Source organism: Vigna umbellata, chromosome 3 (assembly GCF_029865625.1).
Source record: "Vigna umbellata cultivar VRB3 chromosome 3, Vumbellata_1.0, whole genome shotgun sequence".
In the NCBI taxonomy this organism is placed as follows: Eukaryota; Viridiplantae; Streptophyta; class Magnoliopsida; order Fabales; family Fabaceae; genus Vigna; species Vigna umbellata.
In genome coordinates, this window is record NC_142167.1 from 47513411 (window position 1) to 47577835 (window position 64425).

At 30.6% G+C, this 64425-nt stretch overlaps 4 protein-coding genes and 3 pseudogenes across 5 annotated transcripts; 1 reads left to right on the forward strand and 6 right to left on the reverse strand.

Annotated features, from left to right (window-relative positions):
• Positions 1–1606: 1606 nt before the first annotated feature.
• On the reverse strand, positions 1607–4792 carry LOC148202766 (uncharacterized; annotated as a pseudogene).
• Positions 4793–11439: 6647 nt separating this feature from the next.
• LOC124842341 (alkane hydroxylase MAH1-like) lies at positions 11440–18031 on the reverse strand. The gene is made up of 2 exons (XM_088110488.1): positions 17836–18031; positions 11440–12911 (listed from the first exon to the last, which is right to left on the reverse strand). The coding sequence occupies exons 1-2, from the start codon at positions 18017–18019 to the stop codon at positions 11566–11568; spliced, it is 1530 nt and encodes a 509-aa protein (XP_087966614.1). The 5' UTR covers positions 18020–18031; the 3' UTR covers positions 11440–11565.
• A 4422-nt stretch (positions 18032–22453) lies between these two features.
• On the forward strand, positions 22454–24948 carry LOC148202767 (putative xyloglucan galactosyltransferase GT17). The gene is made up of 2 exons (XM_088110722.1): positions 22454–23203; positions 23316–24948. Exons 1-2 carry the CDS (start codon positions 22612–22614, stop codon positions 24128–24130), a joined length of 1407 nt encoding a protein of 468 aa, XP_087966848.1. The 5' UTR covers positions 22454–22611; the 3' UTR covers positions 24131–24948.
• Positions 24949–28897: 3949 nt separating this feature from the next.
• LOC148202768 (uncharacterized) lies at positions 28898–33565 on the reverse strand. The gene is made up of 6 exons (XM_088110721.1): positions 32666–33565; positions 31324–31379; positions 30993–31223; positions 29973–30261; positions 29404–29600; positions 28898–29321 (listed from the first exon to the last, which is right to left on the reverse strand). The coding sequence occupies exons 1-6, from the start codon at positions 33524–33526 to the stop codon at positions 29168–29170; spliced, it is 1788 nt and encodes a 595-aa protein (XP_087966847.1). The 5' UTR covers positions 33527–33565; the 3' UTR covers positions 28898–29167.
• A 7765-nt stretch (positions 33566–41330) lies between these two features.
• On the reverse strand, positions 41331–44188 carry LOC148202769 (BTB/POZ domain-containing protein At3g19850-like). The gene is made up of 3 exons (XM_088110747.1): positions 44094–44188; positions 42810–43967; positions 41331–41882 (listed from the first exon to the last, which is right to left on the reverse strand). Exons 1-3 carry the CDS (start codon positions 44154–44156, stop codon positions 41562–41564), a joined length of 1542 nt encoding a protein of 513 aa, XP_087966873.1. The 5' UTR covers positions 44157–44188; the 3' UTR covers positions 41331–41561.
• Positions 44189–44731: 543 nt separating this feature from the next.
• LOC148202770 (B3 domain-containing transcription factor VRN1-like) lies at positions 44732–48112 on the reverse strand (annotated as a pseudogene).
• Positions 48113–52856: 4744 nt separating this feature from the next.
• On the reverse strand, positions 52857–59984 carry LOC148202771 (histone-lysine N-methyltransferase family member SUVH9 pseudogene; annotated as a pseudogene). Its single transcript, XR_015785218.1, has 3 exons — positions 57511–59984; positions 55600–55696; positions 52857–53418 (listed from the first exon to the last, which is right to left on the reverse strand). The product of XR_015785218.1 is annotated as a histone-lysine N-methyltransferase family member SUVH9 pseudogene (transcript).
• Between the last annotated feature and the right edge of the window lie 4441 nt (positions 59985–64425).

Consider the following 64425-nt stretch of genomic DNA (forward strand, 5'->3'; position numbering starts at 1 on the left):
ATTTAATATGTCATAATTAGTTAAGAAAAGGTTAAATACTAGTCAACATGAAATATATAAAGAACAATAGTCAAATAAATACAAAATCAACATATTCATAGAAAACAAGTATAATAAGAACAAAACCTTTCCAAAACCACTTTTACAATCCTTTATTATGGTAGAACATGTTATCTAATATATGAGTCATAGTTGTAACTTCTAAATCAGTAGAAGAGTTTACATATCTAATATCCTATCAACATGCTAAAACGCTAACAAAATTTGTTTATTAATACTTAGACCTAAAGTTCATGAATTTGTACTTTTTTATTGCTTTTTCTTTTTGTGTATTGTGCATTTTATCTGTTTCTTAATTACATTAATTTTGATATTTAAAATATTTTAACTCTTTTAATATATTAAATAAGTGTATTTTGAAAGCATAATAAAAGAAAATATAAAAACTCACTAGAAAATATCTGGACTCAAAATTTATATAACATAATTAATTCATCCATCATATTGAATAGAGAGAGATACTATTACTGGTGAATTGTAATTTGTCTAGAGGCATCTTTTTGATATCATAAAGGACAAGTTTTATATTCTGTCTCTATTATCATAATTTATTGCTTCCATGGATTCAACCGGATTATGATAAAATAGAAAAATCGGATTAAAAAGAAATAAAATAAAAAGAAATCAATTGGCAATTAAGCATGCAAAGTAGGTAATTCAAATCAGACAAAGAATCTTGAGAAATAAAATCATATTGATTTAAAAAGAGAAACACAAAATTCTATTAATGCTCTTATCTGCATGCAAGCAATTAAAAGATCAAGATATAATGCATGAGTAAAATTATTCATTTAAACATCATATTAATTATTATTATTATTAGTCATTTCGTTCAATATATTATGAAAGGTTTTACATATTTTAATAAAGAATTATATGAGCATGGCGACAATTACTTCAATAACTTTCCAAGTACCTTGCATCTCTCTTGGCTTATTAATAGTACTCGTTAACTCTTTAAAATATATATATATATATATATATATATATATATATATATATATATATATATATATATATATATTAATTTCAACAATCATTTATAAATATATATATATATATATATATATATATATATATATATATATATATATTTATTTATAGATCCAAAATACAATAATTTCCTTTGCAAAGATACTCCCTAAAGAACTTAACAACAAAATAACAAATAGCATAATGAAAATAAAAATAATAGTAATATAGAATATGAGACCTCTATTTTAAACACACTTTTGAACTATTTTAAGATAGATTAGATGCATGTTTTTGGACATAAACATTAATCAGAGTATGAAAATTTTGGTTTTGATATTTTGTTTTTCAATCCGTATCCCAAAAAATTTCTCACCAACCTTTGTCTATTTCTAAATACAATTGTATTCCTATGGTCTTGTATATTCTTCTCTCATAGCAAATCATTTTGCAACAATATTTGCCAAGTTGATTAGAAAACAACATTTTATCCAACCCAATGCAACTAAACATAATCTTGAAACAAAATTAGTACTATGGTCAAACAATAAAATAAAGGAATACTATATCACCAAATTGCAAATCCATAAATTCCTCATAAGAGTATTCAGTCACCAATAAAGTTAAAAGGTTAAAAAAACTTGGGTTTGTGAATGTTCTTGTTAAGCTAACATAGCATGTTTGTGAAAATCAATAGGCTTCTGCCACAACAAATATAAAGCAGCCACTAAAAAATCTGGAGATTACATTTTTGTATTTGTGATTCTCCTCAGTTAGACTTGGCCACAGAGATCTCCTGAGAAAAAAAGGACAAGACACCAACCAATTAGGGCAAAAACTAAGGAATCTTTTAATTTTCTTTAATGAAACAATATTCGAAAAGTATTTTCAGACCATAACAAGCCTTCATATTCAATTGAAAAGCATAGACAAAAGGAAAAAAAATGAAGCCCTCCAAGTAAGTTATGCAAATTATAAAAGAGTTAGGTGAAGTTTATGAAATTGTATGATAAAAAGGAACAACCAAAACTAATTCAAATAATTTTTGAAAGCTAAAAATGAAAGTTTTTGTTGTTGTTCATTTTGATTTATTTTTCTTATGAACTGCTTACAACATTATATAAGCTATTCCATGTTCCTAAACATCATTTTTACTTTGAATAATATACTTTGACACACAATAATTTTATATTTATTTAACATTATCTTTACTTATTTTATTTTTTTTTGAAAAATTACAAAAATTCACTCAAATGTAATCATATCATTACTATTTTAATTTAGCTCAACCAAACAACATAAACTTTTTTTTTTCACTTCCTACATATGTAAACCATCTAACATATACGAAAATGTTTAAATGCCCTATATTCATTTAAATCGCTGTACTAGCTAAATTCCACATACCCCAGAGAAAAATATCCAAAAAAAAAAATGGAAAACAATGGCAGACATCTCTAGTGCAAGTCACAGTGGTATGAAAACGCTATGGTGGATAATCAGTTGTTTTTATATTACCTTTAACTAAGAGATGGAAGAAACACCCTTATGAGTTGATTCTTTGTAACCTTCTTTCTGCAGGTAGGGCATTTACCCTGTGCAGCTATTGCAGTGTTAATGCAACACCTACAAAAGATATGACCACACCTCGTAGACATCGGTTCTTCAAATGCAGACATACATATTGGACAGTCAAGTGCAGGCGGCTTCTTAGGAGGTTCAGGTGTTTTCCTTTCATTTTCTTCCTAGGGAAAAAAAAAATCAATAAATTAATGAGTGGTCCGATATCTAATCATAGATATGCTGATGTCACGTTAAAAAATAGATTTTAAGTCTAATACAACTCCATAAAATCAGTTTGTAAAATAAAGTTTATATCTAATTATATACTATAAATTGATTTTATTTCTAGTCGACGCTATCAATACTAAAGTAAGTGAGGCCACGCAGAAATCTTAAGCTGCAGTTTGGCTTGGAAGATTTCATTACCGTAGAACTGCTACCAGTTTCCACAGTTCTATAGACTTTTCCGTCAATTACTATCTCTTTTGGCAATTCTCCAGTCTCATCATCTGCAATGATCATGAATGATAGATCTTAAACCACCCAGTTATACCAAGAATATATATGAAATAAACAGCTTCAGTAGACAAGTCGTATACAAATACCTTATATACCACAAAAATAATGTGCAAACTCTACACAAACATTCTTGGTTTCCACATTCTAAAGTTGGATTTACTGTTATGAATGATATATATAAATATCTATATCAATATATATCATAAATCTAAGGGCATGGATTGATTCATTTATATATATGTGCTGATGAATATCTATTATTTTCCTCATTTGCTGATCCTCCGGTAGTTTGCATTTCATCAATCATAATGTTATTCATTAGAGATAAAACCTTCTCATCGACAATGGAACAGATAGAAACAGTTTTCTTCTTTCAAAGACACAAATTGCTCACAAAAATGAACAAACATAGTGAAGGAAAATAGGGTGTAAGGCAAAGGATAGTAGACAAGCAAAATTTGTGAAGGTCATGTAAGGAAATGGAACTCATTCCAACCCATCAAACTACCCTCATTCAAGTAAACAATTCAAAATTAAAATTTATTTCAGAAAAGAAAAATTCATCACCACAATGTCTTTCTTTCAATTGTAGAAAACTAATTATAAATTTGAAATTGACAGTGTGACCATGCCAATTAAATTAAGGATCATCACTTCTTCATGAGGAAAAATAGAAACCAAACCATTCAATCTCATGAAAATACCAATACCCATACAGAATCACAGAAAAAAATAAAAATTTTGCTCATTAATACAACACAGTGATGACCAAATAACAGTACCCATATCATGTCAGATTTGGAACAAGGTCACATGAAAAAACATTAAAAAAAACACTGATATACACTGTTGTTTTTAGTGGGCAAAAGGAAATAATTTATTAAAAGTTAAAAGATCTATATATCAAACACACAATCTATATACACAGCTATATGTTATTAGGTTTAATAAATACATTATAGTCATAATCTGTAAGTGTGAAATCTTATCAATATACCAACACATCCAATCAGAATAAAAAAAAACACCACCAACTAAGACAAAATGATGATATATAACACAAGAAAAATTTAGAAAAGAAATCCCAAAATGATTTCATCACTGTGAAAAATATTAATAAAGAGTTACCTATATCATAAATGCTCCTCCTCTTCATCCTTTCTTCTGATTGCTCCGAGTCTGAGACAACAAAAATCACAACAAAACTCAGAACCATACACAGAAAATTAGTGTTTCCTAGCAAAACTGAACAAAATCGAAACAAACATCTTAGTTCTCTGTCATCAACAGGAACCGATCTTTCTCTTTTTCGGAGAAAACTAAACTTAATTTAGTTAATATGAGTGAACTTCAAACCTGAGCAAATGAAGTTGGTGACAGTTCAACCACGTCGTCATCATCTGCATCGTTCTGATCTGGATCAACATCGATTTGGACAGTGTTATCCTCTAATGGTGGCACCAGGTTCAGGTCCAGCTGCAACATCTTTCTCTGACGACTTCCCCTCAAAGATCGTGAACTCATCTTCACAGTCTGGTAAAGTTCAACAAGGTGAGCAAGAAAACAGAGAGAGAGAGAGAGACCCAATTCAGAAGAACAACTAGAAAAGATGGTAAAGGAAATGCACGTGCATGGTGAGAAGCACAGAAAAGAGATAGAAGAAAAATGAAGTGCAGAGATATAGAGAGAGATATAAAGAGAGGGAAAGAGTGTGAGAAATGGTGTCAAGTGACGAGAAATGGTGTCACGTGAGGATGGATGGTGTCATGTGAGAAATGGTGGCACGCTTTTCCACACGTGTGACTATCACTGGACCACACACTCCTTTCGAATTTTCATTTCGTCAACTGATACAATGTAACTCTCTTCTCATCAAACAAGTGACAGAATGCAAACTTTGTTTTTTTCCTCAAATTGTTGGTTATTTTTATTTTATATATATTAAACATTTATGGTGCGTTAATACATTTCATATTTTAAATGTTATTTATTACATTTTATATTTTACAACTTTTATAACATTTTTTGCAATATAATTTATTATTATTATTCAAAATTTATTATTATTATATTATTATTATTAATATAATAATAATTATTATTATTATAATTATTATTATTATGTTTTGTTTAAATAGCATTGTTGTATTATAATTGTTTCATTTATTTTTTCTCTTTCTACGAGAACGCACTTCGAACATGCCTTAAGTTTCCTTATGTTTCCTTGATATATATTGAAAATTTCATTGATAAAAGAATTTAATATTTAATGATTTAAACTAAAGTTAAGAATGGAGAAGATATTTATTGAAAATAGATTTTAATAGTAAAAGTAAAAATATTAATAATTGAAAAACATAACTTAACTTTTAATCTTTAATTAATTTAAAATAATTCATTTAATACATTAAGTCATTTTCAATTGCTGATAAAAAAAAATCTTCAATTAAATACTCTTCCTTTTATCTTTAGACAGTATCACATCTTCTGTAAAAAAAAAATCAAAGTAATGAGTATATATATTTTATTTTAAAATTTTACTAAATCATCTAATTTAGAGTAAAAAAATTATTTAAAATTTGTAAAAATAAATTAGGCCATTTGATTTTATTTTTTCTAATGAGCAGAATATATTTAATTTTCTTTTATGATATATTAAAACAGTCATTAAGTCAGATAAATAATAATGTAATTTAGAATACAAATTTAAACTAAAATGTACTACAGTGAACAAATTAGAATATTAATTTTTTTTCTTAATTAAATCAATACATTAAGTTATATTTTTCTATATTAAAATTAATTATTATTCAGTTCTTAGAATCTAGATAAATAATGTAATTTGGAATAAAAAAATATTAACAAAAACACGTAACAAAAGAAATAAATTAGACAATTTAATTCATTTTACAATTGAATTAATATATTAATTCTACTTTCCTTTACATAAAAACAGTCCATATTCATGTTTTTAGTTCAACTAAAGAATATAATCAGAAGTAAAAGTATTAATTAAATTGTATACAAAAATAAACATATTAGGAAATTTAAATTCATTTAAATTAATATATTAAACTCTCTTTTTCTATACATTAAAAATAATTGTTATTTTATCTTAGAATTAAACTAAATAATGTAATTTTTAAATAAAATTTATGGAAATAAATAAAAGTATCAAACTTAATTAGGTTTCCTAATTAAATTAATATATTTTAAGTTCTATTTAATCTATATAATAGGCATAAACCTTAACTGTTGTTAGAAAACAACAAAAAGGATGTAATTTAAAATAAGGAAAACTTTTTTTAACTAATGTATAGAACATTAAAAGGCAACGAATTAAACAAGTTAATTTATTTTTTAATTAATTTAATATATTTCATTATCTTTATTTTTTTCCTATTATAACATTTTTAAAATTCTGACTCATTATTTTGGATATTTTAATTTAGTCTCAATTTTTTAAAAGATTATCTAAAATAATTTTTTTCATCAAATTCTTAGTGTCATTACAATAATATTTGATATTATTGCTATTTATTTAATATGTTAAACTAATTTGAGAGTGTTCAAAATAATAGAAAAAAATAATACTCAAATAATAATGTAACTAGAACCAATTTCATTATAAAGATAAGATTTATGTGAACTAATACACTCTAATTTCATTATATATGTTTATTTGATGTGACATACGCAACACACTTTTTGACATTGATGATTGAATATTTTAAACATAAAATCAAAGAAGTGGATATATCCAATAAACGAGTAAGATATACTCTAATTGCTTTTTATATAATCTTAAAAAAAATAATTTAATTCTAACTCAGTATTATAAAATTAACTTATTAAAATAAAATTTATATTTATATATCTTTGATTATTAAAAATTGACCTTGTCCTTATAATTCAACTTTTATATATGGACATATAAGAATAACTTATGGTGAAATTGGAAATGGACATAAAAGAATAATTTAGTGGTGAAATTGGAAATAAAATTGTGAGTTTAACTTTTTCCTCTAAAAAAAATAAAACTTCTACATGTTATTTGGAGTACAAGAATATTTTATAAGAATGTATATAACTTTGTAAATCTATCAAATAAGGAATTTAATTAATTTTTCGAAATAGGTTAGTATATTAAAATCTATGTATGTAAACACTACATACATTAATTCCTTATTCATTTCTCATTAATCTAATTAAATGATGTACTTTTCAATAAAAACAAATATTCGATCCATGTATAGAACTTTATAAATTTATTAGGAAATTAATTCTTTGTTAATTAAATTCTATTTATCCATACAATATTCAAAGTCCTTATTGAACTCAGAATTCAACTAAATCATGAAGTAATGTTGAATAAAAATATTTTTTACTAAAGTGTATAGAATTTTTGTCAATTAATTACATTTTTTTATCAACTTAATGTATTAAATCTCTTTAATGTATACATTAAAATATCCAGTTCTTAGAGTTTAAATATATCATGTACTCTTTAATTATACAATATTATTAACTAAAATGTATAGAACTTTATAAATTTATAAATCTGGTATTTATTTCATTTTTAAAATTAATTAATATATTTAATGTAATTTTGAATAAAGTAATAAAACTTTATTAAAGAAAAATATTAATATATATGTTTAAATAATTTATAATTCTATTTGATACTACATTGCTGGCTGGGTGAAGGATATTTAAAACAGTTAATGCCCATGTAGAGAACATCAAACATTTGGTGTTGGTGGTGCTGGTGTTTATAAGAGAAAAATGGCATGTCTACATATGGACAAATTTTGTATAATCTAATCAAAAATTCATTAATCATCTCAACAATTTTAATGGAAATTAGGTTTTTCTTTATTTAGTTCTATTTATGCAGTTGCAAAGAGGTATAAATACATGCATATGTTAAAATAAAGGGTTAAGAATATTTTTCATTTATGAATTATGGAAGAAAATTGTATTTCGTTCTTAACCAATGTATATTCTAATCTAGTCTTATATATCTATTTACATCATCAAAGAGGTATGTAAAGAGATTTGTACTTCAGGAAGTACTTTAATTTGTTATTTGTCAACTAACACTACAAGAAAACCTAATATTATCGGTAGGTAAATTTCATAGATAACGTTCTAACTTCGTTGGTATTTCACATTTTTTAATGTATTATCGACTACTAAGATCCATCGTTAATGTCTTTGTCAAAAACAATTATTGATGGATTATGGTCATCGATAATTACCAATGAATACAAGAAAACCTAATATTATCGGTAGGTAAATTTCATAGATAACGTTCTAACTTCGTCGGTATTTCACATTTTTTAATGGATTATTGACTACTAAGATCCATCGTTAATGTCTTTGTCAAAAACAATTATTGATGGATTATGGTCATCGATAATTACCAATGAATGAATCTGTGTGTAATTATCAACATATTATATTATCGACAGCCATTATTCGATGATGATATAAAACTTTCGTTGAGTATAAAGATTTTTACGTAAGTTGTTAAACGCTCGACCTTGTGATTAGTTTTGAATGATAAATTTTTTTCGAGTGCTATTCAGAATATTCGCTGCAGTTTGATGAAACTTCCTCTTTAAAGAATAGTCATTTAGTTTAGGAAGCTCTTATATTTAAAATAAAAATGCAACTGCAGGTTTTTATACGAGAAGTGTCGAAAGAGAATAAAACAATAATGCACAAATATTTTTATATTGGTTCACTTTAATTGAGCTACGTCGAGTCTCCTCTAATCTTAGAGAGTTTCACTATAATCTTCAACAAGATTACAACTGAGTATTTTCACTACTTATGGTATCTCTAGGCAATCCTGGTATCCCCTGATACAATGCCTAGTTAAGTTTCACCCACTCTTAGTTGTGCAATATTCTTTACCACTCCAAGTACCCTTAGTTAGCGAATAACTCTTGTTACCCTAGACTAGTTGAGTTTCACCCACTACCAGTTTCCACTAGACAATCCTGGTATCCCCCAATACGCTGCCTAGTAATCCTTAACTCTCCTGAGTTATACATCAAGTGTTTGAATTCTCTTCAAAATTTGTAATCAATCTGATTGCTTACAAATCGTTAGACGATTACTCTCACAAAAAGGATAGATATTCAGTAGAATATTGTCTATTGACTCGTTAAGTGTTTCTGTCTACTTACAAATAGTAATCTGATATTATAATGAAGTTTCAGAGTGTTTCTCGACTTTTTCTTTTTCTCTTCTTCCTAGATATTCTCTTTTGATCTTGAGCTCTTTTATGCTTTTTTTTTTCTCGACGATATTAATATTCTCTTTTTAAGTTATTCTCTTTATTCTTTCTTCAAATCTTCTTCTATTTAAATGTTTCTCAAAAGATATTCGTTAGACTTGAGCTTTTGCCTTGATTCTCATGTCTTATTTGTCTTGTCGTGTGAAGCAGTCGTTAGTTAAAGTCAACTTGTCAGAGTAGACTTGCTTTTTTTGTACTTTTATAGAAGTAGTACTATTTTCTTGACACAACTTCTGATGAAGAGAACATTTCGTGAATGTCTTCTTTATCTTTAACATCTACTTCTGATATATTTCTAATAGAGTAGGTGGATGCGTGTAATAAGTGATCCAGTGACTATAAATGATAACAATCCTCCAAGTAAAGGTGGTCCAAAGCTAGAAGAAAGGCTATGGGGTTTGGTCCCTTTAGGTGAAGATGTGCGGAATATAGGGGATAATGGGTGGAAAGTGCGAAAGCAATAGTTGGATGAAGGTGAGAAGCTCACGGCCTATGGTGGTTGTATTGTTGTGGTATAATGTTTGAAAGGAGCAATCACATCATACACATTTGGCAACTCTATCCTAGATGCATTACTATTAATCCTTTAAATCACTCTAAAAGGTCCATCACTATGATAATTGAGTTTGGATCTTCTTTTGTTTTGGAAATCTTTCTTTACTCAAATGGAGCCAAACCTAATCTTCTTCTTCAAACATCAACTCTCTTTTCCCTTTGTTGTTGTGTTTGGCATACCTCTCAGTATGGTGTTGAATTTGTGAATTAACCTTTTCATGAATTTTCTTCACAAATTTGGACTTTGATACCTCTTCCTTATGAATGAAATCACTAGGATTTGTGAGAGGTATGAGGTCGAAAGGTTTGAAAGGATTGAAGTTATACACAACTTTAAAAGGAGACATCTTGTCGGTCTTATGAACCATCTTATTATATGAAAACTCAATGTGGGGAAGGTATTCATTCCAAGATTTGTGGTTGCCCTTTAAAAGAGCCCTCAACATGGTTCCTAATGTCCTATTAACAACCTCGGTTTGACCATTCGTTTTAGGGTGGCTAGAGGTGGAGAAAATAAGCTTAATTAGTTCGTAGCCTAGACCAAAGAGTTTTCGAAAAATAGTTAAGATTTTTGGTGTCTTTATCAGACATGATAGTCTTAGGCAAGCCATAGACTCTAAAGCCTTTTAAGGACAAAATCATAACGAAGCTCATATATATATATATATATATATCTCGAAAATGTGATGATTGATCTTAGTGATGTTATCTCGACAGAGTTATGATCAAAATCATGGGACCGAGTAGTATATGTGAAAAAACTTAGTTCAATGAAGGAAGAAAGCACTATGATGTCCACAAGGAGCAAAGTGGTTGAAGAGAAAGAAACAAAACCCGACATAACCGCTGTCTTGGAAGCTTAAGCGAAGATGTAGCAAGAATTTGCTAAGTTTAAGAAAAGTGTTGAAAAGGAGAATAACAAACACTTTGAAAATTGAAAGTTAGAGACATTTGTAGAGTTATTTAAAAAGTCTTCACCGAATACGTCATTATCGATTTTGTAAGCAGAATATAAAGGTAGAATGTTTTCATGTAAGAAAATGATTGGTAAATTAAAACTGTCCAATATAATATTTTCAAGCATTTGTTTTGTTCATATATGGGATAAGATACCCCAAACATCGTATAAGGAAAATGATACTTGAACAACCATTTTTGACAACATTTAGACACGCGCACACGTGTCTAAATTTGAGTGGTCCAGTTGGAAAAATTAAATGAAAATGGACCACTCAAATTTAGACACGTGTGCGCGTGTCTAAATGTTGTCAAAAATGGTTGTTCAAGTGTCATTTTCCCATCGTATAAATATACACTCTTTCTGATAAAAGAAACATTATTTTAAACTTTTTGTGAAAATTCAAGGAAACATTATCAGCTACAAAAGAGGACCAGATTTCACTTACAATAATTGAACTGTGTAAGAGAATAAAGTCACCGGCAGATTTTCCCTGTTATTAAAACCGAGATAACCACAACATTATTTAACCATCACAAACAAAGGAGAAACTGAAACTTAGCTCATAACCTTTAAGAGACATAAAATTAATATAAATATCATCTGCCATCTGTTATTGAAATGCTTTCTGTCAAGTGCATCTCTTAGTAACCTTAACCTTCAAGCCTTGTTCAATGGTAAGCACCACAGAGACTCTTGGTGTTATAGGATGACCATCCACCACCTTCATCTGAAACCTCCACAGTATAGCAACTGCAACCAGCTTCATTTCAGTGAAAGTAATGTCTTTACCCAAACAACTTCTAGGGCCTGCATTGAAAGCTATGAACTTGTGAGATGGAATTTGTATAATCTCTCCACTCTCTGAAATCCATCTCTCAGGCTTAAACTCCATGCAATCATGTCCCCATATTTCTTCCATTCTTCCCATTGCATACAAAGAGTATAATATCATGGTATTTGGGCTAACATGGTGTCCACTAGGAAGTCTATCAGATTTTATTGCACACTTGTGATCATAGGGCACAGTAGGAAAAAGCCTCAGTGCTTCACATATAGCTCCATGGAGATAAGCTAACTTACCAAACTCTTCAACACCAGAAGCAATCCAAGTTCCATCTTGGTTTATGCAATTTTCTTTGATCTCTTGAAGGATTTTAGCTTCCACATGTGGATGAGTTGAAACCAGCCAAAAGAACCAACTGAGACTTGCACTGATTGTGCCACTTCCAGCAGAGACAAAGGTAAATGCAGTGTCTCTAAGATACTTGTCATCCATTATTCTCCCCTTTTGATCTCCTTCTTCCATTAGCACTCCCAGCAAGTCATGATCAGTATCATCTACTTCTTTGGTGCTATTGCATCTATTTTTCTCTTCACGCTTGGCTGCAACGCATTCATACAAGAATTTATCAAAAATTTCTCTGGCCTCCTTGAACTTCTTCTCTTGACCAATCTGGAGCCACTCCTGCAACTTCCACAAACATCTCGGTGTGATGTGCCTGTGAAATAATGACTCCTCGATCACAACTAAAGCTCTCTGATAAGTAGGTTGAGAAAGCTTAGTATTCTTGTTTGGAAGAGAGTGAGGATCATAACCAAGAAAACAAGAGCAGGCAATGTCGAATGTGAACCTCCGAAGGGCAAATTGTAAGTCTACCTCAGCTCCAACCTCGGATGTATCATCAAGAAATGGAACTAGGTCATTCTCTAGCTTCTTCTGAATGGCTTTTCGAAGGAAGATCTTAAGGCTTTGCCTTTGAAACAGTGAATGAAGTACTGACCTTTCTTTTTTCCATGCATGGAGATTATCAGAATTAATAATCCCACCTCCAAAAACGTCAAATATTTCACTGAAATTGGACCCTTTCCCGTAGTTGCTAAAGTTCTTGGTGGTGATGTGGTGCACGTTCGTGGGATCGGCTGTGAGAATAAAGTTCATGTTTGTGAACCAAGGTCCTTCGAACATCAGAGTTCCTCCATAATGTTTCAAAACAAAGATTGCGTAATCGTGAATGTTGGACAAATTTAGGAGAAGATAATGTAGCATACCAATGATTGGTAATTTTAAAACTGCAAAGGGTATATTTCTCTTGTGTCTCCTACTTATCTGGTAGAATATGAAGGAGAGAACAATGGGTAGAAATACTCCAATATACAACAACATTATCGTATATTGCAGGTCGAAGAAACTGTGTTTCAATTTGGGTGAGGACAGAGTTTGTGGTGATATTTATGATGCGATCTAATGGACAAGTAAACAAAGGTATAAAGAGCTTCATAAATTTATCAGTTGAGGGTTTTATCAAATGTCAAATCAGCTATTAAAGCATAATGGCTTGGGGAAGTAGAATTTGGTAGTGATCATAAGATAGGAAAATTATGTTGAAAATGACACATGATATTATTATTTTTTATTTAATAGAAAAAATATATGATGAATGTTTGAATAGTAAACAATTAATATTGACTATTTAATGGCTAGAATGGTAATAGTCGAAGTGAGCGAGAGAATTATCACCAATGGCAAGAGCATTTGAATATTTAACCCTCCTTATGAAGAAAGCAAGAATTGATCACTCGTCATCTGGTATTCAACAATGTCTTTCACTTTTTTTTTCATTTAACTTTTTAATGTTTCTCCCTTTTTTTTTGCTTATGATATCACAAATTTATTTCAACAATTTTGGGCCAAGTTTCATCCCCTTTTATTATTTTTCGCAATTCATAACGGTTATTTATACGAGCATGGTTATCAAATTATCGAGCTAACTCGTAAACTCGTATGAGTTTACATTTCCAAACATGGCTTGGAGTTATCTTGGAAGTAAACTCGTTTTTTGCCTAAACTCAATAGAATTTATTGTGAAATCAGTAGGATAGTGTTAAATCGAGAGTTTGGAGCAATTATGCGAGTTTAAAAGTTAAGAAAAAATGAGGTCGTTTGGGATTTAGGGTTTAATGACCTGATTGTCACTATCTCTCGCGTCCCTCTGTCTCTCTCCATGGTCATCGTCATCGCCTCGCCTCCTTAGTGAAATGCATCAAAATTAATGACAATCCAAGTATTTATGTTTTACAATATTTATTTTTATGAACAATATATCTATAAATTTTATTTATTTAAAGTTATATAATTTTGTAGACTTATTTAAATTAAGATATTATTTATATAATATTTTTTCATCTGAAATAAATTCTTACGAGTTTATACGAGTCGAGTTTACGTAAACTCTCGAGTTCGATAAAGTTTCCATTTTGAAAGTTTTCTCAATATGTAAGCTCATGTAATAAATGTTCTATATTTTAAATGTGTTATTATGGAATTTGAACATTTCTTATAAATTATTGATGATGTTTTTCTCTTTATTACAATTAGAGTTGATGGAGAACCATACAAGGAAGCTACATTATTATTTCACTAGAGTCATGTGAGAATGGAAGAAGAATGACTTCAAATAACTTTATTCTTGTGGACGAATTCTTAAAAAATAATTTATATTATGATAAAAATAATTAACAGATAAAAACTACATCTTATTATTGTAGAGTAATTCTTAAAAAATAATTTCAAGATTATTTTTAAAAAATAAGTCGTTAGATAGTATACCACGTTCTTATTATGCCTTCAAAACATATGAAAATGTTTATTTAGTAAAATGTTTTTAGTTAGAATTTAAGCTGCATAAAGTACTATACAAACTATTATTATTATTATTATTATTAGGGTTAAATATGTTTTTAATCCCTTAATTTTCATTGAAAATTGAAATTAGTTTCTCTTTGAAACTTTGGACCAGTTTAGTCTCCAAACTTTAGAAATGTGTGAATTTAGTCTTTTTAACTAAATTTTGTTAACTTTATTTGATGTTTCAAACACATTTCTCAGTTAACATTGAAGCAAAAATATGTAAAACGGTGTAAACAACTCAAATGCTATCATGAAACGCACTTGAAACATCAAATAAACCAAACAAAATTTAGCTAAAAGGACTAAATTCACATATTTCTAAAGTTTGAGGACTAAATTAGGCCAAAGTTTTGAAGAATGACTAATTCCAATTTTCATTGAAAGTTAAGGGATAAAAACATATTTAACCCTTATTATTATTATTATTATTGTTGTTATTATTATTAATTATTATTATTATTATTAATATTATTATTTGTGTTATTATTATTATTATTGTTATTATTATAGTTATTATTATTTTATTATTATTATTATTGTTGTTATTATTATTATTAATTATTATTATTATTATTATTATTTATTATTATTATGATTATTATTATTTGTGTTATTATTATTATTATTATGGTTATTATTATTATTATTATGGTTATTGTTGCTATTATTTTTAAGAAGATTCTTGAAACTAAAATCACTCAAAAATCTCATACTATATTAATTACGATAAATAGTTTTTTTTATATGTTGATAGTAAAAGGTAAAAAAAATATTTAATTATATAATTATGATCAATAATTAAATAAAAGATAAAATTTAGTAAATAGTTTTAAATTAAACTTTAAGTATATATTTGGTTTAAGTTATAAAAATGTTTAGATATATGGCTTGTCCAAAGTGTTGTGCAATGGGAATACTTCCAATTTTCGTACGAAATTGCAGACAATAGCTAACCAACTAATAGCACGCTTCCAATGGCACGCTTTGTTGAAAATTTTACATCTATGATTTGATCAAAACGTGGCATTATTTATAGACTCAAATATAAAAGGAATGAAATTTTATTAATTTAAAAGATAAGTTTAATTAGGATTGTTGTTTAATTATAACAGTGTTTAGGTATAATAAAGATACTTTTAAAATAATAAAAAAAAATAAAGTTCAAAATTATTTATGTTAACTTAATCAAACATTAAAAATCTTTTTTTATATTTAAATCTTATAGAAATATTTTATAGTGAGTAAATTTTTTTTTTTTATTATTTAGTAGGATCGGTATATTTCTTAATCATTAACTTGTTCGTTAGATGTTGAGTAAAGCTTCTCATCTTTTGTGAAGATTTAAATGAAATGGTCAACCTTTCTTAAATATTTCGGAGACTGTGTTCATCCCTTGTAACTTTTAGGAGAAGTGAGTTTCATCTCTTGGGGTAAGAAAAAAAGTGTTCTAAACCTTAAACTTCTTTGTGATTGTAAGTGGATCGTTAATTCTTATTTGAGATTAACAACTGGATATAGAATCCTTGTGATCTAAACCCTATAAAATCATTTGTACAATTTTCTCTCTTCCTTACTCTCTTATTTGTTTTTAATTTATCGTTAAAGAATTTGAATTACAAGAAAAAATTATTAATGACACAATTTGCGATAAGAAACCAATTCACCCCTTCTTGATTTATTGTTACATTAATCATTCCACTGCAACTCTCTGACAATAGTAATTTGTGTACTTGTAAAGCTACAAGTGGTTCGTGTATATGTTATAATAATATATTAATTAATAAAATATCTTATAAAATTGTCTTAAAGAAGAGGTAGACTTAATTCATAAATTTGGGTGAACCAATATAAAATTGTTTTATTGATTTTATTTTGGTTGTATTAGATTGTCTAGTTTTGCTTGCATGAAAAAAGTTTAGGATTTTTTTTAACCCTCTTCTATAGTTGATCCAAAAAAGTTCACTCGTAACCATCCTTTAATAATTTTTTGCTAAGACTAAGAATTTCAAGTTTTTTTTAGTCACTTCTTATTGGAGGAATAACAACACTAGTGAATGGTTTTTGTTTTGTTTATATTATTTATTAATGATTTATGTTTCAGTTATTGTAAAATCGACGTCTAATAGCGAATTTTATGTTTCGGTTCATAAACTAGGCAAAAAAACAATCATTTTTTTATTTCGTTTTGACATGCTTCAATTGTTTAACTTATTCAAAATAACCGGCCCTACAACCCTCTCATGGAAATATATATTTACTTATTTTTTGTTTTAATGTTTAAAATAATTTTGTAGAGTTTTATTTGTTTTCTTTATTTAGTGAACAATTTATAATGGCCATTTTAATATCTTGGTTATCAAAAAATTCGTATAAGTTTTATTTCTATAATATATAAATATTATTGATAAAAAAATGACGTATGTATTCAAAGAAAGAGTTATGTAGAGTACGTAAGTGGAAATATGCTAGCTTGGAAATGCAAAATGTTTTGTAAGTTACATTTTACCAATCCACTGAGAAAATCATAGTATATCATTGTTCATCCGATACAAGATATTGATAAACACGTGATATATACTTAGAAAGAAAAAAAATTATAAATTAATGAAATGTAATATAACAAGAAAAGAGAGATAAAAGAAAAAATAAGTATTTAATATGTGTATTCCTTGAACTTCTTCTCTTGGCCAATCTGGAGCCACTCCTGCAACTTCCACAACCATCTTGGTGTAATGTGCCTGTGAAACAACACCTCCTCCATCACAACCGTGGCTCTCTCATAAACAGGATGTGAAAGCTTAGAAATCTTGTTATGGGTCTGAGGATCACAGCCAAGAAAACAATAGCAGACAATGTCAAAGGTGAACCTCCGAAGGGTAAATTGTAGGTCTACCTCGGTTCCAACCTCGGATGTATGATCAAGAAATGGAATTAGGTCATTCTCTAGCTTCTTCTGAATGGATTCTCGAAGGAAGATGGTAAAGGTTTCCCTTTGAAGCAGTGAATGAAGTATTGACCTCTCTAGTTTCCATGCATGGAGATTATCAGAGTTAATAATCCCTTCTCCAAAATAATCAAAAATCTCACGCAGATGGGACCCCTTCCCATAGTTGATGAAGTTCTTGCTTGTGATGTGATGCACGTTCATGGGATCGGCAGTGAGAATGCAGTTCATGTTTGTGAGCCAAGGTCCTTCGAACATCAGAGTACCTCCATAATGTTTCAAAACTAAGATTGTATAATCGTGAATGTTGGACAAATTTTGTAGAACACCTAGTAACATACCCATGATCGGCCAATTTGGGAGGGGTGCATCTCTATTATGTCTCCAACTTATGTGGAAGAACCTGAAGGAGAGAACAATGGATACAGACACTAAAATGTACAAAAACATTATTGTACAAAAAATCGTGAATGTTTGAAATTTGATTATAGGTAAAGAAGTATTTGGTGATTTTTATAGATGTATTTAATGGCCAAATTTATTCCTAGGCATGAGACCTTCACAAATTTATTAGTTGAGAGTTTTCCCCCAAAGTCGTATAATTTATTAGAATGATTCGATGGAAAATTTTGGTACTGATAGATGGGAAAGTTATTTCCTGGGAACACTCTAAGCTATTGTGAAATCTTTTAAATTTTCGTTTTATAATTACCCAACTTTTTTAAATTTTTTGTATAAATATTTTGAGGATTGATTTTTCTCTTAGGGTGATTGTCACTTCTATATCTTATTGTTTGTTAGTTCATTTTTTTTCTTGATGATTTCCTAATCTAACTAGTTTTTTTTCACCTTTAGAAGCAAATTGATTGATGAATTAAAGCAATTTTAAAATCTAAATTTATGAAATACTTAAAATTTAATTAATCAAAAATATATAATAAACTGTAATAATTTAAATGAATGAAAGAGTTATCACCAACTAGAACAGAATTTGAATATTTTTCTACCCCTGTGAATGTAAGGATTACTCACTATGAAGTATAATAATATTTTTTCCAATACTTTTTAAGCAAGTATGTCGATTAGATCATTCTAACTCAATCCTACAAAACTTAGTAAGCCTAACTCTTAAGCGTGAGACTAGACATTAATAAGTGGTTCAATAACGGCTCGGTAGGAAGTGAAACAATATATTCAACAAACAACAAATATCGCTAAAATAGGCTATAACTATAGCTCTGATACCATGTTAAGTGTTGGAAATCCAAGTATGAGTCAAAGTCCCACATTGGATAAAAATGATAAAGTAGAGTACTATACGAAGATGAAAGACCCATTAACCCATTGCTTTAAGGTTTTTGGCAAGAATTATGTTAATTCCTTATGTGATTGGGCTCAAATGTCATTGATGTTTGTGTCTCTATACTCTAAATTGGTAGTCAATGTGGGAATATGCATACCTCTAAATTCAACATCTAATGCAATTTTCTATCATAATCATAATAGTCTAGTTCCATCAATGCATAAAGAAAAATATATACTTTAGATATTTTAGTAATTATTTTTTATGATAATAATTATATAACAATTTAAATTATATTTATTGTTTTTATTAGCAGTGGTTTATTTAATATAAATATAAATTTTTATAAATCACGTTAAATTAACTTTTCATATATACTTTTTCTAAAAGTTCTTAAATTGATTTAGACAGTGTTGAAAATATTGTCGGCGAGGAGGATTCCCATTTATTCCCCCAATTTTCACAATAAATACTGCAATATAAAGTTGAGACAAAAAATTGCTATGGTCTTTATATAGTACAATAATTGCATACAAAAATGGCTACACTCATTGCGCAATAATGATAGTCTGTTGCACTTCTAACTTCCAACAACTAATGCCATGTTTAATATGATTATTATTCATTTTGCTTATAGGCTATCAGAATGTGTGTTGTCAAAAGCACGTTGGGCTGTTATGGAATGAAAAAGAAAATATATCAGATGTTATCAATCAAATACAGAAGAATAAAACGATTACTTTAAAACGGATTAATGCAGAGTGATGAGGGAAAAAGTTGGATATATTTAGAAAGGAGAGATGAAAAACATTAAAATAAGGTTGGAAAAGAAATAGAGAAACATTTCTACATTTCTACACAGTTAAAAAAATTAGCAGTAAGTTTTGTTTATCTTGTAAAAATATATTTTCTTCACAGTTGACATTTCTACATTACAAGTCTTTAAATACCATTATAACAGTGTATATATAGTTATTGAAAACAAAAATATAAACTAAGTGGAAGCTGCAAGATATTGCTTAGAGTAAAACATTTAATTGGGAGAAAAATCTCTTGCACTTAATTTTGATGAGAGAAATTTTATTGATTCAAAACTATGAAATGAATTTGCATTTTTGTGTCTTACTGTTAAAAACACCATTTAATAATATGACACCGTTTGTTGGAAGTCTCACATCGATTCGAGATAAGGTCAAATTATAATATATAAGTGGGGTGCAAACCTCACCTTATAAGTCGGTTTTGTGAGGTTGAATTAGACTTAAGCTCACTTTTTAAGACTAGAGATAAAGCCAAATTATAATATATAAGTGGGGTGCAAACCTTATCTTACAAGCCAGTTTTGTGGGGTTGAGTTAGGCTTAAAACCACTTTCTAATACCGTTTAGTACTATGAGCAACAACTTGAGAATTGATATTAGTTTTTGAACTAACTAATAAAAAAAGTTGTTTTAAATCATTATGTACAAATTGATTTTGTATTTTGTTTAAGGACAAACAAAGATTTAAGTTCAAAGGTGGTGATTTAGAATATCTTATTTTCGACATAAATTTATCACTTATCATGTTTCAATTAATTATATTTTGTAAGCAAACAACCATTTTCCTTATAATTACAAATTGAGTTACTAAGAAGTAGAAAAATAAGAAATTGGTGATTTTTTTATGATTTGCATGTTCCTACATTTTTTTGAACTTAAACATGTATTGGTGGTTTTATTTAAAATAGAACACTATAATATTTTAATGTTAAAGGGTTAAGTTATATAAAGGTTTTAATAACTAAAGTTCATTTTTATAAAATTATCATCTCTACAACCAAACCCTCTAAAGTCTCTAGCTTACTCGTTCATTCGAAGATCAAGAATCATATTTGTGATTCTCATGAGGAGCTTTACGCAACCATTCGATCAAAGAGTTATACAAAATAAGTCTTGTTTTCCCTCTTTTAGGTTTTGATTCCTAGAGTTATGTGTGGCTCTAAAGCCATACATATTACTCAAAGTTGCTTTTGACGACTCTATTGCTTTCTTATCATAATGGTAGGCATAAGAACTATAATTAGGGTTTTTGTTGATTGGGTAAGGAATTCAATAAATTTTGGTTTTTCAGGAAAATTCTTGTTTGAGGGAAATGTCTTGTGAGAGAAGCTAATTATAGCTTTATGTTTAATCTCGCTTTTGAATGATTTTTATGCCTTAAATTGTGATGATATGTTGAAATTGATGTATTAATCTTGTTATTGAAAATTGAATTTGGATTGAATTAGAAAATTGTGATTTTTATTATACTAAGATGTTTTGAAATGTGAAAAATGGATTAGAAAATTGTGATTTATGGAAACAGCATTTTTCCATAAATCAATCCTTTCATTTCTTGGTTAATTATTGAACATCAATTGAAGGAATACTCACTCTTCTTTTTGCGAGAAAGTATTCCCATAAACAAACCCAACCATGGATTTTCTTCTGATTTTTCTTTAGAATTTCTTCAATAATTAATAATGGTGAAACGAAGTGATTCTTGTGTCACCGCATTATTGGACCAAAATCCAAATTGCTCTGTTTTTTATGTTTCAAGGATAACTTTAATATTGAATTATACATAATCATGATGTTCAAGTTGCTTAGTTGTACAATGCATAAGAATAATACAGAGATGCAAACACAATACTAATTTATATTAAAATTTTGACGTGCAACAAAAAAGATAAAAAAATCATTTATAATAATAATAATTAGTAAACATCAATTACACACATATAATATAAAAAAGGAAGAATAAAACACGTTGGAGAAAATAAAAAGTAAAAGTTGAGGGAAAAAGACAAAGAAGAAGACAAGACTTAACAAATTATATGAGGAAGTGATTCAACGCATCTTTTCAACTTTGGACGACGCAAAAATGAAGTGTTCCAAGATATATTTATCTTTTCGAATCTTCTACCCATCGCATAACTCATCATTCCAATACGTTCTTCTTTTTCAATGTTTTGTATCACCTTTAGTTTTTAAGACAAACTTTCATCAATATTTACAAACTAAACCTTATATATCACGACCAATTTGATGATGAACACGTATTAGATTCTATCATAGGCAATGCAGACTCATCCATCCTATTTTTGCCCGCTATGATTTAGTATGAAAAAGTTGGTAGGTTTTATACATTATAGGTTAATTTTGTTGACCTTCTTCGTATAATGGTTGATTTGCGAATTTTCAGGATAATCTGGATAAATGAAATCTTAAAAAAATTATACAAATAATTTAATTATATTTTGTTTTCAATATTTCATATCTTTGTTATGTATTATAATTTACCATTGATCATAATATTGAACTAAACTAACTAAAAGGAAAATCAAGATTCACATCAAATAAATATTTCAAAGCTAAATATTTCATGTAAACATAAAAGTTGATATTATTTTTAATCCATAACATTAAAATAATAAGTTTACCTGATATATAGTTATATTATATAATGTTTTTGTTTTTATTCATTATTTAAAGATAATATAATGTGTTTTGTTATGAAAATTTCATGAAAGGTAATGCTTAAGAACTGTTCCAAGCTGTCCTGGCCTTTGTTCTTGACCAACAGCAGTAGAAGTTTGTGTCCCACACAATGACTTCCACACCTACCAATCACTCTACCATCTTCCTTCATCCATCAGCAACTACACAACACAACACAACAAAACCCAATTTCTTCTTTTTCCTCTTCGCTTTCCTCCATGTTCTTCCGCAAGCCATCACCAACTACCCCTCTGGACTCTCTTCCTTCCCAAACACCATCCTTCTCGAAATCCAAAGAACCCCACAATCACATAATCACCAACAAGTTAAGGTACACCATCTTCTTATCACTCTTTCTTCTTTCATGGCTTCTTCTTCTTCGCCATCACCATCCCCTCACACCGTCACAAAACCAAACTACCACAACATGCCAAGGATCAGGACCGTTGTTCTACATCTACGCCCTCCCCTCGCGCTTCAACCTAGGACTCCTCCAACGTTGTCACAACCTTAACATCTACACCAACATGTGCCCCCATGTCGCTAACAATGGCCTTGGCCAACCCCTTCCCACTCCCTCCTGGTACGCCACACACCAGTTCATCGGGGACATGATCGTGCACGCGCGTCTTCAGAACCACCCCTGCCGCACCTCCGATCCCCACGCCGCCCGTCTCTTCTACATCCCCTTCTATGGTGGTCTTCACGCTTCCAGCGTCTTCCGTGAGCACAATCTCACCCTCCGTGATGCTTTGGCCGTCGATCTTGTTGACTTCCTCCAGAGTCAACCATGGTGGAAAAGGAACAATGGTAAAAAGAACTGTAACCTAAATCTCCCTGCATTATTGCTGCATTATATATATTTTATATATATATATATATATATAATGGTAAAAAGGAAAATGTGTTTGGTTACGTGTAGGGAAAGACCATTTTGTTGCCGTGGGGAGAACAGCGTGGGATTTCATGCGCACAAAAGATGGACCCGACTTCGGAGCAAACATCTTCCTTAACCTACCCACTGTCCGAAACATGTCGGTGCTAACAGTGGAAAGACATCCCTGGCAAGGACACAACCAATTCGCAATCCCCTACCCCTCCTACTTCCACCCCAAAACCCTCTCCGAGATGCTTACGTGGCAGAACACGGTTCGCCAACGCCCTCGTCCGTTCCTCTTCTCCTTCGTCGGCGGCACGCGTCCCAACCTCGCCAAAGCCAAGGTCCGTGACCACATCGTGACGCAATGCGACGCATCGGAACGCTGCGTTTTGGTACAGTGCGCCAGTGGTGATGCTCGGTGCCACAACCCCATGAATGTTCTGGAAGTTATGAGCAAGTCCACGTTCTGTCTTCAGGCCCCCGGAGACTCCTTCACGCGCCGGTCAACCTTCGACTCGGTTCTTGCTGGGTGTATTCCCGTGTTTTTCTCAGAACATACTGCGTATACACAGTACGTGTGGTATTTTCCTACGGAGAGGGATACGTATTCGGTATTCATAGACGAGAGAGAGGTGAACGAAGGGAAGAAGAGGATCGAAGATGTGCTTGCGAGTATTGAAGAGAAAGAGGTTGAGAAAATGCGTGAGGTGGTCATTGGGTTGATCCCGAAACTCACTTACACGCACCCCGATGCGAGTGGAGTTGTTGGGTTTGAGGATGTTGTGGATGTCGCGCTGCAACAGCTCTCACGGCTCGTTTTGGACGAAACCAGAAGCTTGGTAAGCGCCGACATTTGAACATGTTGAAGCGCGTGCATGGCAACATGACATTTTTATAAAAAAAATGAATAAAAAATGAAAGAGTTTTAATCATGGATGGAAAATTTATAAACATGTTCGTTTGTAGAAATAGTTCGATTTTTTAGAATTATATTTTAATTTAATGTAAGAAATTTATTTTTATTAAGTTGGTTTCAGTCTGTAAGAGAACTTCTTTTAATAAAAGTATTCATAAATAATTTTAACCACAGAAAATACAGGTTTGGGAAATAATCGGTATAGTCAGAATTGATTGCAATTATGATACATGTGTTTTGGTGACAGGTTTTAGCTTTTAATTTGTCAATTGGGTTTGTTTAAAGGTATACATGTGATTTTAGTCTTTTTCATCCATTCTAATATACTCATCTTCCATTAACTTGTCATGTGTTTAGAACATTAGAAAATAGTATAGTTATAATACATGAAACAATCAATTTCACAAAAATGATTAAATTGTTAAAAGTAAAATTGTGTGATTATAAACTTAAAGCTAATCACATTCTGAGTTGACCAAGTTTTTTTTTTTTTCCTTTTTCGGCTCAATCTGTGACCAAGTTGTGAGATATTAGAGGTGTAAATGGCGGTGGTGGCAGTGAATAGAGGAAGGTAGAAGCAATAAATGGAATCGTTAATAATGTTTGGGATTGTGTGTTGAGGAAAGTGACGTACATTTAAGGCAACAGTTTTTGGTTTTGTATTAATATCCCAATAGAGTATCATCCAATCCATTTTCATTCCTAATTGGTTAGTGTTTTTATTCACATTTTGATGAAATTATTATATTATAGTTTTTGAATTTGCCACTCTGTAATATATTTCAATTAGGGTTTAGTTTTTTATTCTAATGCTATTATTATAGTATGGTAAATGCACAATTAGCGGAAGAAAAATGCTCTTCCAAGAAACGTTCAGCCAAATATTTGCGTACAAATTGACCAACACCATGTGGTCTATTTCTTTCTGCTCTATATTTCTTTGAGATTTGTTGTCATGCATGACTCCTCAAAAATAACGAAGAAAGACTGTGTACCGAACACGTTTGACTTAAAAATTCTTAGATAATATTCCATCGCCTTAAAAAAAGTGTCATAATTTATCATCAGTTTGATTCGATATTCTTTTATTTATTTTATTTAGTCAATGATATAAAGTTAGAAACACAATTCATGTGTGTCCTGATTTGATATATGTGGTTTTCAAAATTTACACTACAAGAAGAAAAATTGTATTTAATATTAGGATATTTTTATATATAACCGTGTTTAAACACATGTACACAACCATAGAGTATCTCATGAAAATATAATATGCAATGGAATTATATTTACTGTAAAAATATTTCCTAGTAACATATTTCCAACCATACTAGGTATAATTTAAAAAAAAATAAGTATAGAATATTATTTTTTCAATTTATTTACCTTTCATATCGGCATTCATCCCTCTCCTAAAACTCAAATTCTTGATATTTGATTTCCAAAACCATCTTTTTCCACAATATTTATTGTATTTTTCTCTTCTTCTCTCTCTAATATATAGTACAAGTCCATTTTAATTGTTCAAAATCATAAAACACTTTAAGCGGGATATTTAACTTGTTTATCATACATAAGGAGAAAGTGAACAACAAATAACAAAAAAAAATTGTTGATGATATATTTATATAAGAACATGGTACAAATATTTTAGTTTCCATGAATCAATTTCATAATATTGTAAGGAAGGCACAATTGGGTTCCACTAAAACACTCATTTGCATATATTTTATTTGTAGCTTCAGTAGGGTGAGCAAAGTCAAAAAAATAATATTCATTCCGATTTGCACAAGGTTTCCTTCTTTGGACACAAGAGTCAAAAGTATATTTGAACCCTGAAAATGTAATAAATAAAAGCATCAGCTATGATCATACTAGAATACAAAAAACACATGAAATTTTTAATTCCTTTTTTATAAGAGATTCATGGGAGACGTTGTTTACCAAATTTTTCAGGAGAATTTCTAATTTTCTGGGAGAAATTGTAATTATCCAAATTAATAAAGTGTGAATGTGAGAGTTGGGTTTGCAGCTCTTGTAGCTTCAAAGGGAGTTTTTCTGAGTAGTGCTTAACCTTTTGATTTATATCTTCATTGCATTTTTGGGAATATGGTGTCCTTATAACACATGTTGGTATGCAACCAATTTCACCAATTCCACTTACTACAAACTTTCGAGCTCCAAGATCATAAATTCTCTGGAGAAAAAAAAAAGAATGAAGGAAACACATTCTTCACATTCTTTAAGAAAATTTAAATACTTATGTAAAATACTTAATTGAAAAGTGACATATTAAAATTTACCAATTACTACCTATGAGAAATCATCGTATAATTCAAATCATTTATTAAAAAGATTACCTTGATACGTGAAGCCAATTGTTGAAGTAGGTAATCTGCATATTTTTCTGGATTTAGATTGTTATTCGTTCCATTTGGATACTTGAAATAATTCAACATGTAATCATTAGATCCAATTGATAAGAGATATAAGGAATTGGCTAAGAAATGCCTTAGTTTTGTTTTGCTATGTATGCTTCTCGGAAGATCATTGATCACAGTTGAGGTGAAGTATTCAATTTGTTTGTCTAAAGACAAGCAATCCCCCTTCATCACAAAAATAAAAATATGATGAGAAAGAAACTGAACAAGAAATTTTTATTTGAGTCAAATTATGACTTTCATATAATGCAAAGAAGTAAATATATAGTTTTTAAAGATAAAACATAATTTTAGAAAATAGTTTGAGAAGAAAAAGCATACTAAACACTATTTATTTATTTTGGATCTTACTGCTCTAGTTGAATTCAAGATTCCACAAGAGCCTGATGCATAGTTAATCCCTCTTATTAGTTGATGTCTCTTAGACTTGGGCACACCTAAGTACGGAGGTGGCATGGGCAAACCCAGTCTAATAGCTACATAAGGAAAAAAATGTAAAAAAATCTTAGTAAGGTTGTTTTTTTTTTTTATAATGATATTTTGACAACATTTTAACATCATCTACGTGTCATTCTGTAATTGGTTCAAAATTACTCCACAATCAATAATAATAATCATAAACATCAACATGGACCAATCACATAATGACACATAGATTATGTTAAAATGTCGTCAAAAAAATGTTGTCAAAGTATCATTATCTTTTTTTTTTACATTTGCATGGAAACATTAAATGAAAATATTACCAATAAGGTCAGCAAGGGTTTTGCCATTGCTAAACCTTCCTGTGGAACAATTATTGAAGTCAATGCCATAGGGAAATGCATTTGCCTTGGCAAGTGTGTTGAGATTGTTGTTGTTTCCAGCATCTACAGTGGAATCACCAAAAACGTATAAAGCTGCCACAGTCCTCTTTCTATGATGTGAGGCATTGGCCAAGAATGCTAATTGTTGAGTTATGATTATGGAAATAACCCAGAAAATTTTTGAGCTTTTTTCCATTTTGGTTTCTTTTGGAGCAATTGAACAATGCAAATAATGTCTTAAATAATGGTTTTTATAGTAAGCATTATTGCTTCATTAGGAAAAGTACAACTCAAATGTTTGTAGTTATCTCTCACCATGCTTTATTGTTTAATTCCTATTTTATTCCCAAATACGGTTTTTGTTATTCCTTTCCAAATTAGGTAAAGGGTAACTCATTCTTCTTTGTTCTTCCCTTTTTCATCTATCTTTAGCTCCGTCTTTCTTCAATTTTCTTAATTAATTTCTAAACTTATATTTTTTTTTTATTTTTGTGTAAATATAGTTTCTATAAGTTAGAAGGTAGTCATATATAAAATAGTTATGTCCAATCAAATTCATTTTTATAGTATTTTTTATTTTTAAATCTCTTTATTGTAAATTCTTTTACTCTAATAAATAATTAATATTAACAATTAAGTTTTAAGAAAATGAATTGCAAAAGTAAAATGCGTGTGTAACTAACCCTTATTTTCTTAAATTTATTTCTCTCTTAAATTTGTTTCTTATACGCCTTTCTTTTTAAAGTATGTTTTTATTTATTTGTGTTTATCACCAAAGAAAACTGTATGATATTAAATTGAGTACTTAGGTACTCCAATCCTTATGCATGACATTTACAAATGCAATTGTAATAGAAAGTCCTTTAATTACATTTTGCTATCAATCCTACATCGAGCATAATAATTTTCAAACAATTTGATTACAGAAGAGAAATCCTTTTTGAGGTATTTAGCCAAAAAATATGACTAACAATTCTTAAATATTGTAGATAAAAATTCATATTACAAAAGATAAGTAAATCTTTCTACTATGTCAAATAGGACACTGTATCTTCATAACATTGCCTTAAATATTTTTCGAAATCTGTTGAAAGTTTTTTCAAAAACTTCAACGAATTTTGAAATTTATTAAAAAAAAAGCTTTTTGAAGAATGATATTTTTGAAATGTAGGAGTGTACGGAGAAGGGTGGAGAGGTGCATGGAGTAATCCCGCACTGTTTCGATACCAAAAGCACATCAATATATTTTGAATGTCCAATACCAAAAACACAATAATTCAAATTTTGTTTGGAGTGTAGAGTGTTAGGTATCCGCTCTTCATTTGTTATAGCAGTCAATCACACAACTAATACTTTTCTACACTGCAGAAAAAGGTTCATCACCAAATACACAACATAAAATTGGCTACTGAGAGAATATAAAAAACATTAGGGGGCAATTTCTTACGTTGGTCGGTGTGATAACATATAGAACACCCATAATATATAAGTATAGTTTAACTTTGATACATTTTCTGTAAAAATCTCACCCAAGTAGAAACTCGTGGATTCAATCGTTGGTCATCTAGATGCTCCTTCTTTCACAGATACAAATATGACCATTTTTCACCAGATTTTGGTTTACAAATTGTACGGTCTATATAAGTAATATCTCATCTACACTCAGATTTGGTATCAATATCAATCAAAGTCTTTCTTTTATATGCAGAATAAATAACGGTTCCCAACTACTCAGTAATTTATTGACCAATCATAACTCATGTAAGAGACATTAGCATGGCCACCATCACCTAAGAGATGTGTCAAAAGACCAGCTTTATTTGCATCCAAGTAATTTATTATCCACTTTAACATGTTCTTCTCTTGTCCGAAATCCCCAGAGTACCTGCCAATATAATTATTTCTTGAGCAGAATGCTAAAGATTGCAAGTCGAAACCAAGGCTGCAGCAAAGGACAAACTGCTTACCACTTGAAAATTGGAGTGAGATGAATCGTTCTCTTCTCCAAGTCCACTTCAATTCCATCATTCTCAAAAAACTCTCTAGCTGCACATCTCAACTCTTCTGCTACTCTATAGGGTGAGAAAAACCTCACCTTTGGGCTCGACTTCGTGCCATTACAAAGGCCAAAGTGAACTAACGGATTCATTTTTACAAGAGCAAGCTGCAGTTTGGTAGGAACAAGTGAATTATTATTGGTATGAGAAAGGAATGAATTGACTGGGAACTAGAAAAAAATAAATTAGAAAAGACACACAAAAGTTGTTGAAACTATAGCAATGGATAAATATCTTTGCCTTCAAGTTTCAAATAATGAATTAATGATGTGCAGAGTGGTACTTTTTTTTAAGTCAGCAACACCACCTTCCATATAGTGTCAGAAAAATAAAGTTCTATATGTCATTCATTTGAAGGCTTGATGGAAAGTATATAAAGAACATGATTTCGTCCCTAATTTACATGGTTGTTAACGATAAGGGTGTTCAGTTCAACCAGCATCAAATTATCCAAAACCTTATGCACAGAAACTGCTTACCTCTAAGCGCCTGTCTCCTGAGCCAAAGGGCTTGATTAAGGAGTATGGTGACCTCCGATTGCTTCTAAGGATTCCATTTTTAATAGCACTAAGAGAATAAGGATGCCCTCCAATCAAGTAATGGAACTCAGAGAAGGATCTCCTATTAATCACACCTTCAGGACACCCGACTCTAATGACAGCATGGATGATCATAGCATTGTACAAATTTAAGAAGAAGGCAAGTGTCTCGTTTTCTGATAGTTCCAATAGATTCACCCGCTGCAGATCTTGGGTCATGTTTACATACCTGCAGTTAGGAAAACAATAAATTTAACTTTAGTTACGCAAAATATGATACCTGCGCCACTTCGTTCTTTTCATGTTCTCTGTAAGTATATCAAAGTACATTCATTTCATAAAAAGTCAACTACATTCTTACCAAGACAGTGAACACAGAAGCAGGGCAAAAGTAAAAGCAAGTGAGCTGCTCAATCGGGAAATATTCATATATTCGTACTATTAACATAGCATCCTGTTTTGTTATTATTACTTCATTATCATGAAAATCATTTTAAACCATCAATAACAAAAGTCTAGATTCCTTTCATCATGTTTAAGTAATGTAGATGTTATATAGTAGTTTATACAGGAAACGGTTCAAATCACATTGCTTGAGCGAGAAAATCCAGGCATTGCCTTACATTCTCAAGTTGTTCGTTGAAAATTAATATTTGCCAATCAGACTAATGATTATCAAAATTGATGAATTCAACAACAAAGCTTGACTAATTTAAAGACACTAAATAGGTAACGCGGTGAAAATCAATGATTAGACAGCCCAGCTTGTCTATTTGCATGTAATGAATTCATTATTACTCACATCAGAGGGGATATGAAATTCTGAAAATTGAAGATCCGCAAGAATAAACTTAGAATGAGCAAATATATGGTTACCCGGGGAAACAAAATCATGCATTGCATTCACAATAATATACACAAAATATACAACTTGGTGTATTTGTATGTGACACGACATACCTACGAAATTCTTCACTTTTGCTAATGGCCAGATAATCAATACGTTTCCTGTCTTCAGAAGCATAAGACTCAAGAATAGCACACATAATCTTGGTGAGCCTATCACACACTGCAGCTGCAGCCTTCGGTTCACTATCATACGTGGCACCACGGAAGTTAAAGCATTTGGAGATTAAGGGTTCGTGCTCAATGAATCTATAGAAGTGGTTTCCCTCCTCGAAATCATTTTCCCTAAAAATGGAGGTTGACAATGGCAAGAATAATATTAATGAAGGAGTGTGGCTCGTTTATTAAAATGCACTTGTTGTTTCATAAAAAATTCTTAACTTACCCGAAAACATGATGGATGAAGTGCTTCTTGCATAACTGTTTTCCAATCTCAACAGCCTAAACATATGTTTGTAATGGAAACCATTTAGTAGAAACTTTGCAGTTACAGCAACAAAATTGGGGATCATAATATGTTTGAAATTGCAACATTGAAAACAATATACATTATATTAAGAAACCAGAAATTATAAATGTCGTGTGCCAATTCTAAATCACATAATAGTCACTACAATGATTGTTGGCCTTAATTTTACTTTATTGATGAACTTTGATTACTGCTGCACAGGCAAAAGGCTAGTAACCTTACAAATGGCAGGCATTACTCGATTCCCACTATGAGCACTTTAATAATAATATTAATATATTTGATTTAAAATTTAATCTAAAACAATTTAAAGATAGATAATTACACGAATTGGTATAAATTATTTTATCAATTTTTCCTATTTTTTTATAAAATATCTATAATTTAGTCATTTAATTTCTATAATTTTATGTTACATTCATTTGTAATTGTCTTTACTATTCTACATTTAAACTAGTTAGTGTTAATGAATATTGTTGCATTTTACTACAACTTAAACTTTAATCTAAAACATCAAATAAAATTGTTCCATTTTGTTATAATTTTTAATTACTCGAATCACAACTAAAACAAATAATGATAATAATATATTTTTTAAAAATAAGGATTGATAAAAGTGAAACAGTTACTCGTGATTAGAGATGGGTTAAATTCAGATTAAATTTGCTTTTTAGCATCCGAAATATCCAAATTTCTTTATTGAAGTTTTAACGTGAATTTTGGAGTTGCTTATTTTTTTAATATGTTTATTCTAATAATAATTATCAAAACAACTTTTTTAAAAACATATTTCACTATAATTAAAAAAAATAGACACGCATGTTTCACTAGTTATTATTAAAAATATTTTTTTATCCTATTTTGGTATTTATTTCAATTAATACGTTATGAGATTTATTTTAATTTATAATAAAATTTATGTATCGAAACTCCAATTTTGACTAAAAATATATACATAGAAGGACTAAATGACAGTTAATTTGTACATATTTTTTCTATAGGCATCTTAAGTACTCAAGTATATATATAAAATACTTACACTTTGTTGATTAAAAGAAAAGAAAAAAAAAACTAAAATATACACAGGTTTAATTTTTATCATTCTAAAAATAAAACGTTATGTCTTAATTAATATCTGTATAATTGATGCCCCTTAAGATTAATTCATTCTTATCTTTATCCTAATTGAATTCAAACTCAAAATTTAATAAATAAATAAATAAATAGAAAAATAAAATAAAACTCAAATTGAGCATACCTTGGTAGGAGCGTAGCCATGGTGGCGAACCAGAAACTCCACCAACTCGCTCCCTGCAAAGCAGTTCCTCGCAATCTTCATTTTCAACACCCTGTCCTGAATTGGCAACCTCTGCCTCAAAACCTTAACTACCTTCAAAGTCTCCTCAGCCACTTCTTCCTTCACTGTTTCCTCCGCCGCTTCATCGAACCCGTACACCGGAGCCGCCGGCCCCTCTCCTTCTGCGTCTTTCAATTGCCTCTCCAACTCCTTGTTGCCGTCCTTCCGCAGTGCGTTGAGCTCCACCAGCCCTCCTATCAGCTTTTCTCCAAAAAAAATCTTCGGCACCGTCGTGCTCCCCGTTCTCTCCCTCAATTCCTTATCCCGTTCCGTGAACACGTCCACATTTATCTCCACGAACCTCAGCGCTCTCTCTCTGAAGAAGCTCCGCACTGCGCTGCACTCTCTGCAGTTTGAGCGCGAGAAGAAGCTGATGCGGCGCTGTGAGAACGGTGCGTTCTTTTTTACTGCGACAAAGATTTTCAGTCCAGAGAGGTTGAACTCTGTCACGTCTTCGTTCTTGTTCTTCTTCAAAGCATCGTCGGTTTGGTGCTTAAGAGTGGAGATCCCTCGCGAGATTGCAGACGACAGCTCATGGCGGCGCTGGTGAAAGAACTTGCCAAATGCAGAGGAAACGGTGACGTCGTTTCGGAGCGATGCGGTTGGGGGCACAGGCTTTGGGAGAAGCGCGTGAGGCTGCACGATTGGGAGCGTGGATGTAACGGTCAAGTTGTTTTGAACTTTTTGCGGTGAACTCAACGACATCGTTTCTGGTGCTGTGGATTGTCCTGTCGTTATTGGTTCTTCTACTTCCAAACCCATTGTTTGAGTGAAAGGAAAACTAGGTGGAAGTGAGAACGAGAGAAATGGAACTATGGTGAATTTAAACTGTGAGAGTTCTCAGATTACAAAGTCAGCACATTTAAAAAACATTTTTTAAGTTCTTATTTTACTATCTATTATTTTATCAATTATTACAATTTTCTTTAATGTATTTAATTAAAGAACAATATAAAAAATAGGATATATAAATGAAAATATGAAGATGATAATTTTTAAAATTTTATTTACTTTTTTTATTGTACCAAACAATAGAAATTAATTTTATTTTCTCCCACTCTAATATTTTTCAGCTAAACAAACATTAAAAGACAAATATGAATATCCAAGTTATAAAAAATAGGATTTAGGATTAAAAAAGTAGAATATGGGATTTTGACAAATGGTTAGTGTGGAGAGTTCGAGGAACTCTCACGTGACAGTGACGCAGACACCGTCTTCTTTTTTTTTATTGTTGTTTTTATTTTATAAATAATTTATTATTATATATTTTTATATTTATTTGACATATAATAAAAGATAAATTAACTATATAAAAGTTTAAATTTTTACATTTTTTTAAAAAATAAAAAACTAAAAGTAAAAAAAAGATGATTAGAAATGAATGTAAAAAATTGAGTGGGTCAAATAATATTTTTCTTCTTTAAATTAGTTTTTTTATTACGAAAATGCATATTTAGGTTTTGAATATTTCAAGGCTGGGTTTGGTTGTACTGTTTTTGAGAATTCGAATCCGACGTATTAAAAACTATTTAAAATAGTTTCGATTTAGTTTATACGTCAAATTTAAATTCACCATAGAAAAGTAAATAGATTAGCCTTGAATTAAATCAGAAGTTAATCTTTAAATAAATTTCATTAGTTTTACATCATAGTTTTTACTCTAAACTGAAAAAATACCTAAATTAACCTATAGTTAAATTATCTATTCTACTTGGCCATGGAATACTCGAGTTAATTAAAATCATTAACAACGGTAAAATTTTGTTTCGCAAATTTTAACAACTCTACTTTTTAAATTTGAATTCAACACTGCTAATTAGCTGATAAGCATTCATTACCAACGGCTTTATGATCATAATAATTAATATTAATTATTTTAAATATATTTAATTAATTTTTTTAATTAGTATTTTTAATTGAGTTATTGAAGTCATATTTAAAATATTTTAATTTAACAAAGTCGTAATTGTGCATTCAAATAACTGAAATATTAATATATGTCCATGTCTATTTTTCATTTTCTGGATGTAATTTGGATTATAAAATTTATTTTACTATTATAATATATGTTTTGTTTTAAAAGTATGGGTTGATTCTAGCTTGTAAGAAATTTAATGTGTTTTACTTTTATTAAAGTTTTTTTTTTCTCAAAAAACTTATAAATAAATAACTAAATAGTTTTTCTGAAATTATTTATAATTAATTAGTTTGTTCAAATTATATATTTTATAACTGATTTTATATCATTAAATAATATGTTATTAAGAAATTCAAATGCAAAGAGATAAATCATACACCATTAATAAGACTTAAATGTTTTAGTGACCATGTTATTCCAAAGAGCAAACTATTTATATATTTTATATTTTTACATATTAAAAAATTATTAAACTAAATTAAAAATAAACTACTCTCTGCAAATGGCAAGTACGTAGATGTCAAGTAAGTTTGCTTATATAATAACTTAATGAGGTTGTTAATTAGAAAGCACGCCATGACTAATTTTTTATCTATTTTTAAAATAACCTTATCTGTTTATGTGCGTGTTTTTATTTTCAAATTTGATTGAAAAATTGACTTCAACTTTTGCTTTTAAGTTTCTGATAACAAATTATTAAATACTTATTAAAACATAATTTTTCCTTTGGCATTTATTAATAAATATTGACCAGTGTTTATTGAAGAAAAACTGAAATAATTTTTTGTTCTGACTGAGTTTCTAACAAAAACTGACTTTCATGTATTGTTGAATCATGGTACAGTATCTCAGTGTAAAATATATTTTTTATATTTATATCGATGTAGTTTATTAGGTATAAAAAATAATATGGGGTTATAGGCATAGAAAATGAGCACAGGCACATTTTTGTAAATAAAAATAAAACTTATAACCCCTATAAAATATTGACGCGATAGTATTTTTATAATAAAAAAATTTATACTAATTCTAATTATAAGATATATTTCTAATAAATAAAAAAAATTATATTGGTTTATGGTTTTAGTTATAATTGGTATAGAAAATAATTTATTTATTCTTTTTAAATTAGTATGCATTGAAATATTAAAATTTTCATATCTTAATTGTAGTATTCACATTAATATCATCTTTCTCCATTCACCTTTCTAGTATGCATGAGTACCTTCTTACTCCATTAACACTTTGTGCACCATGGATCTACACATATACAAACCTCTTAGCACAATCTTCACTGCAACTATTGCAACCACGACCATCGTCATGCCTACAACCATGGATTTGCATCGTCGACGAGGCTGTTTAGCTTCTTCAACATCACATCCTCGTCCCTAGTGAGCCACAATTGAAGATTTTTCTTTGTAATGTCGTTTGCCATTGCCTCTTAGTAGACGAAACATGTAATGCTCTTTGAACTCTCTCGTCTCTTGAAAATTATCATTGTTAATGGTCCCATTTCAAAATGTTCTAAAAGTTAATTGTACAACACTTGTTACGTTTTCAACATAGTTACCCAAGATTGTCGTTTCCTCAGTCACATCACATCGTACGTTCGACCAAAACTCTGACTCACCGACGATTGTTTTTCCCTTTCTTCTTATTTTCTGTTTTGGCTAATTTTGAGTGAATGTGAGTGCTAGAGTACACAAACCCACTTGTTCATAAAGATAAACTGTAGTGGCCATTTAAAGTTTTTTCTAGTATTAATGTCAAACCCATGATTTTTTTTCAAGTACAAAGGTCAAGGAAGAAGCTTTGTGTAGAGGAAGTATCATCCATAGTGCTCTCAAATATGAGACATTCTAAAGGCATACTTGGAAAAGCTTGTAAAAAATGTAGTATTGATTGTACTTGCCTATTTCAATGATTCTCAAAGCAAAGTCACCATGGACGTTGATGTTATTATCGACCTCAATGTTATTTGTATAATCAATAAACCTACCACTACAACAATTGAATATGTTCTGAAAAGAGAAATGATTGTGTTGGAGAAGGAAGTATTTTTATTTTTAACTTTGGTGATACTATATATCGATGGATTATATATTTAATTGGTATAAAAGGTAACAATTTCTATACCTGATTCTTAAATTGATATAAAAAGTTAATATTCTCTATACTTTATGTTTCTGTACTTTATCTCTACTGTCTGCTTCTTTATTAAGTTTTTATTTCATTCTTATGTATTAAGTCTTCACAATAAAAATCAAAACTAGCACCATATAACTCATTTTTATTTACCGTTACAAAATTGATGAAATGACTGTATTTATATGTTTATTTAAATTTTGTTTAAATTTGAAAAGCAATTAACTTTAAAATTGTACTACCAAAACTAAATTTGATTAAAAAATACATAAAAAAGAGAACATGTGTAACAATTATTCGTCGTGAAAGTAATAACGTGAATATAAGAAAAAAAAATTCTTTCATTAACTATGAATTAGTTAACTCATAGTGTATCATTTAAAAGCAAGAAGAGATTATCAACAAATAAAAGTTATCGAAATAAATAATAGGAAAATGATACTTGAACAACTATTTTTGACAACATTTAGACACGCGCACACGTGTCTAAATTTGAGTGGTCTAGTTGAAAAAATTAAATGAAAATGAACCACTCAAATTTAGACACGTGTGCGCGTGTCTAAATGTTGTCAAAAATGGTTGTTCAAGTGTCATTTTCCTAAATAATAAACATCGTATTTGGAAATTAATTACAATTTAGTGAATATTCATCCAAATTTGAAAATAAACTTTTAATATTTTTAATTTTAAATTTTTATTTCAGTGTCAATCTAATTCATTGGAACGCGGAATTGGATGATGTATCCAAAGTGTTGCCCCCAAAAAGGTAACGAACGTACACATCACAACGGAATCACCAACCAATGCTGGCCACAGACAGCACCTAATCGGACAAAGACAAAAATACCCTTCGTCAAAACCATCAATTTTTTTTTTTTCATTTTCATCTTCTATCTATGAGTAAATCAATTGATGCACACTTATTTCAATTTAATCAGTTGTTTTGTAAGATCTTGCTTAGTTTCAACATCATTGTTTTCAGCAAAAATGATGCACTAAATCCATTTTTGTTTTAGCTACTTTTTTTTTAAGTAAAGCTTAACTTGAAATATATGTTTTCTTTTTTTTTTTCAATTCAATTAGAATTATAAACTAATTCTTGAAACACAATTAAGAAGCGTTCCTAAACTTACCATCACCACTATAAGAAAAAAAACATTTGTTTATCGATATTTACATATAAATTTTGATCACAAATAACACAGATATTACATACGAATTTCTAAAAATAAATTATATGTGAATTTAACGTAAAAATTTTACCTATCGATATTTCTGTAAGTAAAATTCGTATATAATGTTCACGCATTTAAACGAAAATTCTATAATTAAGAAACAAAATTCTCTTTCATTTATATACTTGAAATATGTTATTGAATGCATTTGTATATTTGTTTGGAAACTTCAAAAGTTTCTTCCGTGTTTAAATTTAGAGTAAATTATGATTTAGGGTAATTTAATATTAGAAACAAGTTATATACATATATTTAGATTTAGCAAGGATGTTTTTGTAATTGTACTATCATGGAATGTGGCGATAATGAAGGGGAAATTGGATTGGTTGATTAAGTTAGGAGTGTTGATAGGGAAAAAGGAAAAGTACCGAAATTACTTTGATTTGGGTCTAAGTGGGGACATTGTGTGAAATTAGGACTCATTCCATCTTAATTACTTTCTTTTTTCTTAAGCCATAATTAATTGTCATATCATAGAAACACGTTTCTGTTTGAGACTAAGAAAATTCTCATTTTGGGATTGTTGTTTTTAATAGTTTCTTTAGAAAGAAAAAAATGTATTCTGTTCAGTGTTCCAAATTATAATACGTTTATTAAAAATTAGATGTGTTAATTTCCAATTAATAGACATATTTTTTAGAAATCGTTTATTAAAAATGTAGCAATACTTTGTACATGTAGTATAAAAATTTAAATTATATATTGATATAACAGAAATAGAAAATAAGTTATGAAATAGACGAGTTTGCAAGAAAATAAAACAAAATTTTAAATACTTAGACTTTTCATTCTATGTTTTTATAAACAATAAACTACTGTTATAACTCTTCTCAAACTAACTATTAATTAGACCCATATTAGGGACAATGTAGTGATTACACATTAACGTTATTAAAATCAAACGAATGAAGAGATCAAGCAAATTACATTTTTTTAATAGAGTTTCTCTTTCAATTACGTTCTTTCTTCTTTAACAACGAATTTGAAAAAATCTATGCTCATTTTTACTCAAATCAATGGCTTCTTTGAACAAAACCTAATTTTACCAAACACTTGAACTCTTCAACCTTGCAATAAAAATACTTTAAAATATAGTCCTTTCAAATTAAAACCGTATTCATTTTTGTATACTCCACAAAACCAGCAACTTGTGAGGTTTTAAATTGGTTTTATCTCTAATCGAACAAAACCGGCTTATAATGTGAGATTTGTACCTCACTTATATATTATAAATTGGTCTTATTTCTAGTCGATCTGAGACTTCTAACAGAAAAAGTAAACATTTTTCATTACAAAATAACTAGTTAATTTTTTAAATATTAATAAAGAAAAAGGAAATGCATATAGACTTGGCCTCCTTATAGATGCACTTAGTTTGGGGCATGTCCACTGAATTGTTTTCGGACTGATTCATTCCTTGTTTATAAATTAAGCAAGTCTTCAAATCAGCGATAAGAATGCTTGAAGCAGTCCTCTGCTCTAAGTATTGAAAAGTCAAATGCCATTGTATTGTACTATACCATGGTTGTGCTTTGTTACCAAAATCAAAATATAAAGAATATGAAAAAATTAGCGTGTACTTATTAATAATAATAATAATAATAATAATAATAGTAATAATAATAATAGTAATAGTAATAATAGAAAATAATGTTTTTTTATTACAGGTAGTGTCCATTTATTACATGTTGGGTATTGGAATTGAAAATAAACATATGTTTATTATTTATTTCTAGTTGTGTCTGCGTTTTATTGATTAAACAGTAAATTTGCTTAATTGAAAAATGACAATAAAAGAATCAAATGTTATAATTAGGTCCTTACAAATAACCTCTATTTTTATTTCATTTTTCCGTTTTGTACTTTAAACATAAAATAAAATAATTTATAATTTACTAATCCAGTATCGTTTGATTTACCCTTCTAATACTGAAATATATATATTTTTTATCTTAAAATAATAATGTAAAATATACTAATTACAATTTATTTTATTCTCACAGTGATAACTTATTGTTACTAAAACAACGATTCTTTTAGAGTGTTTTTAAGAAAGGCAATGTTTATTTATCTACAAATGACACCTCCACATTTAAATTAATAATTGTTTATGAGAAATATTGAATGAGTTATATTTATAGCATTCAAATTTAGGTATTTAAATTCTGAATTTTGTCAAACCTTTCGTATGGGCCGAGGGTTTGCTACTGGGTTTTTTCTTCATGCACCCATATTAACTGTAAAGACAAAAATGCCCTCGTTGTTGCACCATGCCATCTTTGCCACTGCCACTGTTGCGATGGCCTTCAATTACATCTTCCTTCTTCATCGCTGCACTCCATGAAAGGAGAAAGAAAGAAGCTTGTTCTAGAAAGCTCATTCTTTGAAAATTTTATTTATGGTTCCAAAAAGGTGTTCTGAAAATTTGGTTCTAGAAGATTCATTCTAAAAGATATCATTTATGTTTCAAAAAGCTTATTCCAGAAATTTTCTCTTCAAAAACTCATTCCAAAATGTATTTCAAGTATTCTCAAAACGTGTTCTATAAGTTCTGTTCTAGAAATTCTATTATAAAAATTTTATTATAAAAATTTTATTGTAAAATTCCTGTTTGAAAAAATTTAGTTCAAAATTTCCATTCTGGAAATTAAAACAAAAAATTTCTGAATAAATAATCTAACAATCACATTTTAAAAGAGGGAATGTTCATTTTAAAATTAAGAGAGTGGAGGAAGAAAAGGCTGAGTTTTGAATAAGGATGATAAATAAAGTCGTGGATATTGTTAAAATATGTTTTTTTTAACATATTTTTATATGTTAAAATATGTTTATTTTATATGTCTTTAATTAAATATGAAGAATTGAATATGAGAATGAAGATAAATATTTACATATATGTTTTGTCTATGTCTCTATACTTGTTTTAATATTCATTCACGTTTTCATTTCGTTTTTGTTTAAATTACTAAAATATTTAATTTATTAGATAATTTAATATATATATATAAAATATGTTCTGAAAAATTTATTTCAAAATAAATGACGTAACCTGACAATTTTCTTGGACCTTGAAGAAGTTTTGGCATATTATAAGTTGTATTGACAAATTGAGTCCAATTATATTAACTTATAATAAATGCATTTTATCATTGAATAGATCAACAATTATTATATTTTACTTTATCCTTTAAATTTTATATGTAAAGCATACGGTGATATTATGAATGAGAATCCAAATACAAATTGGGAAATTGTGTATGAGAATCCAAATACTTGTATCACATTGTTTATTGTGTATAAAGGAAGGCCAATGTAGAATATTGACTTTCTACTATATGTACCCATTGGAACAAAACCAAAAAAATAAAAATAAAAAATACATCTTTTTACAATCAAAGAAATATGAATGAAGCAAGACCATTAAAACACACATTTGAAAGAAAAAAAAAACATTTTGGCCAGATAAAAGATTAAGCATTATTGTGGGTGATGGCTAATGAAACTTTGATATGTGAACCTTCATTTCCTTGCACAATATCTCCAATTCTTTTACTCTTAGTTCCATTCTCTGAAGGTTTTGTCTCATATCTTCTTTCTCTTCCAAGAATGAATCTGTCTTAATGATTTCATTCTCCTGAATTTCTAAGTCACTTGATGGAACATTGGATTGTTGAGAAATAAGAGCCTGCATTGCAATGATTGGAGGTATTCTGGGGTTCTTTGCAAGATCTTTACAAACTTCAAAGCACAGTTTATTGTAATTAAGGCATCTGCACAATCTTGACCTCTCCTCAAATGCCAGCATTGGATGAGACTGCAATTCACAGTTATTTTCAGAAATGAGACAATTTAATATAATTGTGGAAATGAAGCATTATGGGAAAACAAAATCTTACATTTAAGAAATGGGTTTTTAAGTCTAACTCAATCCAACAAAATCAGCTTATAAGTAAGGTTTACACCTACTTATTATAAATTGGTCTTATTCTAGTCGATGTGAGACTTCCAACACACTCTCTCATGTCGAAGTATAGACACTGTCTCGAGTGTGAAACTAGATATTAATGGATAGTCCGATAGCGGTGAACATACAACAAATATTGGTAAGATAGGTTATAACCATAACTTTGATACCATGTTAAGGAGTGGACTTTTAAACCTAACTCAATCCCACAAAATCGGCCTGTAAAGTAAAAATTATACTTATTATAAATTGGTCTTATTATCTCTAGTCGACGTGAGATTTCTAACGTGAAATTCTAAAAGACATTGGAAATTAGATTAAAGTGTGGTGTTAAATTTTTTGTATGAAGAAATTATATGACTAATCTTTTTAGCCTATAAACACATAATGAAAATTCCAAAATTGTGGAGAAAATATGCAGAAACCGGTTTCTGCACGTTAAAAGTTGGAAATTTTTTACCAGAATGTATAGATTATTTCAGAGAAAAATATATTTAGTTTTTGCACTAAAAGCTTTGTGGTTTGGAGGATGAGAACAAAAATACATTTATTATAACAAGGCCAAAATTTGTCAAAATTCCAGATAATAAGGAACAGATTTTTTGTTTTTGTTTTTCAGTAATGCCAAAATTTGGCCTAGGTCACTTACCATCTGGTCGGGGCACTTGCTTATCTTTTTGTTTTAATTTTGTTTCAGAAATTTCACAACTCTTATAGAAAGATAAAGAACTGTAAGAACAACAGCAGTATATTAAAAGGGTCTGATATTCAATTGACCTGAAGATAAATGTCGATAGCTCTGTAAACTCCATCGAAGCAGTTCCTAGCACGATCAGGCAAAGATTCTGCAACTGCAAGAAAGTTAGTGACTTTGAGGTTCTGATCAGGGGCTATCTCTATCAAATACTTGTCAACTAATCTACCAACTTTTTTCAACTTCTGTGCACACTCTCCTCCATCAGAGCCATTTATATAAACAAATTGCTTAATCAATCTTATCACAGATGCTACGTCATAACATAGCCCCATGTGGTGCCCAGACACCAGTAGATCATCCAAGGTTGCTTGCTCAAGCACCCCACCAATCAATTTCTCAATTTCAATTCTGCAATCTCTACTCATCACAAACCTTGATACAATCCTTAGCACCCAAAAAAGGCCTCTACAAGAAAAACTCTTGTTACCAGCAAATATGACCCCACATACAGCTGTTTCTGCAAGACCAGCATAATCAACACTGTTGCTGCAATTAATCTCTTCTGTTTGGGTCACTTTTATCAGATAATACAGAAGAAATCTTGTGAGAATTGAGTTGTTATTGTCTGTTTTGTAAGCTCCAACAATCTGAAGAATCTTCTCAATGATCTTTGGGGGTAAAGTAGCCAAATCTTCAAACCACCATTCCTTGTTTGCCAAAGTTGGTTTTACAGTCTTAGGAGTAACTTGTGTTGAACAAGAAAATGTCTTGGCATGATTGCTCTCAGGAGATGATGGGGATGATGAAGACGAGGAGGTGAAAAGGTTTCCCTCAAAATTTTGATCCATTTTTGCCAAGAGTGCACCGATAATATTTTCTAACAGACCACATTTATCTGCATATGTATGAAACAGTTCACAGTTCTTGAGACTCACAACTATTTCATTCCATGACCAGTAGCAGATACCCTGAAGGAAGGTTTCTGTTTGCTGCAAGAGATTGCTGCTGAAGACTTCCTCAGTCATTCCTAGAAAAAGGGCACAACAATGGAGGAGAAGCACGTTCGACACAGTGATGGAAATTTTGCCATGGTTGTAGCAGAATCTTAAAACCAGCTCAAACCCTTCTGACCCTCCAGGGAAATCATTGAGTTCAATGCTCAACGTCTTGCTGTGGCACATTCTCTTTTCATGGTTCAACATTTTTTTCATTCTTCCACAGTATTTTGATATGAACTTCTTCAAAATGAACGAAATAGATTGATTAATTCACGAGATGAGACATTGGATTTGACATCCTAAATCTAGCATTGTACGAGAATAAACCACTAAGAAAAGGAAAACAATAATGAATTGCTAGAGTACCTTGTCCAACAGAAATGTTTCTTCCTCATTAATGTGAATTTGCAAGTCACTGTGCTTCGGCATAACTGCTACTTCTTCTTCATTGACCAAACAGATGAAACTTGTATTTTACTAAAACAGAAAAGGAATGATTATATATATTATATACATGAGAATCTTAGTATTTACCGTATCCTCGTGCTAATGTTGAGTTTCATTATTTTAACATGGAAGAGGGCGTTCATTATTGTATTGTTTATGTGGGTAAATTGTCGTTTTGCATGAACAAGTTGGGTATCTCAGAAAATAAGATAGATTTTGAAAGAAAATGACAATGATGTTTTGCTATAGAAAACATTAACAGCAATGGAGTCTGTGAAGTTGTCTGACAGAGTCAGAAGGTCAAGAAGTGTAAGCCAAAGCATTTTGTTAAATAGTTTTCAGCTGTGTCACGTATGCGTGCGTTGGCTTTGGAGTTTGGATTTACTTGAGATGTACTTTCTCAAACATGTGAAGATGAACAATACTTATGGACCCTTAGATCCATTATTATTTCTTGAACAAAGAGAAAAGAAAGTATTCCTCAAGATTATTTGTGTTTATTTAGATATAAAAGTTCTTGTTTAACACCATAATTACTCTTTTATCTCTATCTTTTCTTAGGGTCCTGATGATTTTTTTCCTTTTAAACATGAAACATTGAACACAAGATTTTGCTCATCTACCATCCTAAAGATACAAGCATCTCCCACTTTCAAGTCGCAATCCCTAACAAAATCAGCCCATCCACGAGAGAATCTAGCAGAGTAATGTTCATCATAAAACAAAAACTTTACTTGCCACGATTTATCCCCAACACGAAAAGTCACAAGTCTTCCATTTTCCTTGGCATACTTCTTCGCATATTCATATGGTATTGTCTGCATTAATCATAAAAAATATCATTACTTCATCAATACCAAATGAATTCAAGTCACCACAATTTTAATTTACTTCATACTCATCCCAAAATTACCATATGTTTACATTACTTCTGTCGCTACTTACAAGGTTTGCATATACTTTGCAAGCTCTAATAAGAGATTAAGATAATGTTTGATATAAAAAATAAATTACCAACAAATGTAGATCCTGATAAACAGAAAAATATTATCTTTCTTTATCAGTATTGTCAAAATGAGTCACCCGACCCGACCAAATTCGATCTACCACGGGTTGGTTACTTAGTGAGCCAACCCAACCCGGTTCATTTATTAGTAAATTAGAAAAATTCGAACCCAACCCAACCTATCAGGGTTGAGAGTTAAATGGTTTGACTCATTGACTTTGTAATTCAAATATAAATAAATTTTATTCCCAAAATGATATTAAACCCAAGACAATTCAAAATAATAAAAAAAAAGTATAAAATAATCTTTCTTGATACACAGTCATAGTGAGTGGGGAGAGTATTTTTTTAAGGTTTCATAAGATAATAAATTAATAAAATAAAATTAAGTGGGTTGCTGAGTAATTTACCAAAAATCATTCCCTGAAACATGGTTTTATGAAAATGGTATTATGTAAAAGGTGTGACAAAAATAGAAAACGTAGTTTCTTAATTTCAGATTTATGCAAAACCAAAAGTTTTGTTTCTACTAATCACTTGTTAAATAAAATATTAACTACACATAACCATATTAAGAATAAATCATGTAAACATTATGCATATTAGAAAACAGACTCAAGGAATTTCAGAAAACTAAAATGCATTAAAACTGTATAATTTACACTTATATGTATACGTATATGTATGCTTCAATCAATGTTTTTCAACAACAAAAGATATATACAAAAAATATGTTTAGAAAAATAACAATAAAAAATTAAGTAGATAATGTTTTAAATGTATAGAACCAATTTAAGAAAAAGTATAGAGATCCAATTCAGAATTCCCTATGTAAAATGAATAGATTAAATTAAATGTTTATCCTTAATCAAATAATCATTATATTATATGTGATTTTGTTTATAGAGATTATTATAGTTTGGCATACCGGTGGTCCTGACTTGATGCTGATGAAGAGATCATCATTGGGCTTTGGTGTCCTTGCTTGAGTGGTCATAGGAGTTTTAAGGGATGAAGAAGGCAAATGAGAAACTCCTTTTTGGCCTGAATTGTAAATAGAAAAACTTGGTAATGTCAAATGCAAAATGCACTCACAAATTCCTAATGAAATTTGATACAATATAAAATAAGAGTAATATGATACACATTGACATTATACACCTAAAGATAAAATAGTCTTAAAAAAAATAAATTTCGTAATTTTTTGAAAAAAAAGTAAAAAAATAAAGAAAGATAGTTTCAAATGAATATATAAAAATTATGTGTTTCAAAAAGTATATTTTTCTATATATTAAAATAAGTAATAATATTATATACCTTTGAAGAGGGATGTGGTTGAATCCTCCTCTTCTAGAGGATATATAGTAACCTTGAATAGAAATTGTGGATTCTCTAATAACTCAAAAACACAAACATCACCAACTTTCAACTTATTATCCAACAAAAACTTCCTCCACCCACTGAAAAATGTTAATTGTCCATAGAAATTCAGCTTTGTGTCAACCTCCCAAGTTCTGCCATCTTCAACAAAAAGTGTAGCAAGTCCTTCCTTGTGTAGATAATGTTTGGAAAATTCAGCTGGCATGATCTGATCAGTTCATGATTTTTAAGGTTTACAAAATCTACATTACAAATACTCAATGATAAACACAAAAAAGAAAAAAAAAACATTACCAGAAGATCTCTCTTAGTGTATGATTTTCGGATAATACTTGTGAAGTGATTATTCTTAGAGTTGAACATCTCCTTCACCTTCTCGTGAAAGAGTCTTACTTTCTTCTTGAAATCTCTTTGACTACTTCCATCTCCTACAAATTTCCACTTTTGAATATATAAATTCATACATATATATATAAAAGGTAATGTTGTGATTTCAAATGGCCTTGACTTTTAAACTAAGTAAGATCTTAAACCAAATAAGATTATTTAGTATATTAAAAGAGGTAAAAAAAAACTTTTAAAGAAAAAATAACACTAACCATGATTCATGTGCTTGGAATAATCAGAACATGCTCTATTTTTAGAATGTTTCTTAGGTTGTTGTTCTTCTTTTTCTTGAAGTTCTTCTTTTGGTCTTTTACTTCCCTTTTCACTGAATTTTGCAGAAAACTCAACACCTTCGATAATTTCTTCCACTTTTTCATTAGCAGCATCCCTGCTTAATGGGTATTCTATTTCTAAAGCACTTTTGCCAAAAATAATCACGTTAAAGCAAGAATTTCCTTCGTATCGAAACACTAAAAAATGTGACACATCCAACTTGGAGTATTCTGCAAACTCTTTCCAACCATTGCAAAGCCAAACATCACCACCCTTATTCACCCAATGCACTTTGTTCTTGGTACCATTTGGAAGACTTAAGGTAACAGGATTTGTCATTCCTTGCCAATGTCTTCTCACAAAACTGGTAGGTAATTTCTGTCACACGTTTGTTAGATCATAGAATCTCATCAACACAGCAAATCAATATACAAAGACATGTATAGAAGATGAATTTGAATAGATTATATATGAAATCATGTTTTATACAAATTAAAATTAGTTTATATGCAAATTAAAAAAATAAATTTAAAAGAATATATGAAAACCTAATGTATCCAACAACATCCATTAACAATGGTAATCACAGAAAGCCCGGATAATTAGCATTTAAAAATTAAACTTTTGAAAGAATTATATACTCCAAAACAGGTAAACATATACCCATTCAACTTCAATTAAATCAATACCAAAAACAATATGATAATATTACTTCAAGGTAGATTTACACGAAGAAGGAATGTACCAAAATTTTCATAGGTTTTGCAGTATACGTTAATAAAATTTTGTTAATGATATTAAAAGAAAAATAAATTGTTACCATTATTCCCCTTTGAAGGGTGCTTTCCACAATGACCTTGAAAAAATGCACTCCTTGACATTGAGAAGACATTGTTCAACTTGTTAAACCTAAATGAATCAGTGGTGCAAAGTAGAGAGAACTTAAATATACAAAAAGAAAAATAATTAGAATTAAAATAAATGAAAAATTGTTACAAATAAATTGAAACTGAAATTTTTAAATACGGAATAAATTAATGATTAAATATGTGCATGATTCTAATATATTTCCACTAATAATGGAATATTACAAAAAAATTTGGATACAAAACAAACAGGTGCTGTTTTAATTTAGTAATCATACCAATAAATGTATTTATGCCAAAAAAAAAAACTAACTTTTTTAAATATTTGAATTATTTGAATAAGATTAATATAAAAAAAAAACAAAGTTCTTCTTATGAAGACTAGGAATAATGCTTTGTTGGTAAAATGAAAATGGAGACTAGGAATGGTATGAAAGGATGTGCTTCAATTCAATTATGAATAATGGAAGAACATAATAACAATAGAGACAAGGAAGGATATAAGTATTTAGATTTATCACATTAGCTTATCTCATATGATCTTGTCCTAATTCACATGGATTGAAACTAAAAAAGTTTATAAAACTAAAAAAAACTCTTCATTAAATTTTTTACAGAATTAAATATCTATAAAATCCTATGGATTATATTAATATATTAACTATTTTATTCACAATAATATATTTATAATATATTTAAAAAAAATTATTAAATTAACATATTGATCTATATTGTAACTTAATGATATTCACTGTTCTTGAATAATTATATTAAAATCTAATTTTTTTTATCTTTTTAAATTTTATAAAATTGTGTGTACTTTTATTCAATTTGAATGTTGTCGGGATGTTTTAAAAATATAATAACTTATTTGATTATTTTATGGATAAATTATTTTGAAAAAAAAATTATTTTTTAAAAGTGAAATGTGTTTATTATATTTTAGATCTCAAAACTAAAACTAAGTTAAAAATTTATTTATATATAATATTTTATAAATAGGTTATCAAAACAAAATTTATAAAAACTTTAAAAACACTAAAACATTAAAAAAATGTATTTTTGTGATTATATTAAATATAAGTAATTTTTGAATTTATAAAAAATACGACTTAATTTTAGAAACCGAATGAATGAGATTCAAATAAGAATTCTATATAATGTAGAACATGTGGGAAAGGGGAGTGCAATAAATGGTTTTAAAAGGTCTAGATATAGGTAGAAGATGTGGAAAAGGGAAGTAGAATAAATGGTTTTAATAACAGTGTAGGTAGGTTGAAGAGTAGATACAGAAAACAAAGTTAAACTTTGGAAACACAATTGAGTGGTACTTCCAACCTTTTTGGTATCTTAAAATTTGATTTAGTATCTATTTTTTTTAATAAAAAGAAGAAAAAATAATCAGTAAGAAGTAAATTTTAAATCTAACTTAATCTCACTAAATTAATTTATAAAATGAGATTTTTACTCATTTATATACTTTAAATTGGTATTTTTTCTAATCGATATGAAAATTTCAACACATTTCCTTACAATGAGTTATATAGATATCGAAAATAAAACTACACGTTAATAAATAACTACCTAATAGCAAATAAAACAATATATCTAACAAAAAAAAATAAATATTATTAAAATAAATTCTAACTATAATTATGATATCATGCTTAACTTTAAATTCAATTTCCAACTTTTTGAAAACTAGCAGCATACCTAACGTACAGGGAGATCGCCTTAATGAATGAAAACGAAAATTGCAAGAGAGAGAACAAATGCTAGAACCTTTGATTTGACTTACTTTTACTCTCTCTTTTTTCATCATTATATTATAGTTATGTTTACTTTTATTTTAAGACCATTTAAAGAATAAGATTGTTTAAAATTCTTATTTTAGGTAAGAAAAGATAGATACAGAGAAAATATTTTGGATGGCTATGGTCGAAACGTAAGCTATCGATCTTCTCTTATTCTGATTGGTTTCAGTGTCAGTTAAATGTTTAAAATCAAAATATCTGAAAAAGGGAAAAACTTCAAATTAGTCATGTAATGAATACAATATCACACTGTGACATGTTAATAATTTTTTTAATAATTTTTTAACAATAAATTACGTATCACTATTTTAAATTTAAAATAAACCAATCATAAATTATTGCGTAAACAATTATAAAAGAGTGTTAAAAGAAATTATTAAAAAAACATTTTCCACATCATATGTCCCGACAACAACTCTCAACCTGTCACTCTTTGTTTCTAGTTAGCTGTCAATTTATACTTTATGTGACTTTCATTTAACCCTAAAAGATTTAGACATTGTTGAGTGCAATGATACTTTAGGGATATTACAAATTATGTATCTTAAATTGGGTAATACTTTCAACTTTCTTGTAAAAGGATTTGAACAAGTGTTCTACTTTAATATTTTTTTTTTTACTGAAAAAAAAATTGATTGGAATAATTTCTCATAATAGGAGCATATTTTAAATTTGAAGCATCTTTGTTAATTTATAAGTATTTTCAATAAAATTCAATGTAATGAGTAAATAAATGTGTCCTGAAAATGATTTTCTAATTTGGAAATTTTTAACTCTAACAGAAAGCTTTGAATCAATTTAATTGATGAAGCGACAAAGGATAAAATACATAATCTGAAAAATATACACATGCTAATTCCTTCAAATATTAGTATCATGGAAAATGTCAACGATTGTCCTTAGAATACTTCTTAAGGAATAAAAATTGGAAATTTTGCTTCCAAAAACAATGTACTAAACATCATTATATATTAAAAAGAATTAAGTTATAAATCAAACCGTAATTTGATTCACCGTATTGTAAGAATTAGTCACTTCCGTTAAAAGTAAAAATAAAATAATAGTAATAATAATTATTTCAGTAGGTCTTTGATCAAGCTTGGAAACAATCAAATATTCTTGATTTCTGAGGTGGTTGTCTTGTCTTTATCATTCAACTATTAGGTTTTGATGTCTCTCAAAGTTCGCTCATATAATACTTGTAGAAAGTATTATGATGTCAAAATCAGTAAATGAACTGTTAATTAGACCTTTATATATAGTAGTTGTAATAAGATTTTATCTTTTTGTTAGTTTAATTACAATCCAATCATACCTTAATCAGCATTAACAGATTAACTCGTCATTACCATTATTAATCTAACCATTTTATAATCGGTCGACCATATTGTTCGGTAATAATGGGACTACTTTGTCATTACCATTGTTACTGACAATTTTGTAACCAATCGGCCCAAAGTGGGCAACCTAAATGAGTTGGCCAAAGAGCTCTACCTAGAGTGATCGATCTTCGAGCTCGACTTGGAGTGGTCAGTCCCAAAGAGCTCGAACCAAAGGAACTTGGGCTGGAGTGATTGGTCCAGAAGAGCTCAACCTAGAGTGGTCAATTTAGAGGAACTCCGCTTTGAATGGTCAGTTTATAAGAGCTCGGCCTGGACTAGCTCAGCTAAACAGGCATATGGTACACAGCCTCCTAAGCCCAAAAATTAAATAATTTGTAAAAAGGTTTGAATTTGGCTGTTAGGTTCCCGATGCTCACATGCTGAAAGTTGTAACTCTGTAACTCGATCAAGAGGGGTAATAATAGAAGCATGGCTATGGACCTTCACCATTAGAGCTTAACCAAAGGAAGAAGGCATGAAGAGGGTGGCATTTAAATTAGTCAACAAGACCCTTCCATGAGAGTTGGCCTTGCTCCGTTTTTGAGTTGCCATGTTGGAGGTCCCTACTTGCAAGCTTAATATTGTCAAGCTCCATGCTGTCGAGCTCCATACCATCAAGTTCCATGTCGCCAAGTTCCATGCTACTAATGTTTCACATTGTTAAGCTCCATGCTACTGATGTTCCACATTGTCGAACTCCATGTTGTGGAGCTCCATGCTATCGAACTCCATGCTACCAAGCTCTCATGCTATCGAGCTCCAATGCGATTAAGCTTCCATGCTGCTGAGCTTCCTTGCTACCAAGCTTCATGTTGTTGAGATTCCATTTGTTGATGCTAGGAATGACACTTAGTGACAAAGGTTTAGTATTAGTTGATTTCAATGTTGAATTGGTTGGCTTTAATTTTATGTAAAAATCATGATAACAACCCCAATTTTACATTATTTTTTTGCAAGTATAGAAGAATTTAAAGAGTCAAAGTTGTATTTTTGAAGAAAAACAGATAATTTCAAACATTCTTTCACAGCACGGTTGCAACACCAAACATTAAATAAAACCTTAAGCCTTAACCTTAACCTAAGACTCAAGTCATAGAAAATCCTTCGTCACGAAATAATCTCATGAAGTAATCCTTCCTCTCTGATCTAGACTTGATTCAAAATCAAAAATGTTTTCTTTTTTTTTATTTTGTATTCCAAAATATTTTTTATTCTGGAAATCAAAATGAAAAAAAAAAAAGAGTAAGACCAGAACTTTTAAATGTATCGAGGTAAAATTATAGAAGCAGCCTTTACAAAAAGACCATCTTACGTAACTACTTAGGCCTATATGGTCACGTCCAAATCCACCCCTTATAAACTTTATCACAACACAACATACAACAAAAGTGTCCCTCCTTAATATTAATTAACTTAATTTAGGTTGGCTTATTAAATAAGGATAAATAAACAAAACTTAACCTAATTAAATAAATCATCAACGCTTCTTGTATACACTGTTGTAAAAGTGGTAATTTGCTACACTGTTGTAAAAGTGGTGAAAAAGTAAGAGTGTAACAGACAGATCCCACCTTAACAAGGAAAAATTATTCATATCCCATACAACCATGATATGCTCTCATTGTCTGACAAAATACTGAAAATGCTGAATTTGTAAATGTTATGTTCATGTAAGGTTTTTAAGAACATTATAGTGTTACGTTTATTCCATGTCATCATACAAGATCATTAGCAGCAATGTCCATCTATCTTTGCCAGTCACTATTACAAAATCTATACAAGCTTTGAACTTATGTTATGTACAAACAAGTACCCCAAATGATGCAACAGTTGACACAGCTGAAGTATACGTGAGTACAAAAATGTGACTGCGAAAGTGCTTCTTCGCCCAGGAGAAGGAAGAAATCAACAGTTACTACAAACAAACAAATGTCATCAACAGGTTCGAAAATTACACACGTCTACACAATTCCTGATCTTCCTCACCACAAAGGGCACATCATTTATAACGTAACAGAGAGCTCCACATGTTTGAATTTTGATATCCTGGCACCATAAGCCAGCAAGTTATTATACCTTCCTTCACAGGCAGGGTTGAAAAACCGTGTAAAAGTCATGCCACATCATCTTCACTATCTGCAAATGAATATCAACTCAAATTGGCATGCCTCAAGAATGACATTGCTCATAATGAAAGACAAATTTGGTTTCAAGTATAAAAAATTTTCATACGTAGTAAAGGGAGTTATCATTTCCACCTAAACTCAACTGCCTAAGGGTGCTCACAGGTGTGATAAAAACACATGTAAAACTTTCAAAGCACAACTACAAAAGTATAAAGATCTGAGATGAAATATCTCAAACCAGCAATATATGTAACCTCATTAGTCTGTGATAAAGAGCCTTTGCTGAAGCAAAATGGACAAACCAATAGACTAGGGTCTGGTTTAAATCTATGAAAAAATATCTAACCAGCAATATTTATGTTGTGATTTTATCTCAGAACAGTCATTTCTGAATTGAATCTCTTCTTTTAAGATAAAATGATCAATCATCATGCACTAACGGTGTATAGATTTTTACAAGGGAATTAATCAAAAATCACCTTAGATATGACTTTAAGGCAGTCATTTCAAAAGGCGACAATTTTACCACACATAGCATCAGATGACAATGTTAAAAACTAAGATAAGAGCTCAATCCACAAAAATTTAGGAATACGGTTATGAAGCAACTTCTTAACATTAAGGTTATATAACTAAAATGTTGGACAAGGAACAAGAGAAACGATGCTCGAAAGATTTCCAGGGGATGGAAACAGTGTAATGAATGGGCATGGAATGTGAGAACCATATAAATGTAAGCACACAAGCTCCTTTACTTTAAAAAAAAATGCAGTAATTAATTTGAAAGAAATGATTAAATTTTACTAAATTTTATTTTATGTATTGAAAGAAGGGCAGGTTCACAAAGAAACAATGAAATCAGGTCCAAATATGCCTGGCTGAATAAAATATAATAACAAATGTATGTGTATAAAATCATAGAGACAAAAAGGACTAACATACCAGATAACTAAAACCTAAAACATAGTTCATAAAATTAAACATAAATATTTTGGGTTAAATATGTTTTTAGTCCCTAAACTATTGGCCGTTTCTGGTTTTCGTCCCTCTTTCAAAGTAAGGTACGATTTGGTCCTCAATCTTTAAAAACCGTTCGTTTTAGTCCTCAAAATTTTGTTTTTAGTCCTCGTTTTAGTCCTCAAAACGTTCGTTTTTTCGACTAAAACGAACGTTTTTTAAAGATTGAGGACCAAATCGTACCTTACTTTGAAAGAGGGACGAAAACCAGAAACGGCCAATAGTTTAGGGACTAAAAACATATTTAACCCAAATATTTTTAAAAAGGAGTGGAATGTTTGCTTTTTGAAAAGCTTTCAAGTTACTAGCAGTTTGTTATACTTGCAACCATGCAAGAGCCATCAACTTACAATTTAAGCTTTTAGAATAGTTAGTTCATGACCTCATAGCATCTGTCTGTGACAATGCAGTCTACAAGCCCAATTTTTATTACTTATTCTTCTAAATAAAGAAAGGTAAATTTAAAACAAGATAGTTCGTGTCTCCTGCACTGATTTAGTTAAAGCCAATATGACACTTGCATAAAAAGGCATGTCAATATATTGATAAAAGGGAATAGCAGCACTGTCAAACTGGGGATGGGGGCTACAGCAGTCTTTGGCAGATCTGTCAATGCATGAAGTTTTCTTTGATTCTTTCTGAGAAAGGTAGCAGCTTTGAAGATCAAAAGTTGCAAGAGATTTGGTTTTTGCGAAGTATAATCAGTCTTTGAAAGACCACTGTGAAATTTGTAAAATGATTGACCCCATTGTCCATTACTAATGATTTTAACATGTGGCTGATACGAGAAATCAGTGCAAATGGGAAACATACTGAAAATGAATTAGTTTTTTTATTGTCTACAAGAGGAAGAGATGGAAAATGAAGTAGAAGAGATGGAAAATGAAGTATATACCCATAAAAAAATATTTTAAAATAACAGTCATCCCACTATGCGCACTGCACTTTGCTATCCAAAATTGATAAATAGAGGAGTGTAAGACTCTCAAACAGCTAATAATTTTCAGATAGTTAATTCATAACTAGATTCAAATATCATAGGCAATCTCAAAGTAAGCATCTTCCCTAACACAGACCAAAGACATTTTCAATCAACTAGTTTAGTTTTCAACTCAACTTAAACATAATGAAAATTATTACACTGTGAAAAATTAACATTAAATTTCCATTTGACCTTTTACTGATCCACAACCGTATCTGAAGCACCAATCTTGCATGATAGGAAGTTGGAACAAACCTAAAAGCGCTGCAAAAACCCACGTGAAAAGAATCTGTGTAGTGAAACACAATGGGAATTCAGGCAGGATGGAAATCCAACAGATAGAAAGCAGATTTTGACATAATCTTTTAGTGCAAGATTCACACACACAAGTATTGGCTGTCAATTAAATTGGATTGCAAAATCCTACATTTCCCCCATTTAAAATTTAAAATACATGCACATAACATATTTTTATTTCTATTATTCCTTAATTTATATTATATCATATATTGTGCTTTTTTAACTTATTATTATTTGGTTTAGTATATTATATGTTATGTTATAAATAGTTTATCATATTGTTTAACCCTATTATAAGTTTTAGACTTCCAATTTTAGTCCTTATAGGTTCAGAGATATGTACTTTTGGTCCCTATAAAAATTTAATTGCACTTTGGATCCTCTAATTTTAAAAATAAAGCAAATTTTATCCAGTGTAAATATATCACCCAATTGCTAATGGAAAATGTTAACTCAGGATAACAAGTGGTAAAGTTTATTCTTGCTATTAGCATCTTACATGAATAAATCATGGACACTGTTATCCCTAACGGACATGTAACATTTTTCAGTTAACAATTTGATGACAGCTTAAGGTTGCCTATAGTTGTTCAATTCTCAATTCTTCTGGTTAAGTTGTTCCAACCTTATGTTGGTCTTCACTGTAGTCTTTTGACCAGACAAATTCAGTCAATAATGTTTTAAATAACATAAAGGGAAGGTTTGAACAAATATCTCCTTAAATACTTCTAGAAGAGAAAAATAAGAAGGAAAAATAAAGAAACAAGTTTCCACATAAATTAAAATTAGCTTATGTTTCTACAAATTTATTGCATAAGTTAATTTTAACTAATGAAGAATCGCATTTCCATTTTTCTTCTTATTTTTGTTTCCTAAGTGCTCATAGCAGAAAAATATAGTTAGTAAAAATAGTCATAATCAATATTTTTAGCACCTTGTAAGCCTGTAATATTAGTATGAGGCACCAACTCCGCCACAGACACCAAACACGAAACAACACTGAGGACAAGGGTACACCATTTATAGAACCAACATGACAAAAAATTAATTGAGAATTAAGATTTATATAATTCACAATCTAAATCATAGTGATTAAGTGCAACAATTTTCATATAATAATGACTCTCAAAAAATAGAATAACAAGAAACATATCTTTTAATAGTTAAAATAAAGCAACAAATTAAGTCCCTTAGCCCATTAATTATAGATGACAAACTTTAACACTCACACCTGAATTCCACAAAATATTTATAAAGAACCAAGATGAACAAATTAAGTGGCAATTGTCCATGGATAGTATTAACGAATTCGAATACAGTTAATTTATTACACTAATACATAATATGATGTGACTGTAAATGAAGTGGATTTCTTAGGAAAGAAAGTTTTAAGAGCATGTGTGCAATAAAATAGCACCCTTAATAGATAAATAGAAGAAGACACACAAAACACATCCCAAATACAGGATAACATATTGGACTGAGAGAAATAGATAAAACTACTGATGGATCTGAAAACCAAACTACAATTGTAAGATATTACAACATATTATCTCAATCTTCAAAGTCACAACAAATATTGAACTTCCTGTCATCTGAAGTGCACCAGGATGCTAGAAAGACCACAAAATGGAGCAGTTTATAATGAATAATATGTCTACAAATCGTATGGCTAACAGAGTTTACAATCCAGACCAGACTAATATTGAGAAATAAGCTAAAATATCAAATGGAAGATATCAAATGGAAGAGTAGAGTGCAAATTCTGAAAACAAATAAGTTGCTGAAAGAACATGGCCTTACCTCTGCGAACAATTCATTAAACTTGGCTTCAGTATATCATAAAGTGTAGAAAACTTTGAAAACAAATCAGTTACATATAGCGAGTTTTCCTGTCCACTCGTCAGCTACCCCATAATCAAGGCTGAGCTCTCTCATGGGAGGGATGTTCTCCATTGCAAACAGCATAAGGTGAGGGAACATCAAATTATTGTGATCATACAAGACAAACTGAACCAACACATTGGGAGTGGAACTATGACTCATATAGCAAGCAACATTCCTCATTCTTGACACATCCAAAGCAAAATCCAAAGGAGGGAGCGAGGGATAAGATGGACGCACATAATTGGAGTCTATCATAGTCAAGTCACCCCATTCCGACCACCTATCAGTGAACCGATTCGGATATATCAAGGAATCACCATTCATGGACAAAAGTTCTGCTTGCTCCCTAGTGAGCACAACCCCTGTGTACTCACATATAAAAGCACCAGCTTGAATAAGGTCCAAGGACCTAACTCCCCAACCAGTTTCCCTAGATCTGAACACCTCCATCCTGTTTTTGAGCCCCTTCTGCGTCACCCGATTCCGACAATGAGGGGGGCATTGACAAAACGGGCCGCACTCAAAAACCAAAGGCTTCCCTCTCAAGAGAATCCCACTGTGATTATAGGGAAACTCCCCTCCGTTCTTCATGGCACAGAAGCACCCTTCAACACACCCGTCCACACAATCGCAACCCGTACCCCTCCCACTCTGGTGAAAAACAAACTCAGGAAAGTTTGTCTTCACAAGGTATTCATACCTGAGAGGGTCGAAATTGCGATCAAGATCATTGAAAAGGCGAACCCCCACATTCTCGTTCCTGTTTGAAATATCAAGCGAAACACAACACGTGGGTTTGAAACTCAAAGGATCCTTCTTTAGCATTTGCGCTTCCTTCATGAACGTGCTCCCCATCTTAGCTTGCCCATCGATCCTACACAGCTTGAACTTGAAAACACCGAAACCCGACTTCCCAACATCAAAATAGCAATCGATAATCGTATACAAGCCGTCATACACATACAACTTCCCAGTGGCAGAGGCTGCACCCTCACAGCGCACCCCGCGAATCACCCTCACCTCAATCCCATAGTGTTTACTCCGCTCCATTGCAAGGTTCCCTCCCTCAAGCTTCTGGTGACAAACCTGCCGAGAATTCTTGTCCTGCCCACCATGGCCGGAGTAGGTGATAACATCACCCTCGTCAACGTCATCCTCGTAACCACCTGAGACAATCACGCTCGTGGCAATTGGTTCGCCGTTGGAACTCATGCTGCCAGGAAGATAATCGATGCCGGCCTGAGGATGACCGTGCAACCCAACCACGCACAACTCCATCCTATAGAGGAACACATCACCAACACAAACACCAGGAATCGCACCAACAATTCTCTTGTCGCGATTCAACCACAAACCACAGCTCCTCATCACGGCCGAGGCTCGCAAATCGCTGCGCCCTTGCGGGCGTCCACCCGCCGCTCGTCCTCCACCGTCGCCAGCACGCGCAACGAGTCATACACCATCCGAGTCCGCCGGACAACGTCCCGGAAGTGCCGATGCTCCGGCCCGCCAAGATCCGCCACCCGAACCAGCTCCTTACACCGTCGCCTCGGCGTGGTTGCGGCCACCATCGAAGAAGACTGCTGCTCCTCCGGAACGGGCACAATTGCCCGCGAATCCGGGTCCGGAACGATGCCCTTTGGGGCCTGCTGCAGCCATGGGTCCGAATCGGCTTCGGTTTTGATGTGCTGCGAGTTTTCGGCAAAAGGGTTGGAAAAGGCGTCGTTTCGGAGCTGCTGCAGGCTATCGGTGATGGGGTCGGGAACGGCGTCATTTTGGGGGTCGTTGGCGGAGAACGCAGTGTGGAAAAGCTGGGAGATTCTGTTGAACTCGGAAAATAAGTTGTTGTTGTTTGGTTCGTCGGAGGTTCCGTCGCATACAAGATTGAGGTCGAGGTCCAGAGACCCATTTGAAAAATTGGAGTCCTGAGATTGTTTTTGTTGGGAAGTGGGGTTGTTGAGCCATCCGTCGAAAGGTTCGAGCTTTGGGATTAGTGTTGGGGCCGGGGAGGCGCTGGTGGTGGCTGTGGCGGCGGCAATTGAGGCGGGGATTGGAATTCCCGGTGGTGGAGGAAGGTTTTCAAGCGAAAAGAGAGAGTTCATGGTACAAGAGGGTGTAGCGGTGATGATGTTAGTGGGTAGGGTTTAGATTGGAAGGAGTAACATTGAAAATGGTGATTGGGAAGAACACAGCAACAACAAGAAGATTCATTAAGGTTAGAGAAATGGGAAGCTCTGGAATTTTGTGTGGGTTCGGAATTTCAAATGAATTGGATGAAATTTGAAATTTATGAACTGCTGAGTTCATAAGACATGATTGTATTTGAAGAATGGTGAAAATTACTATGCAAGATGTCTTCTTGATCTTTCTTCTTTCTAAGTACTTATTTTTTTAGTGAAGTAAGATAAAAACAAGTACGTATGAGAGAGTTCTAGATAAATATATATGTATTAGTCATAATTCTTCCCTGTAATAACACTCTCTTACACTTTTAATTCTTTAGAGAGTATAGTGTGCACTTTAACTAATAAGACAGTATACATAACTGTTATTAGATTCTTAAAAAACTGAAAGTTAGTTATATTGGATTTTTCTTTTCTTTAAAATGGTAAATGAAATAAATGTAAAATTAATTGAAACATTTCTATTTAAAAGTATAAATATTATAATTAAAATATTAAAAATTGTAATAATCATTTTAAAACAGTTGAAATATATTTATTTAAATATAAGAAATATTACAATTGAAAAAAACATAAATGGAATAATAATTTATAAATAATTAGAATATTTTTATAGTATAATAAATATTAAAAGTGATATATATATATATATAATTATGTCTATTATAAATAATTTGAAGAAAAAAACTATTTAAATAAAATGCTAATAATTAATTTGATATAATTGTTAAAAGATAATTTTAATTATAAATTTGTTGATAAAAGTTAAAAATGATAATAATATATAAAGCAAGAAAATTAAACTTTAAAATTATTGAAAGAAAATAATTAAAAATTGACATTTATATAATATATATATAAAAAACATTGAAATAGATTAATATGTAATTAACAGTATTTAAGGAAAAAACTTAATTAAATAATGTATAAATTATACTTATTAAATATATATTTTAATATTTATTAAAATAAACGAAATTTTATAAAGTTCATTACTAAAGGCAGAATAGTATAACAATTCAAACTCACCTTAGATACCATCATATATGAGCCGTTCTGCAATGTTGACAAGTAGTGACAACATAAATGTGTTCTAATATATTGATCTGAAATCATTACCCAATGCATGTCAAGTTTGGCATCCTTTTCAAGATCACTTGCATCTTCTTAATAATATGGACAAATGATGCCTCTCTACAGCATGCATTTCTAAGTGACACATGGACAAAGTTATTCCAATTATCTAATTAAAGTCAAATCTGCATCTTCTAAGATCCAGGAAAAAAAAACTAAGTTTAGCATAATAAATCAATAAACTTAAGTTCTTATTAATATTACTAAAGTTGATTTATGATCACACTAGTACATAATTGGCTTTTAACGTTATTTAATAAATGTCTGTCTATAAAAATATAAACGTAAATAATTGATCGGTGATATTTTTGTAAATAAGTGAGACTTTAGACGTCTGTTGTGGGGGACCCGACGTCTATAATATTATAAACATCGAGGTCTCTCAAACAGACGTTTAAGTGACTGAAAAAAATTAATTCTCCAACTACTTTATCATCCACTTAAACGTCTGTTGTGGAGGGGTCTCGACGTCTATAATATTATACACGTCGGGGCCCCTCCACAATGAACATTTAAGTGGCTGACAGGGTAGTTGAAGAGTTAACTTTTTCAGCCATTGAAACGTCTGTTAGAGGGGCCCCTACGTCTATAATATTAGAGACGTCGGGCCCCTCCACAACGGAAGTTTCAGTGGCTGACATGGTAGTTGAAGAGTTAACCTTTTCAGCCACTGAAACGTCCGTTGTGGAGGGGCCCTGACGTCTCTAATATTATAGACGTCGGGGCCCCTCTAACGGACGTCTAAACCCCCCATGAATATGAATATTTAAATCCAAAAGACGTCATATTAGTTATGGCTCCGACGTCTATAATATTATAAACGTCGGGGCCCCCCAGTACCCGACGTCTAGTGCCATATATACTAAAATGGTGAACCCGCGAGGAGTTACGCTCATTGTTCATCGTCTTCCCCGCGATTTCACTTTGCGGCATTGTGTTTCCAGGTACGTTTTCTCTCTTTTGGACCGTTTAAATTTACTTTTAATCCGATTAAATTGCTCTGTGATGAAATATCTTTGATTTGAACCGATTAAAAATCATTTTCGGTGCGTTTTGATGCAGTTTCTTGCGTGTTCTTGGGCGGCATTTTTTACTCTTTTTGGCCTACGTTTTAGGTCGTGCACTCCTCGAATTTCCTCCATTTCATTTGGAATCTTCTTTTCAGGTTAGCTTCTTCGTTGATAATTTTTTTGTATGCATGTTATTGGGTTTTGTGTATGCATGATTTTGACTTTAAGGTCTGCATGTGTTATTGGCTTTTGAATATGCATGTAGTAGTTGTGTTATTATAATTGACATGTTAGATTATAAGTATCAAATCATTGAGTGAAACTTAGTTCCCGTTTGAAATTTAACATAAACGATTAATCTTTTAATCGTTTGTGTTAAATTTTGAATTGTCCGATTCGACAGTTTGAGAAAATTAATTTTTATAATTTGCAATAACATGTAAGTTGGAGTTTATAGGTAAGATTGATAAAATTTCGGTTCAGTATTTGTGTTGTTCTCCGAATGCATATTTGATTGTGGCCATCGTTGACTACTCTCATTTCGTGTATTTCGGATACCAATGTGAAATGCTGCGAAAATCTTATCAAATTTATGATGTAGACTTCTTTGCACGTGTCTTAGCAAATTATGAAAAATAATTTTTTTGAATGGGTAAGGCCTAACCTTATGAGAGTTAAAAACTTAAAGTGATGATTTTACGAACATAGTATGGATCGAAGCTGGATGAATGAACATCGCATCAATAAAGAATATGATAAGGGTGTTTCAGAGTTCTTGCAATACGTTGAACAAAATGCTAAGTCTGTGAACGGGACATATTTTTGTCCTTGTGTTCGTTGTCTTAATCAAATAGAACAAGACTTAGGCAATGTGTGTGACCATCTATTCATGTTCGGCATAATGAGGACTTATACCGTTTGGACTTGGCATGGAGAAGTATTAAACCAGCCTACCACGTCAAGATGAACGGATTATGTGAAAGAATGGATGAGTGATCATTTAGAGGACATGATACGTGATGTCGGTGAAGATAATTTTGGAAGAGCTAATTTGTATGATTCTCTTATAAATGATTCAGAGCAACTGTTGTTCCCTGGATGCTCGAACTTTACATGTATGTCTGCAACTTTAAAGTTGTTTAGTTTAAAAGCAAGGAATGGATGGACCGATAAAAGTTTCACCGAGTTGTTGGAGTTGTTGAAGGAGATGCTTCCAGGAAATAATACTCTACCTATTCGTAATTACGAGGCAAAAGTTTTTTTATGTCCAATGGGTTTTGAATATCAAAAGATACATGCTTGTCCTAATGATTGTGTTTTGTACACAAAGGAGTTTGTTTCGCTAAAGTATTGTCCAACATGTGGTTTATCCCGTTTTAAAAAGAAATCTGACAGAAACACTACTAATGAAGGTAATGATGGTGCACCTGCTAAGATGATGTGGTATTTGCCTATAATACCTAGGTTTAAATGTATGTTCTTTGTTAAAGAAGATGCAAAGAACCTTAAATGGCACTTTGACAAAATAAAGTGCGATAATCTTCTTCGACACCCTGCTGATTCACCACATTGGAAAAAGATTGATGATGTCACACATCGCTACTCCATAGGATCATTTATAGCCTGGCCTAGAGTATTGATCATGTCACACATTGCTACTCCACAAGTATAATGTCTTTGTTATTAGTATTTTTATGTTAAGTTTAAAAATATTTGTTGATAACTCTTTGATGAAATTTTTGTCTTCAGTTCACACGTCATCAGAAGCAGTCGATTCATGATAAAGTCATACATGAAGATGATGACATGGCTGAAGCGGAGGATGATCCTCTATCAAAGCTAATGACAAGATTACCCATGTTGAAGAGAGCACCATTAGAATTATACTGGGATTTGAGAGTATTTGGTGTGCCCCCCATGTGCCAGTATATATCACATTGCCTGATGCATTGGAGGTGATTGGGGGAGACAAGATGTTGAATATTTCCATCATTCAACTGTGGTGCACGTAAGATAGTTAAATTTGTCTTCCATATTCCTTTTATTTAGATTCCTATAGTTTCTAACAACTTAACTTTGTTGTTTTAGGTACATGGACACAATCGTTGTAGACCAAGGTTGGTCTTTTATGTACGGATTTGTTGAATCTCAGACCATTCAACCTTCTGATAACACACTTGAAAACAGACAACATTATTTGCAAACATGGATGGATGAGTCAAAAAGAGACGTATACCTTGTGCCATACATTGATAGGTAGGTGTTGTTATATGTAAAAGTTCATTATTAAAGTTTCCTTAATTAGTTAAATAACTATTTGTCCTTCGTGATAGGTCGCACTGGCAGCTGATGGTCATCATTCCCAAACAATGTAAAATTATATGGTTTTGTTCGTTGCACATGAAGATGAAAAATGACTTGAGAACCATGCTTCAAGGGTAAGTGTTTATCCAAAAATGACTTTGAATTTGATGTTCACCTTAAACTTTTATGATAAATATAGT

Excerpts from the sequence above, each read along its gene's own strand:
- LOC148202767 (XM_088110722.1), top strand. The coding sequence starts at position 22,612 with ATGTTCTTCCGCAAGCCATCACCAACTACCCCTCTGGACTCTCTTCCT. Across the intron at positions 23,204-23,315 it reads ATGGTGGAAAAGGAACAATG|GGAAAGACCATTTTGTTGCC; the intron begins GTAAAAAGAACT and ends GGTTACGTGTAG.
- LOC148202769 (XM_088110747.1), bottom strand. The coding sequence starts at position 44,156 with ATGCCGAAGCACAGTGACTTGCAAATTCACATTAATGAGGAAGAAACA. Across the intron at positions 43,968-44,093 it reads AAACATTTCTGTTGGACAAG|AAGTTCATATCAAAATACTG; the intron begins GTACTCTAGCAA and ends TTCATTTTGAAG. Across the intron at positions 41,883-42,809 it reads CTATCGACATTTATCTTCAG|TCTCATCCAATGCTGGCATT; the intron begins GTCAATTGAATA and ends TGTGAATTGCAG.
- LOC124842341 (XM_088110488.1), bottom strand. The coding sequence starts at position 18,019 with ATGTTTTTGTACATTTTAGTGTCTGTATCCATTGTTCTCTCCTTCAGG. Across the intron at positions 12,912-17,835 it reads AGTTTTGAAACATTATGGAG|GAACTCTGATGTTCGAAGGA; the intron begins GTACTCTGATGT and ends AACATTATGGAG.
- LOC148202768 (XM_088110721.1), bottom strand. The coding sequence starts at position 33,526 with ATGGGTTTGGAAGTAGAAGAACCAATAACGACAGGACAATCCACAGCA. Across the intron at positions 31,224-31,323 it reads TTCATCCATCATGTTTTCGG|GGAAAATGATTTCGAGGAGG; the intron begins GTAAGTTAAGAA and ends CTCCATTTTTAG. Across the intron at positions 29,601-29,972 it reads CAGGAGACAGGCGCTTAGAG|CTTGCTCTTGTAAAAATGAA; the intron begins GTAAGCAGTTTC and ends ACCAAACTGCAG.